The following is a 72,089-nucleotide window of genomic DNA, read 5'->3' on the forward strand; positions in this document are numbered from 1 at the left end:
CTAGGAAACTTTTGACATCTCTCACCTTTTGAGGAGGTGGGACCCTTTGGATGATGGCAATTTTGTTGGGGTCCACCTGCAATCCTTGTTGAGATATTGCATGACCTAGCACGATCCCTTCAGTGATAAAAAATTCACATTTTTCCGAACTGAGGGACAGGTTCATCTCAATACACTTGTCCAAAACTTTTCCTAGGTTAGATAAAGCTTCCTAAAAGTCAGAACCATAAGGAGTAAAATCATCCATATATATTTCCACTACATCATGAACTAGTTCAAAAAATATACTCAATATCACTCTCTGGAAAGTGGCTGGAGTGTTACAAAAACCAAAAGGAAGGACCCAGTATGCAAAGGTAGCCCAAGGAAAAGTGAAAGTGGTCCTATCTTGGTCTTTTGAGCTGATTTGAATCTGATTGTACTCGCTAAACCCATCTAGGAAGGAAAAAAACTTTTTCCCCACCAGACCATCTAACACTTGATCTATGAAAGGCAAAGGAAAATGGTCATGTTTAGTGGCTTTGTTCAATTCCCGATAGTCGACACAGATTCTCCACTAGCCATTTTTCTTTGGCACTAGCACCAAAGGAGAGGCCCATTCATTGTCAGAGATTGGGTAGATGAATCCTGCATCAAGTAATTTTTGCAACTCTTCCTTAACAATGTATTTAAGTGCTGGATTCATGCTCCTTTGAGGTTGCCTGACTAGTTTGCAATCTTCCTCAATGTATATATGATGGGTACATACTGAAGGGTGCACTCCCTTCATCTCCTTATAACTCCAGGCGAAGGCATCTAAATGTTTTCTTAATAAGTTGCACGGCTCCTTTTCCTAGGAAGTGGATAGGGATGGATTGATTTTCAAGGTTCTTTCTGGGCCAAACTCTATATTCTTAACATGAAGAGAGGTCAGGTAAGCCAGATAGAGATCAGTTAACGGGTTGTTTTGGGTTTCTCTCACTGTGTCCTCTAATGGTAAGATACTGGGGGTGGATTCTGAATCAAATTCTCAATTATATCATCCTCATCTTGCAGTCCCCCCCCCCATGGTTGTTTCTAATGCACAAAGTGCTGCATAATATATTTCATCCTCATCCTCCTCCTCCAACCAGAGAGGTAGATCATGTTCTAGCAAGGGTTGGGCAGGAAAGTATAGGATTAACTATTTGGACATATGCCTATTCTTGATGGTCATGTTCCCAGCTCGACAGCTGATGTAAGCATTGGTAGTAGCCAACCAGGGTCTTTCTGGGATGACAGGATACCTAGTGAGCTCTAGTTTCGGCTTGAGAACTAAGAAATCAGCAGGGTACTACCAAGAATCAATGGAGACCATCACATCTTCCACAATCCCTTCAGAGGTCATGGTGGAGTGGTCTTCTAGCTGTAGTACTGTCGTGGTCTTCCTCAAGGAACCTTGGAGGTTAAGTTTGAGAATTGTGTCCTTCTACTGAAATGAAAATTTCAGAATTGAAAAGGAAAGCAAGGGAATGCCGAAATTGAAAGAAACAACTATTCTACTTTTGTTGAAATGAAATTTGCAGAATTGAAAAGGAAAGCAAGGAAATGCATAAACTGAAAGGAACAACTATTCTACTTTTGCTAAAATAAACTACTTAGTAGAATGTTGCAATAGAAAATAGAAGAAAGTAGTAATCACAAAATACTCTGATGCTTTCCCAGCAATGGCGCTAAAAATATGGTGAGCACCAGTACTGTAGCAATAATGCTGCAACTTCTGGGCTTCCTACTTTACTCTTATCAACCCAGTAGTTCATAACAAACTTGGAAGCAACGGTGCTGTATGCACAAGTACTAGTTCCTACTGTAGGCTATCACTTGGTCAGTTGGTGCAATATCACTAGGAGCTCAAGCCAACTTCTATGGATTCCAGAAGAAGCTTTATGTGTGATGAAAGAAAGGAAAGCTTACTCTACAGAGGCTACTCTAATTGCAGAAAGGAAAAAGACTGGAATGTAAAGTAAACCTAACAAACCCTACTTAACCAACTAATCCTACTTTTGTAGAAAGCACTATGAAACCCATGAAATGAATGCCATTACCTACTCAAGGAAGTAAGCAATATCTACTCAAGCTATTTCTAGAAGCAAATGAGCAAAAAGCATCTTTTTGGATTTTTATGTATTTTTATGTGAAATTGACATGCATGTATTTTATTGTGTGTGAAGGTGGAAGCGAATAGGTGGTGTTGAAGGGTGACTTTGAGCTTTGACGAGATGTAGGATGGTGTATATGGGTCCTCAGAGGTCTGGGGTGGCCTTCTGGAGGCTTTTCGCCCACTCAGACTTCAAAAGAAAGCCTATAGGAAAATCTACAAGAAGACATAGGGGATCTGTAGGAGGTCTACAACAGGGCTACAGGAGGATGTTGAGAGCAGTTTTGAAGGTTTTGAAGGTGCGGGAGTGGGTGGAAAGCATAGATGAAGGCTGGAATGAAGTGTTAGGGCACCTAGGGTCTACCAAGAATCATTAGGAGAGAGAAATGTGATATGATCTACTCTAGGAGAGAAGAAGGAATTCTATGGAGAATGCAGGAAACTAAGGTAGAATTTGAGGGGAGACTTGGGCGACTTGTAGGGCATGGATTAGGTGGAGGATGGAGTGGCTAATAGGATAGACTACTGCTAGAAAATATCTACTACATAAACAACTGACAGTCAACCAATGAGATTAAGCAAGCAAGGAAATAAGTGCATCTAAAAAAACAGAGTTGTTGCATCAAGGTAAACTATGATCTATGGAACAAAATACCGATAACCATTGCATGAAATAAGACTCTTACAAATAAGGAAATGAGCATGATGAAGAAATTCTGAAGCAAAGCAAACTAAACTATGAACCAATTAGAAAGCTGCAAACACTAGAAGTCCTATGAAGGAGGAAAATCTATGTTTTTGGGGCAGCAAGAGGGTCTTTGCCTCAAATCATTGTCCCAAAGGGAGGAAGAGAGGCCAAGGCACTACTGTTAGCCTTTTGGATCTTTTCTTTATCACTAATTACCCTGCTATTGAAAACACAAATGGAAGCAAACTATTGAATCATCAAAAACAACCTATTCTTAACCATAAAAGAAATATATCTAATAGCAACCTAATCTACAAACTGAAATAAAACATACAAATACAAGAAAAGAGGAGCTTGGCTACTTGTATTGGGCCCTAACACAAGAGATTCAGCCCTCTGAGGTAACTCAGTGCTAACTCAAAAAGGATTCCATCTCTATTCTCAAAACAACAACAAGGTTACATGAACTGTCAAGATAATAAGCTTGAAGTTGAGCAGAGTTACATAAACAATACTACAACAAAAATTTGACCCTAATGAGGCCCTAGGCCTCTCTACTTATACAACTAAAGCTCCCAATAGCTTCCTTAAAATTAGGGAGGCTTTGCTCCCAAAACTCGAGATAAACACAAGTTTTCCTCCACTTTGTTGGTTGCCTCCTAGTGCATTGATTTAGTTGTTTGTGCTTTGAGCTACATGAAGGAGAATTAGAATTGGGGAGTAATAAATGAGGGGGATTCCCTCCTATAAATCCCCTCCTTTTTCCACTTCAAATTATTGCTGCTAATTGTCCATTGCATCTATGACTTTGTCTTCAAAATTCAACAAAAATGTGTATTAAACACATATTATACCTCATGGCATCATAACTAACTAACTCACTCCATAAGCATAAATATAATAAAAAAAATGTAATGAGCTACAAGAATGGTTGATTTAACTATGTTAGGAGGAAAAATTAGGCCATATAATTACCCGTTTATGGGGCTCATCATATGGGGACAAAATCCTTACCACCAGGGATGGACTCCTCTAGTTGGATCCGCTTATTGACCTCCACTGTCTTTCAATACCCAATTGCCATTCTTGGATACACTAGATTTGTTAGATATATCTTGACTCATGAATGATCCAATTCTTCATTCACCTTACTGGTCTCCAATCCCATCCAAGATACTGAGTGATTATACAAAGTTCAATGAGAAAGAAAAAGAAGATCGTCAAGCCCATGTGATGACATATCACCTCTTGCTATTCGAATTCTTACATTGACGGTTCTATTCATGTCTGTCTTTCCCAACAAACTCTCATAGGCCCTACAACTAAGTGGTACATCGAGCTCCCTCAAAGTAGTTATTATGACTTCAACTCTTTAGCCATGTCTTTCCTCATGCGTTTCTAATTGCCAGTTCACTATGAAACTGGCACCTATTTTCTTACATCGCTCAAGAAAAATATTGCGACCCACATCTCCGATCACATTCATGAATGGAGACATAGGTGTCATCTGATCAAATTCGATATTTTTGATCAGCTACTAACCAAATGGTTCACGAAATCATTCGTCGCTCCAATTTCTTGCGATATCGCTATTGGTGGATATGTTACAGAGGAGCAAGCCATTCCTTGTGCCCAATACTTAGATCTCGTTTACTCTCAATATGGAACTTTGTATGAGTTATTACCTGATTCTCTGAGTCCATCATCCAATCCAATGGAATCGAAGTCACAGGCTACAAGTATTTTTCATGGAGTAATTGGTTTAGTATCCTAGGCCCCTTCAAAATATTCTTCCAAACAAAAGTTAGCCTCAAACACTGCCTCCAACAATCCCTCTCAGAATCCACTAGGCCCTAGTAAAACCTTAGAGGTCCATGTTGTTTAGTCTACCACAGCAAAAAAATCCTCGAAAGGTAAGAAGAAAGGCAAAGGAAAAGCTAAAGCCAATGCTCCAAAATAGGTTCCTCCTAAGTCATCTGCTAGTGATGTTTGCCAACGAAAGCCTACGTATCTGTGCCTCATTTTTGAAGAGGATCACTATACTAAGGATTTTCCCAGATGATCCAAAGTTAGTCCTTTTCTCAAAGGGACCCTAGCTATCCTAAAAGAGCCATTTCCATCCGAGTAGACCCAAATGGTAGACTCACCTCAATCATTTGCTTCCTCAGGTTCACAAGTGTTTATGATGAGTACGCCCATTAATGTGGCTACTAGATCCAAATATTATCAAACTTCCCCGATAGCAGGGAAGGAAAAAGAAGTTTCCCCTTCTTCTTCTGCCGCATCAAGTTCTGGTCCTCCTCATATAGAGTGACCTAACCCTAATTTCGCCATTCAAGCACCTTCTCGAGGTGTGTTGTGAAAGTCCTCATATAATCCCAATGCTCACAATGCTCAGAAATATAATATTGTTGAGGATTTGGCTCAAGCACCATCGGCCCCTTGAGGTACTTCAAAGTTGTCTGTCTCAATGGAAATCATTACAATCGAATATTGGGGATATTGATCCTGCTGATTCTAGTCTTATATGTTTTGATCTAGAAAACCATGTTTCGCGTCTTCCTCATTAGATTTATTTTCTCATTCAGGTCATCATCGATGAGAAAACCATTGACAAAACAATCATTGACGAAGGTGCTTCCACCTGCATCATGTCTATTTCTTGTTTGAAGGAAATTGGTTATCCTACTTTGAACCAGTCCCCTAAAACTTTGGAAACTTTTGACGGGCTTGATTTGTGGCCATTTGGTGTCTTACCCAACCTTGCCATTACTTTGGAATGCAAGAAAGTGCATGTCAAGGTAGAGATTTTTGACGCTAATCTAAATTATAATATTCTACCAGGACGGATTTGGACCCATGCCATGCATGTTGTAGCCTCCTCCTTGTACTACGTGATTTGTTTTCCCCATCAAGGGAAAATAGTCACAATGGACCAATTGTCCTTTTCTTCCTCTTCCTCCTCGAATGGCAATGTTCCATATGTCAAGCACACCAGTGCTCCTTATGAGAATGTGGGGGTAGGACTCTTTAAATATCTTGCTCTGATGTGTATCTTTCCTCTCCCACTCCTCATGTTGCCTCTGTTAACATGATTTCGATCAAGTTTGATCCTTGGGTCATTCCCTTCCTAGATCTTGTTGACACATGGGGCGATGTAATGCCATTAAGTCCTACCAAAATTAATTACGTGGAAATTGTTTTGGCCTCACCTTCAATATCCTCTTCTCATCCTATTTCAAGTTCATCTCTCGACATGTTTTCTCAATCCTCGTGGTTTCACTCTAGCCTGACAATCATGTCTATGTGTCTTGAGACGTTCTCTTCTCTGCTGCCTATTGACATGCCATTTTTGCTTGACATTGTCAAGCTCTTTCAACTGAGGGCACCTTTATCCCTTCATGGATTTAGGATTTTTATCCCTCGAATTTTTCCCAATTGCCCATTATTGCAATGGGGTTGTCTTCTGACTTGTAACCATCCCTCACCCATAGGGCATAGGGAAAAGCCTTATATGAGTTCTACTCTATTATTTGGCTAAGTCGATGCTTACTTGTCATGTCAATGGTAAAACTCTGGTGTTCATCTATGTTGATTGATTACCCAAGTCCCAAAATGGACTCTCTCAAAAAGTATTATGCTTAGATGGTACTCGAGTCCCCTTTAAGCTCTCTTCTAAATCATAAACGATGAAAAGATCGCTGAGTATTCTCTCTTTTGACTCATTAAAGCAAATAAAATGGGAGGTATTCTTTCATATCTTTTCTAACCTTTTAAACATGAAAATATTTCCGAGCTCTTGTCATTTTGAACTCATTAACGGATGCGAATGTCATTTACCCAATATTGTTTACCCCTTATTCGAGCTAGGATAAACTATTTACGAAAAAGGTACTCCTTGACTGAAATGGTTAAGCAGTTCTCTCAAGTATCGCTTTCTACCATTTCAAGCTCTAGAGACACAAATGTACGAAAAGGGACCATGTGGAGTTTTCTTTTCCGTGTCTTTTTCAAACTCTTTAAACATGAAAAAGATATTGAGTTACATCTTTATCAAACTAGTTAAAACATTAAACGACATCGGATTCGTCACCATGACAAACATGAACTTCTCCTTCCTAGGGCTTATTAAACATACTAGGCCAGATTCATCCGAAGGATGAATTACGATGCAAGCATATGCTATCCACTTCAATCTTGCGATAAAAAATAATTGGGGTAATTGACAGAAATGGTGGGGCAAATTTTGAAATTCTATCAGTCATGTCAGTAGCTCACACTTGAACATGACATTATATGTTTCATGTTGGGTTGGGATATCCTCCTTTTCATCATTGACCTTCCTGGGTTAGGCCATTCATTTTTTCCTTCCATTTGATCTCTGCCATGTCACCATGACCACCGATCCTATGGATCCAAAAGTTGCCAAACTCTGGAACCGTGTCACCGATATGTTCAAGAGTTAGTCCCTCTATAGTTACACTTTCTCCTGATCCTCTGTATCATCTGAAATCATTTTCATCCCTTTGTCTCATGTCTATGATGTGGGATACATCATGGCTCTCCTTTGACATGGTCACTTCTTGTCGACTTCAGCTCATTATCTAGGAAGTTGGCCAAGAGACTCCCTTCCAGTACCTTATAGCTTGCATGCCCTAATGGAAAGTTCTTTGCACTCAATGACAAGTTCACATCATTGGCTTTCGATCAGGTGATTTCATGGGTGTTTGACATCATCTCCTTTATTCACGTTTCGTGAACTATGCTTCCAGTACCTTGAGAGCCATTGTCATTATTGGTGGTTTCTCTCACGCTTATTAACGGTTCACATCATTGACTGGTAATCAAGTGACTTCCTAGCATGTTCTACTTTAGCACATTCATTCGCATGTTAGGATTTGTACTTTAATCAGGTCGTTTGGAGCACAAGACTATGGGCTAAGATTACACAAGTCTAAGTTGCAAGGCGATGTGACAAGATCATGTTGATATGCATCTCTTTCAGATGGATGGCTCCGACCATACCATGAGTTGTTATATGTGATCCTTCTCATTATTGGATGGCTGCCACCATACATTGGTTTCGTTATGATCATTTCTCCTAGATGGTTGTGCCCATGCCTTGGATCCATTTATGTTATCATTCTCTAGATGGTTGCATCCATACCATGATTCATGTATTATTCAGAGTTTTTCAGTGATATATATATGTATATATTCTTGCTTGAAGGTTCTTCGATGACAGACTTTGGTTCCCTGCACGCACTTGTAAATAATTTCACTCCTCACTCTAGTTTGGCCTTCGTTCTTTAGGGGGAATCTGTTACACATGATTTTGTCATTGGACCTCTATAGTGTTCCCAACATGCTTTCCTACCATGAAGAAACTCCCATTGTGTCCCTCTTCATGAGAAGAAAAATTCCCTTTTGCATCATTTCCAAAAAATCTTTTGTTTATCCCAGTTTACAAGACCAACACTAATGACCTGTGTCCTCCTCATGCTAATATGCAGGGTTTACAACTATCCCTAGTGCTGATCGGATCAACTGAGCCCTTTCTCAGTCACATCGATCCTCTTTTGGAAAGTTTTTTAATATGGAGTCAAAGCTTCCAGCTCTAGAAGCTTCATAACAGAAGTCTAGTAAAAGGTTAGGCCGGATGGAGTCGAAGAGGTCAGTTTGAGCTCCTTTCCCCTATTAGGATGGAACTAATCCAAGAGATAAGGCCTTCTCCCATGAGAAGAGGAACCATCTCCTCTCCATCATAGCTATATAAACCTCTCTTTTTCCCAAGCACAAGTTAGCTTTTAGTCCTAGTTAAGTTCTAGCTGAAGCTTTGATTTTGGAGTAGTCAGCAAGATACCCATAGTTTGTAGCTTTCTAGTTTGTGTTTAAGGGAGAATTGTGAGTTTGGTTTGGTGTGAAGACTAGAGGAAGGATCCTTGAGACTATCATTGTTGAGGCTATCCATGAGATTCTAGCAGAAATGTGGGAACCCAGATACGTCGAAGGAGAACAACAACATCAAGACATCAGTTGTAATCTCTTCTTGAACTAATATATATGCAACTATTGATTGATTTCCTACATGAAATATCATCTCACATATTTATGGCTTATTGTTTCTTGACCTGTTAAGTACGTTGAATACAATATTGTATGATATTACATTTGTTGTTTGTTGTTGTTTGCTTGTTTCAGGTGTGCAAAGGAAGGAAACAAAAGATAGCTGGAGTGAGGAAATAGGATCATCACCAAGTGGAATAGAATTCTAAGATGTAAGCCCTCTTAATTGATTCTATCCTAAGGAAATCTTCCATAGATTGTCTGTTTGTGACTAGACCCGCTCTCTCGGGCTAGAGGAATTGTTTGTGTTCACACTTAGAATTTACCTGCATCACACTAGGGTTTCTAAATGTTCCATGAATAAATTTGTAATGTTTATAGGAAATCTTGGGGAATTTTTTCATGGTAAATTTATTCTTCCTTGAAACATATAAAGTAACTCCTAAGGTGCATCTTCTATATTTAATGTATCCCTTCAAAAAAATTATAGCTATGATTTTACAAGAGGAAAAGTATTCTATCCCTCGCCCTCATACTCCAATCAATTTTCATATCCCTTTAAAATGTTCCCTAAAACTTGATTTTCACAAGTAGGATTACACACTAGCAAAGGTTTTTTGGTAGAAAAATATTAAAGATTGAATATTTTCCATTCTTTTAGCTCTCCTATGGTTTTTAAGGAAAGTTGTTAGATATTTTCCTAGACCAATTTTCCAATAGGGTATGTTTGAGTAAATTCTTATGGATGAAATTCCAAGGCTTTCCTCAATAATCCTTTTAAATGCAAAATATGGAATTAATTGTGGTGAAACCACCAAATAAGGGATAATTTGTACCAAAATCCTTTGTGCCATTAAAAACATTAATCCACTTTGAAGGTTCAACTTAAATCCTATTTGAGCATTCCCCATTTCCTTTTTTTTTTTTTTGTAATGATTAAGGAAACCCTTTCTTTGAATTTTATGTGCCTCAATAATCCTTTATCGTCACATATCAAAAATTCCTAGCTTGTAGTACTCCATAGCTAATCTAGTGTCATAATACTTTCTCCTTTATAAAGAATATTTGAGCCTATTTCAACTTTAAGATATTCTTTTCCCTGGGCTATCCATATAACATTGAGCTCTCTAATTATAAAATACTTAAAGGTGAATACAAAGAATCCTCCATTGTGGTGAAATTACATGAAATAATAGGAGGAATATTTTTTAGGTGAGAGTGGAAATCCTTCCTCATTGTTTCCATAGAGTTTCTCCCTCGCCTTGCAAGTCCTTTCACAAGGTCGACTAGATTTTGTAACAACATTTTTGAAACCATTGCTATGGAGAAATTGAGTCAACCTCATCATAATTTGAATTGTATTATTTAATAAAACATTGGAGAGAATAACCTGAAAAAAGGCAACATAGATTCTCATTTGGTGAATCTAACATCTGAAACCACTATCTCACCTAGTAGCTCGACTAATGAAGTCATAGCTCCAAGGAATGATAGAAATTCCTAGTAGACAACAACTACTTCCACTTCTCCTATAGTTCCAAAATATCCTATGATTAGTAGAATCTTTCGTACATAACTTTCCCCTAACACAATGGTTAGTCCATGGATTAGTGTAGCATTTAGACCATTGGATGTAACTCGGTTCCCTAATGCTCCTCACAAATTTCATGATAACTATGAAGAATGGATGCCCATATTTAATGGAATTGATTATCACAAGTGAAAAACATATGCATAAGTTATGTTGTGTTGTGATTGTACAATTATTATAAGAGGAATACATTGTCATTATTGTTGGAAATAATACTGAGAGGGGGGGGGGGGGGTGAATCAGTATTATCAAATCAATATAACTTTTTCATTTCCATATTAAGATTCAGTTAGTCGATCCTTAATGAGTTATTAACCATGTGAACAGTAAACAGGCATAGTAAAATAGAACAGATCACCACACACAAGAAGCACATATGAACACCATGATGTAAGGCCGAAACCCAATTTGGGAGAAAATCACCTACTGCAAGTCATCTCAATCTTCTTTAATAAGAAACTTTTTTTTACAATGGTTTTGTACTAGTTCAGTCTTATACCTGTACGCAAGCTTCTACTTGTAGAAGGCTACAACCTTCTCTTGTTCTCTAGACTCTCCTGTAAGGGAGCTACAACCCCCATAGTTCTTGTACTAGCCGATCCATTTACTAGTACACAGGCTACTACCTGCCGATATGCTCCAAAGTTTTCCAACTGCTACTAGAAGGGAGCTACCACCCCCTTAGCTCTTGTACTAGCTAAGATACTAGTATGTAGGTGCTGGCCTACAATCTTCTCTCCTCCGGGTACCACATTTCATACATTTTCAGACTGGATACTCCTGAAACACAACACATAATCTGAAAGGCCACTTTTCATCCAATTTTCATACTGGACCCGTCAATATCATTGAAGCACATAATCAATCAATACTAGCATCATCAATATCTGAATCACCCAATACCTTCTCAGAACACAGTAACCAGAACACAGTACCAGTAACCACACATCAATTCAGAACCCAGAACACTGCAGTAATAGACAAAAACAGCTAAAACATATTTCAAGAAAAGTCTGTAACTTCACCAATAAAAACCTGTGCACATCCGCACCTCGGCTATGTCAAACCTACGCATATCTGCACCTCCCTTGTGTCAAACCTACAGGTACCTCACTAGGCGCTCTGTTGAACTTGTGAGTCTCCGCACCAGGCACCATCTCTAACCTATGGGTCTTCGCACCTGCGTCGTCTATAGCTTGTGGATCTCTGCACCTGCGCTGTGTCTGGCCTGTGAACCTGCGGGTATAGATAATTTATCAGACTTCAATTATAGCCCAGACTATCAGATTTACAGATTTGATCATGCGCCAAAGAGATCTCAATCCATCAGTAGATTCGCCTTGTAATTCTCAGGTTTCTCCTTGATTCAGGTCCAGCTATCACTCCCAACCGATCACCAGTATTTCAGATCTTGCTCTTCTTAAGATATTCAACACGTCTACCCCCAGCCAAATGATATCCTTTCCTTTTTATAGACTAGGCCTTACTCAAAACCATGAACCAAAACCATAGAGATCCAATACTAGGGACCCAATACTTGGGTTCAATACTTTAGATGCAAAACCACACACCAAAACCATAGGTTCAAACATGTCGGACTAAATACCATGAACCGACCATAAGATTTCCCACTTGTGTGCTTTTCTATACATGAAAGTGTGTGAACTGTAGGTTTGCACCTTTTGTTCAGTACACCTGTGGTACACTTGGTGTGTTCGCAACTTTATGAACAGGAACCTGTGGTACATCCGCACCTTTTGAACAGTGCACCTGTGAACACCCCATTTTCTTCATTCTTTAAATGCTGATCATCAATCTTTGCTACTGACCTGTTGCACTATGAATTGTCATCTGTATGAGTTGACATCAAGGACAACACTTGAACCATAATGCCAACAATCTCCCCCTTTGGACTTGATGGCAAAGATAACTTGTCATATTAAGAACTATCATTTGATTCCTTTGAGCTGTCCTGCATCCCATATATTCTGTCACATCTGATATCTTTTCTTGTAGATTCATCTGATTATATATAGGTGAGATGTTCTTCTATGAGTTGGTTGCCATCAAGTACAACACATGCATCATAATGCCAACAATCTCCCCCTTTGGACTTTATGACAACAACACCAAATCACTCTCCCCCTTTGACGTCAAGGGAAAAGGGTGGACCAAGATATTCTCTTCCTTGATATACATTCTGCTAGCCATACTCCCCCTGAGTACCTGCTAAAATCTCTGAATGAGCTCCCTCTTTGTATATGCCAAGATATACCAATCTATCCATGCTCCCTTTGAGTAAATACTGAAGTCTCTGCTCTACTGAAGTGTGTTATTCATGCTCCCCCTGATTGTAAGCAAGGTCTACAAAAAGATGAACATGACTCTATACATCATAAATGACCTTCCAAGGACTCATACATACATCCATCCCCCAACCAAGTTGGGATATACCAATATTGACTCATCCACCCAACCAAGTGGGGATACATCAGATACCAATTGTTCATACATGACCGAAATATTACATCATCCTTCCCATGCATATTGGGAGTACAGTTACATCATATGACTAAAATGGGATTCATCAAATGACTACAATAGATAGAGACAAACTATTACATCATGAGTCTTGATATGACCATCACATGACATTTATAACAGAGACCAAACATCTAAATAAGATCGTGATAGACATCAGCAACTATCATACACAATGTATGATTTTCTCCATAACATCTGTCAACAGCAACTAGACCAACAACCTGTATTAGTGTATAAGTTATCAAGGTATGTTCGCATGAACTCATCCTTTTGAACATAATTCTGTATGTATAGAATCATTCATATTCTATCATATGTTAGAAACACCATAGCCATCAAGATCTGCATGAACCAAGTATCATCAATTGGGAACATCTGCATCAATCAACATATGTAAGTATCAACCTATCATCATATAGGTAATAGCTCATCATCATCATGTCTCTAAAAATGCAACTTTGAATAATCATCCATGTATCCATCACTATGCATCTTGAGCTCAAGATATTTTGTCAAGACTTCTTAATATCATCAACAGCAACAATCCTCATCCATATGGGTGCCAAGAACAATAGGAACCCTGCATCATAACTGTAATATATGATCTTTATGCATGTGACGATAGTATCATATGAGTGACTCGTCATCAAGTAATGAAGATGTGTATCCTTATGAAGATCACCATGTAAGCACCATATATGCATCATCAGAGAATCAACCACAAATCTGATCTGAACATCAACTATGTAACCCCAAGAATCATATGAGATTTTGTCCTGGATAACTCATATCATAGCAAGAAATATCATTTATCCATATAAGCAACATCACCAAGGACCATAATGCCAACAATGCATTATTAAAAGCATATGCTCCCCCTGAACCTGTGCCATCTTGTTTACTGTCAGATCTGATCATTCATATATCAGCGAGAAGTATCAAGGCATCATCATCAAAACATTTTTAAGCATCTTACAAGTATCAAGTCATTTCCACACATCATCAGCAAATTGTAATCATTATCATATAGAGCAATTAACGGACTGAATCAGATCAAACACTTTTCATGAGCCTGTCCCTGCTTCTTTTAACATATACGCGACTTCGCTTTATGAAACTTGCGTATGAGATTTAGGACACTGAAGTTTTACACTTCCAGCTTCCTCTGAGCCTGTTATGTCTGTATGTTGTGCTGTGTCACATTTTTTTTACTGTACTTCTTTCTTCTTCCATATCTTCAAGTGTGATGTTGATGTTTTCTCCTTTTGGTATGGTGCCCATACTTTGTTCTTGCATTCCTCAGCTATATGTACAAGCTTTTTACATGCATAACATCTTACATATCTCATATTCCTTCTATAGCAATCAACAGCTCTATGACCAAACATATTGCAAGCAAAGCAATATCCATTGAAGTACCTCGAATGTGATGATCTTTCTGCATGATGGTCTCGAACCCTTCTTCTTCTGCATCTAGCTGCAACATGTCAAAGATTATGACATACATAACATTCAACATTATTCATCAGAGGAGTAAAAGATTTTCTTTGATGAATTTCTTTCCTTGGTTGTTGATGGGGTTGATCTCTCATCTCCTTGTTGAGCATTTCATATTTTGCGTTAGAGTCCCTTGTCTTACTTTGTGAACTACATTCACCTTTAACAGATTCATGAAAACCAAGACCAATTTTGATAGCAGGAGACCTTTGACTACTAAGAATGTCATCCAAGACCTTAGTACTATCTTGAAATCGTAAGAGCTTATCCTTTTCTTCTAATTTATCTTTTAGAATATTTACCTCAATCTGATGTTGCTCTTCCTTCTTAAGGTACTGCTTCTTCATGTTTTCTTCAGCGTTTCTTCCTTCTTCCAACTGATGTCTTAATTCAAGAACTTTGTTTTCTTGTTTTTCAAGAGCTTGGAGTAGATCTTTATTCTGCTTCTTTGATTCTTCAAGATCTTCCTTTAGCGAGAGGATCGTAGCTTCAAGCCTTTCATAATAACTGGATATATCTCTGAGTTTCTTGAATGTTGTGCTCCTTTCATTGACTTCATTTCTTAATGATGTCACTTCATCCTTCAACTTTTGACATTGAATTACCTTGTCCTTGAATACCTTCCTTACCTTGTTTCCTTCCTCTATTTGAGCTTTTAGTTTGGTAGCTTCTTCTTTGAAGGCACATTTCCTTTTGTCCAATAGATTTTGTTGATCTCTAATTTTTTCTATAAGCCTTTTAAATTTTTCCTCTATTTGATATCTTTCTTGCTCACCCATAAGAGAAATTTCAGTTGTTTCGTTATCACTTTCATCTTCTTCAAATGGATAGATACCTGTATCACCAGAGGATAACAAATTCATACCTGATAGTTCATCTTCATTCTGAAAAGATTTGAATCTGAAGTGCTTCTTCCACATAATCCCCAATCGATTCTCCCACTGTCATAACTCTCTTGAGATGTCTTCTTCTTCTTAGGTGCTTTCTTCTTAAGCTTCTTTCCCATTGGTCTACGGATCTCCTTCAAGCGATAAAGCTTCTACCAAAGGACCTGCTCTAATACCAATTGTTGGAAATAATACTGAGAGGGGCGGGGTGAATCAGTATTATCAAATCAATATAACTTTTTCATTTCCATATTAAGATTCAGTTAGTTGATCCTTAATGAGTTATTAACCATGTGAAAAGTAAACAAGAATAGTAAAATAGAATAGATCACCACACACAAGAAGCACATATGAACACCATGATGCAAGGTGGAAACCCAATATGGGAGAAAACCACCTACTGCAAGTCGTCTCAATCTTATTTAATAAGAAACTTATTTTTACAATGGTTTCGTACTGGTGCAGTCTTATACCAGTACGCAGGCTTCTACCTGCAGAAGGCTACAACCTTCTCTTATTCTCCAGACTCTTCTGTAAGGGGGCTACAACCCCCATAGTTCTTGTACTAGCTGATCCATTTACTAGTACGTAGGCTGCTACCTGCTGATATGCTCCAAAGTTTTCCAACTGCTACTGGAAGGGAGCTACCACCCCCTTAGCTCTTGTACTAGCTAAGATACTAGTATGTAGGTGCTGACCTACAATCTTCTCTCCTCCGGGTACCACATTTCGTACATTTTCAGACTGGATACTCCTGAAACACAAACATAATCTGAAATGCCACTTTTCATCCAATTTTCATACTGGACCCATCAATATCATTGAAGCACATAACCAATCAATACTAGCATCATCAATCTCCGAATCACCCAATAACTTCTCAGAGCATAGTAACCAGAACACAGTACCAGTAACCAAACATCAATTCAGAACCCAGAACACTGCAGTAATAGACAAAAACAGCTAAAACATATTTCAAGAAAAGTCCACAACTTCACCAATAAAAACCTATGCACATCCGCACCTCGGCTGTGTCAAACCTGCGCACATTCGCACCTCCCCTATGTCAAACCTGCGGGTATCGCACTAGGTGATCTGTTGAACCTGCGAGTCTCCACACCAGGCATCGTCTCTAACCTACGGGTCTCAGCACCTGCACCGTCTATAGCCTGCGGATCTCCGCACCTGTGCTGTGTCTGGCCTACGAACCTATGGGTATAGATAATTTATCAGACTTCAATTATAGCCCAGACTATCAGATTTACAGATCTGATCATGCACCAAAGAGATCTTGATCCATCAGTGGATCCGCCTTGTAATTCTTAGGTTTCTCCTTGATTCAGGTCCAGCTATCGCTCCCAACCGATCACCGGTATTTCAGATCTTGCTCTTCTTAAGATACTCAACACGTCTACCCCTAGCCAAATGATCTCCTTTCCTTTTTATAGACTAGTCCTTACTCAAAACCATGAACCAAAACCATAGAGATCCAATACTAGGGACCCAATACTTGGGTTCAATACTTTAGATGCAAAACCACGGACCAAAAACATAGGTTCAAACATGTCGGACTAAATACCATGAACTGACCATAAGATTTCCTACGTGCGTGCTTTTCTCTTCATGAAAGTGCGTGAACTATAGGTTCGCACCTTTTGTTCAGTACACTTGTGGTACACTCGGTATGTTCACAACTTTATGAACAGGAACCTGCGGCACGTCCGCACCTTTTGAATAGTGCACCTGTGAACACCTCATTTTCTTCATTCTTCAAAGGCTGATCATCAATCTTTGCTACTAACCTGTTGCACTATGATCTGTCATCTGTATGAGTTGCCATCAAGGAAAACACTTGAACCATAATGCCAACAATCTCCCCCTTTGGACTTGATGGAAAAGCTAACTTGTCATACTAAGAACTGTCATTCGATTCCTTTGAGTTGTCCTGCATCCCATGTATTATGTCACATCTGATATCTTTTCTTGTAGATTCATCTGATTATATATAGGTGAGATGTTCTTCTATGAGTGGGTTGCCATCAAGTACAACACATGCATCATAATGCCAACAATGATGTTGTTTTTCTTGTCTTTTGAAGGAAGTGTTATGGATTGGTAGTTAGATTTACCCAAAGGAAGTCTTGAAAAATAGGGCTATTTCCATCAAGAATTTAATAAAAGTTGGGCTATAGTTAAAGAAGACATGCAACTCCTAGCTATGTTTTGAGGAACCAAAAAGACAGATAATAAGTGTTAGGGAATTTAAACAGATGCTTGAAAAATTGCTTAAAGAAGCCCCTCTATTATATATTGCAACTGATCAAACCATCCTTTACAAATATATAGATTCCAAGCTTCGTGGACACATGACCTATTCCTTTATATGTAAGGGACCTCAAATTTTATTTGAATACATAAACTTAGACATTAATATTTAACACAATCTATCCATGTCCAAGGTTGGTATGCTTTCATATCCAAGGGCTAAACTTAAATTTAGGTCAAATACTGGAGCCTAAATTAACCCAACCTTAAAGTAATTTCCTTGAAAATTTGATAAAGTCATAACATAACTTATGCAAGGGTGAATTGACATGGTGAATAATATTTCAATCCTATAAAGGGAAATAGGATCATGAATATATTACCCCCCTTATCTACAATTTCATAATGAGAGGGATTTAAAAAAACCCTTATAATGACAAGAATACCTCAAAATATAATGTTTCTAATACACTTGCATCAAATAATGTGGTTATCCAAGAAGGTTTTTACTAGTGTCTAACATGTAATGAGCTCCATATTCAAGAGGATTTTTGTTATAAACAAGTGGAGAAAGAGGAAAGCATAGAGAACTTAAATATGATCAATTACTATCTCCTTTTGCTACTTTTCTTAATGAATCATTCTCCCTTTCTCAACAATAGCACGGAGCCACTAGTGAAGATCTTAGAGATGATATTGACAAGCCAATTGACCTTTTGAAGGAGGTAGGCCCAAAGGGTTACATTACTCTGGGAGGAATAGTAAACTTCATCTCTCTGAGGCAAGTAGTAGAAATAACAATATTCCTCATGTTAGTGTAACTTTTTTGGAGAAGTGTACAAAAATCCCTTACTTATGTTATAGGTGACTTATAACCCTAATAACAAAGCATAGTTTTATCTATGCTTCATATCTGCAAGAAAATGTTAGAAAAACCCTACAGAAATATATAACATGCAAATAGAAACATGTAGAAACAGAAATATAAGTGCACCAACCCAATGGAGAATATGAAATATCAATTTTATTAATCAAGAATAATACACCTAGTGAGGAGTGATTACAAATTGGGTTTGTAGATCCCCCTCTATGGGATTGGTCCTTTTTTACCTTGCACTTCAGCAATTGGCTTGTCTCTCTCAATATGTGGTATGTAGTGGGAAAAAATAAAACAAAGGGTACTTGACCTCCAGTGGGAGATCGAATTTTATGAGACAATTATGGGGATGATGAAAATCGGCATGGTGAATAATGGAGAGAAAACCCTCTATTTATAGCAAAATTTTGGAATATATTGAGAATTAGAAAATAGTAAAATATTATAACTAAATCAAAGCCTAGCCATTGTGAATACTTTATTATATTTTCTGAGAGCGAAAAGATATTAAAAATGGTCAAATATATTTATTTAGAAAGTGGTTAAAGTAATTAACAAATAAAAATGATTTATTAATCACTTTGTGAGGATTAAGACAAATATGAGTTTCAAATAATTATTAAATAATGATTTCACAATTACATCATATGCAAAATAGGGAATAAATGAGGGATAATAAATGAATAATAATTTATTTAGTTATTACATGGTTATTAAGTCAAAAGTGATAATAAATAATCATAAAATAATGGTTTAATAATTATTTCTAGAGAATACTAAATAAATAATGATTTATTTAATTATTGTCATGGGGTTTTTAGATTTAAATGAGAAATAATTAAGGAAAAATCATTTACTAAATTATTTCCTATGGTGAAAGTTGGTTTTACCATCAAAAATACATCCTACGTGGTATAGTTTGATCTAACTAGTAATAAATGGCTAAATGAACATTTTTTGGGTCATAACAAATTCCCCCCCCCCCAACATAAGAGTGTCATGAGAAAATTGTATGACCAAAATATGTTGTAGGTTGCTCTTTCACAAGACATCGAAATGGAGAGAGAGAGAGAGAGAGAGAGAGAGAGAGAGTGAGGCAAGAAAGGATTTAGAATGGAGACAGAAAGACCTACTTTTTTGATTGAAGTCTCCTTTTATGGGTAAGTACATAATCTCAAATGTGGCAGGAGAGACATACCCATAGATGTCGGGATAACTGAGTACAAATAATAATGATGTGTCTGGCAATGTGGGTCTGAGTAAGAAAGTACATGATACATGATATGTTGGCATCAATGGGCCAAAAAGTGATACAATGATACAATGAGTCCCATATACTTAATGTGCCTGGAAAACATCTAGGTTTTAACGCTGTACAGAAATTACCTGCATCCGAATTCCAAAACATAGAAAATAAACAATGCGAGAGCATAACACATAAAACACATATACACAGATATTTCCCCCTAGATCCCAAAATCAGGACTACTAGCTTGATTTTTCATTATGTTCCTTTCAATGTTACAATACATATTTATACATGCTGAAGCATCTAATACCATGGACCGAAAACCATCACGTCCAAAACCATGGACAGAAAACCATCGCATCCAAAACCATGTGCGAAAATCATGTACAAAACCATAGGTAGGTCCGCCCAACCTAATCATGCGCTATCCTAGACCCCATAGAGGGGGTCTACTTGCACCCCTCAAACCCCCTATGACCCCCCCACTATGCAATCGGTACAATGAAGGATGGGGGCTCTGCCCTCCCTCTAACCCCCCATTTAACTACGTGGGCTAGTCATGGAAAGAATATAACACAACCCAACATTCTCCCACTTGTTTCTTTCTTTCCAGAGGGGGCCACAAGAGAGCTTAGTCATTTATCCAGCTCTACAATGCCCATTGTTTCTCTACACCAAGAGAACTTCTCAGAGCTTATAGATTTTTTCAATGCATTTGTAGTATTCTTCAAAGTGTCCACCTTTACCAACAACACCATTTTGTCTTCTATCATATCCCTCACAAAGTGATAATGAACATCAATGTGCTTTGTCTTTGAATGATATGCAGGGTTCTTTGCCAAGAAAATTGCACTTTGGCTTTCACAGTCTATCCTTATAGCTCCTTGTACTAACCCCATTCTTGAACACAATCTTTGCAACGAAACTACTTCCTTTCCTGCATGAGTGGCTGCCATGTATTTTGCCTCTGTAGTTGATATCACCACTACAAATTGTTTCTTAATAATCCAACTGATTGCACCTCCAAATAGGTTAAACACATACCCACTTGTAGATCTTCTCTGATCCAGACCTCCAGCCTAGTTTGCATCAAGAAAGCCACGAATATCCAACACTCTATCCAATATTCGTCTTCCTTTGTAGCACAAACCATAATCACTAGTGCCATGAAAATACCTGAAAACTTGCTTCACTGTTGTCTAGTGCTCCTTTCCTAGTTTTGACATAAACCTGCTCAATACTCCCACTGCATGTGCAATGTTTGGTCTAGTACAGACCATCACATACATCAGGCTACCAATTGCACTTGCATATGGAACACAGGACATGTCCTCTTCCTCTTCTTGTGTCTTGGGGCACTATTTGAAGATAACTTTACATCTACAGGAATAGGAACCTTTACTGGTTTACTATCCTACATATTAAACCTCTGCAATATTGTCTTGACATACTTCCTCTGGTTTAACCAGAATTTCCTCTTTTTCCGATCTCTTTTAATTTCCATTTCCAAAATATAGTTTGCAGCACCAAGATCTTTCATGTCGAATTTGGAGGATAATTGGGTCTTCAAATCCTGGATAATTTCTTTGTCATTTCCAACCAGTAAAATAGCATCCACATACAAGACCAAATAAATAACATGGTCACCAATTAATTTAAAATACACACAGTGATATGCTTTGCTTCTGGTGAATCCAAGTCCCCGTATAAATGCTTCAAATTTCTGATACCACATCCTTGGTGACTATTTTAACCCATACATAGACTTCTTTAACTTGCATACCATTTCTTTCTTACCCTTCACTGCAAAGCCTTTATGTTTCTTCATGTCGATCTCCTCTTCCAGATCCCCGTGAAGAAATGTTGTCTTCACATCCATCTGTTATACCTCAAAATCAAAAGTAGCAGCAATAGATAAAAGTAATCTAATAGAAGTTACCTTGGCAACAGGAGAAAAAATATAACCAAAGTCAATTCCCGGTACCTGGGAATAACCTTTTGCTACCAAATGAGCTTTGTATTTCTCCACATTTCCTTCTGCATTTGTCTTCTTCTTGAACACCCATTTTCTGCCAATGGGTATCCTTCTAGCCGGTAACTCCACCAAATCCCAAGCCTCATTTTTGTGAAAAGATGTTATTTCATCAACCATGACCTCCTTGTAGAGTTTTCCATCCTCTGAATCTACCGCTTCCCTCACAGTTCTGGGATCATCGACAGTAATAGATAAAGTAAAATTTGAATAGAAAGTAGATGGACTATACCTTTTTGCCTGCCTTCTTTCTTGAACTGATCATCTCACACTTGGAGTTTGTGGCTCTTCATCTTTTGATTCCTCCTCTACTGTAGAGTTTGATTCTTCCTCCTTAAGCCCAAACTCTATCTTCTCAGGTTCCTTTGGTTGGACTTCATGTTTAATAAAATCTTTCACCTCTCTGAACACCACATCTCAACTGTACACAACCTTCCTTGTTACTGGGTTCGAAAGATTATAACCCTTTAAACCATCCTTATACCCAATAAATATGCACTTTTCAGATTTACTATCCAACTTGGTTCTTTTCTCTGTTGGAACATGTACATATGCATCACATCCAAATACCCTCAGATGTGAAAGAGAATGTTTCTTACCAATCCATACCTCTTATGGAGTCTTATCTTCCAACGCTGATGAAGGTGATTTGTTGACCAGGTAACAGGCAGTCTCCACCACATCTACCTAGAATTCTTGTCGTAATCTGGCACCACTGAGCATGCTTCTTGCCCTTTCCATCAACGTCTTGTTCATTCTTTCTACAAATCCATTTTGCTAAGGTGTATATGGAGTATTCTTCTACCGTGCTATACCACAATTCTTACACAATTCTTCAAATTCCTTACTGCAAAACTATCCACCATTATCTATCCTCAACACCTTTATCTTCTTCTCTATTTGTTTTTCCACTAGAGCCTTAAATTCTTTAAACCTGTCAAAAGAATTTATATTTCTTCTTAACAAAATATATCCATGTATTCCTTGAGAAGCCATCTATAAATGATACATAGTACACAGACTTACCCAGTGATGGAACCTTCACAGGTCCAAACACATCACTGTGCACAAGTTCTAATATCTATTTCACCCTCTTATCACTAGAGGGGAAACTCACCCGATTCGACTTCCCATATACACAATTTTCACAAAAATCAAAATCTAGAGAGCTATTACTCATACCTTCTACCATACCTTTACCATGAAGTATTCAAAAGCCCTTCTCTCCAATATGTCCAAGCCTTTGATGCCATGTTGGGTCCCTATAATACTAGTGATTACCCCGTTACTATTGTAGTTATACCCCTTATTAATATTGTTGTGCCCCTATTGTCCCCATATTGTTATTACTATGCCCCATAGAATCCCTCTATTGTTATTTTTGTGGCTTTATATTATTATTGTTTGGTCGGCTAGGTTATATTGTGACTCCTTAGACTCCTATATATAGAAAGGAGGTTTTGTCATTTGAATCATCCAAGAATTGTTCATTTATGTAATGTAAAGGAGGTTGCCCCCTTGAAGAGGCTGAATTCTAAGGCGTTGATCTATCTTTTCTATCTTTTCTTGAGCTGGTTTCATAACATTTGGTATCAGAGCTTTGGGTTCTAGGGTTTCGCTACTCCAAACAGGTCATCGTGGAATTTTCACTATAACTTTTTTTCTGTGACGTTTCAGAATTTGAAAAAAAAAACCATTTTAGAAGAAATCGCACTGAAAATCAAGTCCAAATTTCAGAGCTTTTCGCGCTATATTTGCGGAGATATGATCTGAGGAATTTGGTCTTTTTACAGACTCCTGAATTACATTCCAAACAGGTGACCTGGGAAAAATCATCATAACTTTCTCTCTGGAGATCGGATTGAAATTTCATAAGAAGGTACAAAAAGAGAATGGACTCTAGTTTCTTGTATGCATTTTTCAGATCCAAAGGTCGAAACAGTGACTCGTGGCACGTTGTACAAGTTCGCTCTACTGAACTAGTCTATAATCAAGTCACTGTGGGAGATTTTGCATAACTCTTCCTTGGGGAATCCTATTTGGGTCAGACTTGTGGCATTGGAAAGCAAACACAGAGGGCTATTTTAGATCACAAATTTAGAACTAGATGATTGAAAAGTACAGAGATACATCAGAGGCAATATCGAGCTCCTACAAAGTGAAAAAAGGTGTGTATATTTTCTTAAATTTTTGCTTAAGATCGGTTTGAAAATTATTTTGAAGGAACTATTATCGGTAACTGATGCCCTGAGGAAAGAAAATGCAAACACCTAGTAAGGAACCTAAAATCTCTAGCATGACTCATGAAGAAGAATAAGAAATGCTACATGATATATCAAAATTACAAGAACAAGTGCAACAAATGTCACGCTCACAAAAGCTAACAGAAGCTAAGATAAATGGCATGGAATCTAAGATAAAGGACGTGGAAGCTAATATGGATGATTGGAAGACATATTTGAAGACAGACATGGAAGAATTGAAGATAGATTTGAACACAAACTTGAAGATAGGCATGACATATATGAAGATAGATTTGAAAAATTTTCTACAAGAAATACTTACTAATTGTGAAAAGGTAGTAAAGGAAACTCATGATGCGAACAAAAGAAATGTTAATCATGATATCATAGACTCTGATGTTGGATCAAAGACCCACCATATTCCAAAAATCGATATGAGGAAGTTTGATGGCAAGGATGCCGCAACATGGATATTACAGATGGAGCAATTTTTCGATCTCAATAATGTGCAAAACACACAAAAGGTACGTATTGCAACTTTATATTTGGAACCAAATCAGTTTGTATGGTATCAATGGCTTTGCTCTCGTAAAAAATTTATCACTTGGGCAGTTTTTATGGAAGAATTGATAGCACATTATGAGGATACAAAAAGCAACACTTTTTTAAGTCAATTGATAAGTCTCAAACAAAAGGGTTCAATAATGGAGCACATTGAGGAGTTCCAAAAATTGAACATAAGGGTAAAAGATATTCCAGAGGAGCATAGGATTGATGTGTTCATAGGGTCTTTAAAGGATAATATCCAACATGATGTTTGCCTTTGGGAACCTGATTCATTAGAGAAGGCATTCAGGTTACCAAGAAAAATGGAAAGCAAAATTATGGTAACCAGGAAGCATACCACTCACAACTATAAAGATAGAAGTGTTGTTGCCCCTAGCCTTCCACAACCTATAAGGTTGACACCACAACAATTGGAAGAAATAAGAGCAAAAGGGCTTTGTTACGGTTGTGATAGCAAATACACTAAAGGTCATAAGTGTGCTAAGAAGAAATTATTCTACATAGATTGTGAAGAGGAAGAAGAAAAGGAGCAAGAAAAGTCGAAAGAAGAGGATATACTCCAAGAACAAAGCCTAGATAAAGAAGAAATGAATCCGACCATATCTTGTAATGCATTGGCTGGAATTACTACTCCTCAAACCATCAAGATAGAAGGACAAATCAAGAAGAAAAAGGTAATAGTGTTGATTGATTCAGGAAGCACCCATAATTTTATTCATTGTAAGGTAGCAAAAGAATTGAATTGCTTCCTATATCCAGCACCAGAGTGTCAAGTGATGATTGCAAATGGAGGAATAATAAATTTCTCTGGAAAGTGCCATAATATCAAGCTATCCATGGGAGAATATGTATTGACTAGCCCAACGCTTTCCATTCCAATGGGAGGTGCTGATGTTGTACTAGGAGTCCAATGGCTACAATCCCTGGGTACAATAGCTTTTAATTTTCAAGAAATTTTCATCAAATTTTCTGTGGAAGGAAAGGAAGTTGAATTAAGGGGTATTGCAGGGAAACCAGGAAAGATAATCAGTTCTAATCGTATGACAAAGCTTCTAAAAAAGGAAAAAGGAGGTGTAATTGCACAATTATGTTCGCTAGATGTTTCTACATCGGAATCATGTATTTCTCCAGATCTCCAAGAAGTCCTGAACAATCATTCCAAGGTATTTGAGATTCCCAAAAGTCTTCCACCTATGTGTGATCATGATCATGCTATTCATCTGATTCCAGGAAGTGTTCCTCCAAACATCAGGCCGTACAGATATCCCTATGCCCAAAAGAGTGAAATTGAACGTATGGTTGAAGAAATGCTAGGGGCTGGTATAATTCAACCGAGTCAAAGTTCTTTCTCTGCTCCAGTCGTATTGGTGCACAAGAAGGATGGATCATGGCACATGTGTCCGGATTATAGGGAGCTCAACAAGCTCACTATTAAAGATAAGTTTCCCATTCCTATCATTGATGAATTACTGGATGAATTGCATGGATCAATTTACTTCAACAAGTTGGATCTTCGTTCGGGATATCATCAAATCAGAATGAAGATTGAAGACTTTCCGAAAATAGCATTTAGAACTCATGAGGGTCATTATGAAGTTCTGGTCATGCCTTTTGGCCTTACCGATCCACCTTCAACATTTCAAGGTTTGATGAACTCAATTTTCAAACCATTCCTTAGAAAATTGTGTTAGTATTTTTTGATGATATACTAATCTACAATAAGTCTTGGAAGGATCATCTTGAACATGTTGACAGGGTGCCACAACTATTGGAGGAGAAACAATTATATGCAAAAAGATCCAAATGTTTCTTTGGAGTCCAAGAGGTGGAATATCTGGGTCATATTGTATCTCATGAAGGAGTTAAGGTAGACCCTAGAAAAATTAAAGCCATTAAGGAATGGAAAATCCGCACATCCATAAAGCATCTGCGAGTATTTCTCGGGTTGATAGGGTATTATCGCAAATTTGTTAAGAATTTTGGGAGAATAGCAGCACCTCTAACAACATTATTGAAGAAAGATGCATTTTCATGGACTCCAGAAGCAACAAAGGCCTTCGAACATCTTAAAGAGGCAATGTGCCAAGTGCCAGTCTTAGCTACACCAGACTTCACAAAAACCTTTATTGTGGAATGTGATGCTTCAAGAAATGGAATTGGTGTTGTTCTAATGCAAGATGAAAGACCCATTATTTTTGAAAGTCGTCCAATCAAGGGAAAGGTTTTAAACAAAGCTATTTATGAGAAGGAAATGTTGGAAATACTCCATGCACTTAAGAAATGGTGACCCTACCTAATGGGAAGACACTTCAGGGTAAAAACGGATCATCATAGCCTTAAATACTTTTTAGAACAAAGATTATCCTCTGAAGAGCAATAAAAGTGGGTCACAAAAATGTTGGGTTATGACTTTGAAATCATCTACAAAAAAGGGAAGCAAAATGTGGTGGCAGATGCACTCTCAAGAAAGGATGAGGATGTGGAAGCATTGTTGTGCGCCATTTATATTATCCAACCAGATTGGATAAATGAAGCAACAGAGGAATGGAAGAATGACGAAGAAGTGTGGGCACTTATTCGAAAGTTACAACAAGATTCCAGTACGTCTGATACATTTAGCTGGAAAAATGATTCGTTACGGTACAAAGATCGCTTATACCTCTATAAGAATTCCCAGCTAAAACAAAAGATTCTTATGGAATTGCACACTTCTCCCTTAGGAGGGCACTCAGGATTTTTAAAAACCTACCACAAGGTTAAGAGGGAATTTTTTTGGGATGGCCTTAAATCAGATATTCAAAAGTTTGTGGCGGAATGTTTGGTTTGCCAAAAAAATAAAGCTGAAACAATTAAGACACCAAGTCTATTACAACCTTTATCCATTCCAAGCCAACGTTGGGAGGAGGTTTTAATGGATTTTATCACAGGTTTACTCAAGTCTGAGGGAAAGAGTCTCATCATGGTGGTAGTTGATAGACTTACCAAGTATGCACACTTTTGTGCATTATCACATCCATTTAAAGCCAGTACAATTTCTACTGCATTTATGGAAACAATTCAAAAGCTACATGGAAACCCAAAGATTATTGTAAGTGACCGAGATCCCATTTTCACTGAAAATTTTTGGACAGAATTATTTTCTTGTCTGGGTACTCAGTTAGCTCATAGCTCATCTTATCATCCTCAATCTGATGGGCAAACTGAGATAGTAAACAAATGTTTGGAAGGATATCTTCGTTGCTTTGTATCTGATAAACAGACACAATGGGTCAAATGGTTGCCTCTGGAGAATGGTGGTATAACACTTCCTTCCATACAACAACAAAAATGACCCCATTTATGGCACTTTATGGGTATCAGCCACCATCCATCACATCATATTTAAGAGAAAATTCTAAGGTTCAAGCAGTGGAACATCACATTGAAGATCAACAACAAGTCCTCCAACTCTTAAAGGATAGCCTCGTGCTGGCACAGAATAGAATGAAACAACAGGCAAATCAACATCGTGGCGAAAGAAGTTTTGATGTAGGTGATTGGGTATTCCTATGGCTACAACCATATAAGCAAATGTCCCTCAAGAAAGCTAAAAAGGATAATAAATTATCACCAAAGTATTATGGTCCATACAAGGTGTTGCAAAAGATTGGTACTATGGCATACAAATTGGAGCTTCCTGCAGCTTCTTGATTGCACCCAGTTTTCCATGTTTCATGTTTAAAGAAGGTTATAGGCGACAAGCTCCTAGTTCAAACAATATTGCCAGAACTTGAGGAGGAAGGAAAAATTATATTAGAACCGGAAGCAGGCACAGAAACAAGAACTCGACAGCTATGAAATCGATCAATTTCAGAGTATCTTATCAAGTGGAAGAACTTATCCGCTGAAGATTCTACATGGGAGGATGAGAATTTTATATAGAAGTATCCATAACTACTCAAGCGTTGAGGACAACACTTTTTTGAAGGAGAGGGGCATGTTGGGTCCCTATAATACTAGTGATTACCCCATTACTATTGTAGTTATACCCCTTATTAATATTGTTGTGCCCCTATTGTCCCCATATTGTTATTACTGTGCCCCATAGAATCCCTCTATTGTTATTTTTGTGGCTTTATATTATTATTGTTAGGTCGGCTAGGTTATATTGTGACTCCTTAGACTCCTATATATAGAAAGGAGGTTTTGTCATTTGAATCATCCAAGAATTGTTCATTTATGTAATGTAAAGTAGGTTACCCCCTCGAAGAGGCTGAATTCTAAGGCGTTGATCTATCTTTTCTATCTTTTCTTGAGCTAGTTTCATAACATGCCACAACATGGTCTTCTCTCTAGAGACCACTAGATTTTCTGCCCCACTTTCAGGAACCACAGAACTGTTGCACCCATCAACAACAGTGCTACCTTGCAGCTTGTACAGAGTTCCAATCCAAACTCCCCGCATCAATACCAGTGCTCCCTGGACCATCTTGCAGGTATCCTTCTCGAACATTTTTTTTACACCTACATCATCCAACTTGCTTATGGAAATCAGATTTCTCGCCAACGCAGGAATATGCAGAACATCCGTAAGTGTTCTAACCCTTCCACCTTGCAACTTCAACTTTACTTTTCCATGACCAATGATTCTAGCCTTCCTATCATCCCCCAAGAAAACATCACCACCATCATATTTCTCATACTCGCAGAACCACTCTCTATGGGGAGTGAAGTGAAAGGATGCACCTGAGTCAATCAACTATGCCTCATGATCTACATGTGTACTTGAAAAAACCAAGTACACATCTCCACCTTCATCTGAGGTGGTTTTCATCTCTGCAGAAGGAGCATCATCAGATACCTTTCCTTTGTTAGGAGATTTAGATTTACAATCCCTTTTGTAGTGCCCTTCCTTTCCACATTTCCAACACACCACCTTTACAAGTTTTCCTGGAGATTTAGATCTCCCACTTGATGACTTATTTTTCTTTCTATTCTGGGACCTTCCTCGTACAGATAAGGCATCACCATTATGGCTCTCCATATTTTTCTGTCTCATCTCCTCCATTAGCAAGGATGAGACTATTTCGTCAAACTGCAAGGCAGTTGCATTGTTACCTATTGCAATAACAGACTATCCCACAAATCTGGTAGAGAACACAACAAGTTGATGCACTTATCTTTATCTGAAATTTTAATATCAACAGATAATAACTGACTTACCACAGTATTAAATGCGTTCAGATTTTTGTCATCGAGTCTCCATCTTTTATCCTCAAGTTATACAACTTTTTCTGTAGGAATAGTTTATTCACTAGAGACTTAGATTGGTACAAATTCCGTAACTTGTCCCACGAAGCCTTCGCCATAGCTTCCCCTGATAGATTCAGCAATACTGAATCTAAGACACACAATCGTATTGTGCTCATAGGATTTCAATCCAACTTCTTCCATTCTTCATCAGACACTCCTGTTAGTTTAGTACCTAGATCTACCACGACCTACTGATCTTTATCCACCAACAGATCCTCCATATTGAGTTTCCATAACTCAAAACTCTGACCATTAAATTTCTCGATCTCTATCTTTCCACTACTCGCCATCCTCTTTCACCACTAGAATCAATCCCGTAGATTTCCCACTGAATGGGGTCTACCACAGGCCCAAGTGAAACCCCTCAGCAACAAAGGCATCCCCTTGAAGCCACAACAGCTTTGATACCAAATGTAGGTTTTAACCCTGTACAAAAATTACCTGCATATGGATTCTAAAACATAGAAAATAAACAATGCAAGAGCATAACACATAAAACAGATATACACAAAGATTTTCCCTGGATCCCAAAATCGGGACTACGAGCTTGATTTTTCATTATGTTCCTTTCAATGTTACAATAAATATTTATACATGCTGAAGCATCCAATACTATGGACTGAAAACCATTGCATCCAAAACCATGGACCGAAAATCATCACATCCGAAACCATGTGCAAAAATCATGCACAAAACCATAGGTAGGTCTGCCCAACCTAATATAGGGTCCAAATTTTTTTTTACGGAGTGCTGCCCTAGACCCCATAGAGGGGGTCTACCTGCACCCCTCAAACCCCCTGTGAATCCCCCACTACGTAATCAACGCAGTGAAAGGGGGGGGGCTCCACCCCCGCTCCAATCCCCTAGTTAACTACATGGGCTAGTCATGGAAAGAATATAACACAACCCAACAAAACAAAGCTTATGACTTGATATGATAACATATGTTGATTTGAGTACATGAGACATAATGCCTCCCTAAGTTAAGAGGAGGGGGAAATCACAGCCCAAGAAGCCCTATGCAACAGGAAAGGGCTCTAAAGATCTGAATGGACTATCTAAATGAGATGTTCATGATGTGGGATTTGTAATTGACACAAACCAAGATAGTTAAATAAATGAAACAACATCTAAGGCTCGATCATACTCTACTATCATTTGGTCATGTGGGGGGCTACTTGAAAAGTCATCCTGTCATGAGTTTTGGAACATCTCACACACATTGGGGAAATACTGGTATAATTTGTTGGATCATTGGACCATCAAGTGTATGGTTTGTGATTGTGCAATAACGAGCTAGAGTCAAGCACACAATAAACTACCAAGTCAAAGGGAAATGATCATTCCATTTTCTTGATCTGCGGAATCGAACGATGATGAAGGATGGAACCAATGTACACCTCCCTCTAAACCACTTTCCTGGAATAAATTTGTTGAACGTAGTAGAATAGGGACTACTAGAGTTGATGAAATGAGGATTTCTCAACAAACACACAAGGATCATAGTAATGTGACTGAAAGACACACACTAGAGATAATGATGGGGGAATAAGATTAGTGATGGACTGAAAACTTCCATTGCCAGATCATAATATCTATGGTTGATTTGGCAGCGATTGACTCGATTCCATAGGTGATGGCCAATTACTCGAAAAGGGGCTTTTCAGAGACATATCAGAATAGTTGAATGCCAAATGTGACAAAAAAAGGATGAATACGACATAAACAGGGATAATATAGTGAGGCCAAAGGTGAAAAAAAAAGGATGAATACAATACAAATAGGGATAATATAGTATAACATAACTCAATGTGACATTGAACAAACTACATGGATGCAGGGGTGACTCATCTTTGATGCTTTGAACAAGGGTGACTCTATGATGTTGCCACATGGGTAGGCCAAAAGGGGACTAGAAAAACATGAGTAAATAGTGGTTACTCATGATGAAACTCAACACATAAGTCGAAAAGTGCAATGGGAAAGTTGTACCAGAGTACATGTAACTCATATGAAGAGATTCGATTTGAATAGACATCAAAGTGAGACCTCATGGAAAAAATGGCTTCCCGACAAAGTTTAAAATTACCAAAAATAAAGAGACACCTATTATATTGCTTAGTGAGAACTTTCAAATGACATTAATGGTTGATCAAACTGACTACGGTGTGCCCGTAATGGCCAATGGAAAAATTAAGGTTTTTCCTATAAAAGGGATTCTCCCCACCAAATCTGCTTCATTTGCACATTGAGTTGGAGAATTTAGAGTGGAGGAGGAATCCATAAATATTATCACACTCATAGCGAACAAACCGACTATCGAAAAATGAATCTGTGAATTTTAGGTAGGTGGTCTAGCCCTATTCATAATTTTGTATGGATTAGATTTCCATATTAGGGCTTCATTGTGCTAAGGGAAACCCTTTTTCTTCCTCTTGGTTGCAACACACATGTTAGGAATTTTTATGGACCCTAGGGCATGGAAAAGAGACTGAAAAGTGCATCTAGTACAATTTTTGGAGGAAAACCTATGTTGAGGACCTAAAGGAAAAACAATGTTAGGGGTCTTCTAGAAGCTGAAGTTGAGGTCTGGAAATGAATGTTATGAATTTGAACTGAAAAATTAGGATGGTATTTTGTGGGTATGACAAAGTCAATTTTTGTATGGTGGGAACAATATTTTGATGATCTTCACACTGATATTCAAGGGAACAAGGATTTGAGAGGGCTTTTAGCACGTTATAGGTTGCTCAAGTTCTTGGAAAACTCGTTCATGAGGGATAGTGATACACTTTTATCTTTGATTATGAGCTATTGGGACCCATATCAAGAAGAATTTGTGATAATGGGGCATAACATCAAGATCACTATCCATGACATATATTTCTTGTAAGTGATGCAACCCTTGGGGGTGGTGGGAGAGATACATCCAATGCCACTTCATGGGAGGAATATTGGGGAGTTTGTTAATCATCACTGCATACTGGGTACTCAAATAAAGGACAAAAGTATCCAGACACATGAGTTGGAGATACATAAGACATGAGCTACAACTATAGTAGTGGTGTGGATATTAGGTATATTTGCCTTCCACCATATCACTGGAGGGAAAATGATGCTAGTAGAGGGTGTATTGGGAGGGACCAAATATGGGTGGGCCCAGATGTTGTTGAAATGTTATTTATGTTGATGTAGGTAGTGGAGCAATGATAATTGTTAATTTCGAAAATTTTTATGCTTGTTCTTCTTTGAGAAGATTCCCACCATCTGACCACATGTGCATATCCATGATGCGAGCCTACATGAGCCCACGATTTGTCGCTGGGGACAACTACTATGATAGGCCATGGGGGACAGTTAGATGTGTGCTTTGACCTAATTCTTTTTCTCATTGGGATCAAATTTTTCTCTACATAGATGACTATCCATGTTGTGGTATGAACTTTTAGAGGGATCATGATCTACCACTTCTGCCAGGATGAGCATGGGGAACAAATGATAAGTGATAGTTGCTATCTTTTGAATGCATGTATAGTTTGGAAAATATAATACGTATGTGATATTGATTTTCAAACTTGTAACAGGCATATCACATTATTTAAGTCGACAGGGTATGCAGAATGAGCTACAACAGCTAGGGCTATAGAATAGATGGGATCGACATCTCAACATATTCCATATAGTGATGCATTACTGGAGGATCTTTGTCATAGGTTCAACTTGGTAATGACTGATGTTACCAAGCATGGGTTGCACAAGATCAAATATTAGCATATAGATGTGTGTATGAGTCATCCGTCTAAGTGGTGTGCTATAATGAGGCACGTAGTTATGGCTAGTTAGGTAGAAACAGACTTAAGAGCTGAGGGAGTGGCCCCATTTGCATGAGACCCTCCAGAGGATAGTGATTAGGCATAGGGGCATAGCTTCCCCATTTTTGTATGTATGGTGATAGCATGTTATGGGAATGCTAGATGTATTTAGAGTAGTGGACTCCAAATACTATATGATTGATATTTTTATACATAATATGGTTTATGCATCATTTTTTCGATGTGGTTCACCATTTGTTTTTTTTATGAATTCCTTCTTGTGTATGCATGTGATAAATGAAAATCTAGAATATTTGTTTGCAATGGTATCTACATAGCTATTTTGTGCTCTAGGAAGATGATTGAATGAAATGGATTAAAATTCACATGCCAAAAGCTTAACTCGTAGATATTTTATAAATAGGACAGGATTATGAACATGATAAACCCCATGCAATTGCATGATGAGAAGTAAGGAACATAGATAAACATGGAGGTGAAGGATGCGATGATCATGGGCATCAACTAAAAAGCCTATCATTGCATCATGTTCAACCTGATTGTTGGTGGAAAATATGTTGTAGATGCCGTTGGAGTCGACTAACAAATGAAAAGGGGAGAAAATGACCCAAGCTATTGAGGCTAGATTCTTGGAGAAGCGAATCGCACCATCGGTGTAGCCAATGTATGGTGGGGATGATGGATCTATTTGAAAGGCACTAGAAGACAACAAATGAGATGACGGGAAATGAAAGATACCTAAATGAAAAAAGAAAAATAACAAGATGCACTTCAATTGGTAATGCTATGTGTAGAATTTCTTTAGGTAGAGTGCTTTGCGAGGGTTGGGGAGAACCTCACCATCTAGACCCTCTAAAAGGTATGCAACCTTCCCTAAGAATTTACAAATGATGTAAGGACCATTTCATAATGGTTCAAATTTTCCATGCGCCATGACATCATGAGCTTGGTCATAAACCATAACAATATCATCTTTATAGAAGGTGAGAGCATACACTTTACGATCATATTGGGTTTTGGTGCACTTTTTGGCTGCTTCAATGTCTTGCAACACAACACGATGGTATTCATTGGTGCGCTCTAGCATGATGAGCCTTTGTTCTAAAGGTTGGGTGTCTGGGAGTAGTTAGACAATACGTTGGAGGGAGGTGATTTCACACTCTAATGGTAAGATTACTTCTTATACATAAACAAGGTGGAAAGGAGTGAACCCAGTGAGAATTTCTATAGGCCCACAATGCAAGGAAGAGCATAAGATGCTAGTTGGTCTTGTGTTTATTCACAGTCCATCGAAGCATGGTTTTGAGAATATTTTTGACAACCTCAACTTGTCAATTTCATTGGGGTAATAAGATGATGAATATTTGTCTTCAAAACCCAACAATGAGGATATCTCATGCCAGTTCTCATCTTCAAAGTGTTACCATGGTTAGAGACTAATTGTTTCAAAACCCCAAATCAAAAGATGACATGATTAAAGAAGAAAAGGGTTTCAATAGCTTTGATGCTATTGAATGTGGCCATGGCTTTGACCCATTTGATAAAATAGTCAATGACCATGATAATATACTTATTGGTATTATCAGATCGAGGTCAACACTCCTAAATATTGCTCACCCATTTGCAAAAAGGACCAACTATGATGACAAGATGACAGGGACCGGGCAAAGGTCATGCCTTTGGGGCATATAATTTAAAATTGGGACAATGTTTGATTTCCTAAATGAAATCGTCAAAGAGAGAAGGCCAAAATTAATTAGCACACATGATTTTCTGGGCAATGGCCATTCCAAAGAGATTAACACCACAAGTGCTACCGTGGTAGGCATTGAGAACTTGCTTAACTTCAGCATGGGTGAGACAATGATGAAGGATAATGTCAACACCAAGATGATAAATATCATCATCGTTGAGGAGGTAGCAAGGGGATTCATGTTGAATACATTGTCAATCATCACGAGTGAGATGGGGGGAGAATTTTTTGGTTCTTAAAAAGGAGAGGATGTCTCCATACCAAGGATCATTAGAGGTTATAGTGAGAAAATTTTCATCTACAAGGTCATCATTTACTGGTAGATATGGCCTACCCGTAGGAAAGGCATAAATGAATTCAATAAGGGCTAAACCTTTTTACTCTTATATGTGACAAATTTCAAATAAATTTCCTAGAGGATAACAATCAAGGAGGCATGCTTCCCATTAATGATTTTTCGACTCAATAAGAAGGCCATGGGGTTGGAATTTGTCACCACCTATAAATGAGTTCAAGGAATTGTAGTTATTCTTGAACTAGATGAATTATTGGAAGAAGATCGTTTAATCATGGCAAGAGCAAAGAAAATTCAATGTTTCCTATCACAAACATTTTTCATAGCAGAGGTATTCACAGGTTCCCCAATAAAATATGTTGGTCTCCTAGAAATAGTTAGAGAGTTTCAAATGATAGTTTCTAGAGAATTAGATGGTCTTACCGAATAGTGTTTTTATTTGGTGGGTAATATTGATCATGGTACAGGTAAGCATACAATGATGAAGTTTCTGGACAGAGAACACAATGACTAGGGCCAAGTTTTCCTCATGGGAATAGGACACAGAGGGTCCATTAGGGTTCCTACTGACATTATAGATTATGTGCTCATTTCTAGTTCCATCTTCCTATATTGAGGCCCTAGTAACCAAATAGGTGGAAGCCAAAACATACAAGATGAAGTCCCTCTCAAAGTTAGGTGGGATGATCAAATGAGAAGAATTGAGGGCACATTTGAGGGCATCAAAAGACTACTGATATTGATCATCCCCAAAAAATGGAATGTTAGATCAAATGAGTCTAAGAAACCCATGAGAACTGGTGAAGTAGTCAGGAAAAAATTGATATAGAAAGTTGGCTTCGTATTAGAGGCTTTGTAGCTGGCAAAGGGTGTTAGGACAAGGAAGTTAAAGAATGGCTTGGACTTTGAGAGGGTCAAGAGTGATACCAAATTTGGACACAACGAAACCCAAAAATTTTCTAGCAGGAACACAAAAGACACACATAAGGGGATTGAGTCGAATGTTATACTTGCGACATCGGATGAAGATGGTTTTAAAATCATTAAGGTATTGTGACCATAGTTTGGAATGAGTTGTGAGATCATCGAGATATGCAAGGATAATGTGATCTAGGTTGTGAAAGAAATATGACATGGCATGCTGAAAGGTGGCTCTAGCATTATTCAAACTGAATAAACATCAACCTATAAGAAAAATTTCCTCACCGACTAGTAAAAGAGACTTTAATTTGATCAGAAAATTGGATACAGATCTGGTTGCACCCTAAGAGTCCATCCATAAAGGAAAGGACCTCATGCCCCACACACTCATTAACGATTTCGTTGATGAAGGTGTGGGGAAATTTTATTTGGAAAAAGCTTTGTTTAGTTCATGAAAGTTTGTACAGACATGAATGGTGCCTTAGTTTTTCAAAATTGGAATAGGCGTAGACACCCATGTGGTGTGCACAAAGAGATAAATGAATCCATGTTTCTTGAGCTTATCAATTTCAACTTTAATAACATCATTCCTGGAAGGATGGATAGGCCTTTTCTTCTATTGGGTGGGACTGGCATCAGGCCATGGGTCGATATGATGTTAAACAATGGAGGGATCAAGTCTAGGGATCTCATAATAAAATGAGGAGTAAATATCACGAAATCTTTGAATAACTTAGTGTAAGCCTAAATTTCGTTTAGGGTACATTCTTCCCATAAGGTGATATTTTCATCAACCCATGGTTTATTCAGAATTTTAATGTTGATGGTAGGGGAAATTTTGTCCATATTACCTTCTTCAAAAACATATGGTGTAGGAATGGGATTTGTGAACCAATCAACCTCACCATGGATGAAGTCATTGGACTCCATAACATATTGATCATGGGTTTGTTGTGGAAGTAAGTGTACACATGCTGGTTAATATCATCCCAAGGATAATTAAGGGTGGTCATGGCTTGCATGATGTCATCATCAGAGTGAAATATGAGATGATGATAGGAATAAGTACCACTTGATGAATATGAACTAATTGACGCATTGTCATGAGAGACAAGTTTGATATGCACATCATCAAAAAGGTTGGATGAATGACTAGTAGGTGTGACATCTACCGATGTTGAGACTGAAGTATCCTTCAAAGAAGGTTCGAAAGAAGCAGAATAAGAAACTCCTAAAGAGTCCAAATATATTGATCCCATGGATGATGATAGGTAGAAAATAGGGACAAAATTATCTATCATCTCATCATTAGGAGGGGGAATCACGATTGTGGGTTGATAAACCTCTTATCTTATAGAAGCACTGGGGCCAAAAGTTGTAGGTAGAGGAGAAGTAGGGTCAGTATGAGTTGTTGGCATTACAACACAGGTTTGGCTCTATGGCACAGGTGTTGTCCTTGATGGCAACTCTCTGAAATAGCAGATCACAAGTTCAAGCTCTCAAAATAGTAGAAAATGAGATACCCATAGGTTCCTGTGCACAAAGCTGTGGACTTCGACAGGTTCTGCAAGTGCGCCGCCCAAAAGATGCAGACATGTTTGCAGGTGTACTGAACAAAAAGTGCATATGTAAAGTACACACACTTTCACGTAGAGAAAAACACGCGCACGTGGGAAATCTTATGCTTGGTCCATGGTATTTAGTCTGGCATTTTTGATCCTATGGTTTTGGTCTGTGGTTTTGCATCTAAAGTATTGATCCCAGGTATTGGGTCCCTAGTATTGGATCTCTATGGTTTTGGTCCATGGTTTGAGTAAGGCCTAGCCTATAAAAAGGAAATGAGATCATTTGGCTGGGTGACTGATGTGTGGAATATCTTTAGATGAGCAAGATCTGAAATACTAGTGATTGGTTGGTGAGTTATAGCTGGATCTGAATCAAGGAGGAACTTGAGCATTACAAGATCTACTGAAGGCGAATGATTAGATCTATAAATCTGATAACCTGGGTATAGCTGCAGTCTAATAAATTATCATTTATAGATCTATATCCGCAGGTTCGTAGGCTCAACTCAGTGGAATCGCAAAGATCCGCAAGTTTGACACAGCCTTGGTGCGGATACCCGCAGGTGCACCTGAGCGGAGGCGCAGAGATTCGCAAGTTCGACATAGCCCTAGTGTAGTACCCACAGGTGCGCCTGAGTAGAGGCACAGAGATCCGCAGGTTTGACACAGCGGAGGCATGGATGTGCACAAGTTTCTATTGGTGAAGTAGCGAACCTTTCTTGAAATATGTTTAGCTGCTTCTGTTTATTACTGCAGTGTTCTAGTTACCGTGTTCTGAGAAGTTATTGGGTGATTAAGTATTTTTACAAGGAAGTTGGTTGATTGCAGATCTAGTTGATGTTTGATTGATTGATGGATCCAGTTTGAAAATTTATGAAACGTAGTCCCTGGAAGAAAAGAGAAGGTTGTAGCCTTCTGCAGGTAGTAGCCTGTGTACTGGTATAAGACTGCACCAGTACAAAATAATTGTAAAAAGAAGTTTCTAATTCAAAAGAAGATAGAGACATATTGCAGCAGGTGGTTTTCTCCCAAATTGGGTTTCCACCTTACATCATGGTGTTCATGTGTGGTGATCTGTTCTATTTTACTGTTCCTGTTTACTATTCATATGGTTAATAACTCATTAAGGTTCAACTCACTAAATCTTAATATGGAAATGAAAAAGTTATATTGATTTGATAATATTGATTCACCCCCCCCCCCTCTCAGTATTATTTCCAACAATTGGTATCAGAGCAGGTCCTTCAGAAGAAGCTTGACCGCTTGAAGGAAGATCTATCATCATGAGCAACTACAAGAGAGAGGCATCCATCAGGCCACCTATTTTTGATGGGTCGCAACTTCATCTATTGGAAGGTAAGAATCACAGCCTATCTTCAATCTCTTGGTACAGAAGTTTGGGATATTATAGAGATAGGATACACCTTTCCATCAGCAACTCCTATAGATACGGCTGGTAAGACGCAATATGAAACAAATGCAAAGGTTGTCAATACTCTATTGGGAAGTCTATCTCAATCAGAATTTGTCAAGGTTATGCAGCTTAAAACCACAAAATAAATATGGGACAAGATCGTTCTGAGCTATGAAGGAGATGAACAGGTAAAACGAGCAAAACTACAAACTCTTAGAATTCAATATGAAAGTCTCAGAATGCACAATGATGAAAGCGTGGCTAACTATTTTCTACATATAGATGAGATCGTAAACTGTATGAAAAACTTGGGTGAAGAAATAAAAGAAGTTGTTTTGGTTGAAAAGGTACTAAGATCTTTGTCTCCTAAGTTTGATTCAAAAGTTTCTGCCATAGAAGAAAAACAGAATCTACAGAGTCTTACCATGTCACAGCTACATGGAATTCTAACTGCTTACGAGTTGAGGAAAGGGGGACCATCAGATAGGAGAGAAGCTGCATTCAAAGCCTCAGGAAGAGGAGATTACTATGAGATAGGACATATGTCAGAAGAAGAGGAAGAATCAAATTTTGTCAAGAACCTTCAACGGGGAACTGGAAGATTCAGAGGTAAGTTTCCTTTCAAATGCTTTTCTTGTGGAAGAGTTGGTCATTATGTTGCAAAGTGTCCTCATAAATATAGACTAGATAAAGGAAAGGAACCTATCAGATGGAACATAAAACAAAATGTAAGTAAGAAAAGCTATTATACTCATGAAGACAGTGACAGATTTTCAAATAGTAATGAAGATGAGCAAGGTAATGATAGTAGACTTTTGATGGCTTTTGAAGATGATGAATTCTTGGATGCTATAAATGAAGAAGATCTTTATGAAGAAATTTCTAAACTCAAAATTTGTTTAGAAGAAAAGAACATGATTATAGACACTTTGACAATCCAACTTACTGAAAGAGATAAACACAATGAAAAGTTAGAATGTGAAATTGTGGGACTTAGAAAAGAAATTGAGAAAACAAAAGCTCTTAATCTTAGATTTGCTAAAGGATATGAAACTTTAGATGAGATTATCAAAGTGTAGCGTTCTCCTCTAATCAAGACAGGTCTCGGATATTCTGAAGAAACGTCTCAAGCACAGAAGCCATCCACATCCAAAATTTATCTTGATGCTGCAAGGGGAAATGAACAAGTTGATAATCGGCTGCAAAAGCATAATGTAGGACAATTTACTTCAAGAATGAACAAAGATTATCAGGTAAATCAAGGGCCATCTACTTCAAGGATGAATAGAAGCTACAACCGACCTCAAGTAAATCATTCTCAATTTGCCTCAAGAATGGATGACAATAGAAACTACAATCATTCGGTTGGTAGGTTTGATAATTGTAGAAATTTCTTCAATGGCCAATGTTTCTCCTGTCATAACATTGGTCACAAAGTTGCTCAATGTGTTGCCTACAAGACCATCATGACTATAGAAGCTCAAAAACAAAGAAGTATGACTGGAATCATGAAAAGGACCTACAATAAATTTTCTGCACTTGAGAATGAAATAGAATGTCCTATCTGTAACAACTTCGGTCATGAAGATTCTGAATGCAGGAGCAGGTTCCAGCAAACAATTCAGAATGAGAAAGCTTCATTGAACTCCAAAACATGGAGAAAGAAAGAACCACAACCAGAAAGTTGTGGGATAGCCTTATATGCAGAAGGATAGGAAAATCAATGGTACATCGATAGTGGATGTTCGAAACATATGACAGGTTATAAAGAAAAGCTTTAGTCATATAGTGCCTTAGAAAAGGAGAAGAAGGTATCATTTGGAAATGACACCCCTGCGTTCATAAAAGGTAAAGGTTCTGTTCAGTTGAAAGAAAAGGTCAAAGCTGGAAATGTTATGTATGGAGATGGCTTAAAACATAATCTATTAAGCGTCAGTCAGATGTGCGATCAAGGAACTAAGGTAATTTTCTGATCAAATGGATGTAGTGTTCGTGATCTTGATACAGGAAAAACAGTGATAAAAGACATAAGAACTCCAAATAATTTATACATATTCAAAGAAGGACAACATCAATGCTATCTAAGCAAGAATGATGAACACTGGCTATGGCACAAAAGATTGTGGCATCTTAGATTCTCTCAGATAAGGAAAGCATGCAGATATTAGGCAGTTCATGATCTTCCTGACATTAAAATTCCAGACAATACAATATGCAAATCATGTTAGTTTGGTAAACAAACCAGAACTAATTTCCCTGAAAAGGAAGGATCAGCAAGCAGGCCACTTGAACTTGTCCATACTGATATATGTGGCCCAACTAGGACAAGGTCACCTCGAGGAGAAGAATACTTTATATTTTTCATTGACGACTTTTCGAGGATGTGTTGGCTAGGACTTATGAAGTATAAAGATGAAGCTTTCGAAAAATTCAAATCATTCAAAGCCTTGGTTGAAAACGAATCAGATTGCAAAATCAAATGCCTCAGATCTAATCAAGGAGGAGAATTTACCTTAGATGATTTTTTTGACTTTTGTGAAGAACATGGAATAAGAAGAGAATTTTCTGCTGCAAGGACTACTCAACAAAATGGAGTAATGGAAAGGATGAACAGAACGGTTCAATAAATGGCTCGTGCTATGCTCGATGAATTTGGAACTCTTGCAACCTTCTGGGGTGAAGCAGCATTTGCTGCAGTAACTATTCTTAACAAGAAAAATGTCTAGGTAAACAACACTGAGACTCCTCATGAACTATGGTATGGTAAGACTCCCACGGTAAAATACTTCAAAATTTTTGGAAGCAAATGCTACATTAAAAGGACTGATGAAAATCTTGGCAAGTTTGAACCTAGAGCAGATGAAGGCATTCACCTTGGTTACTCTCCCCACAGTAAAGCATATAAGTGTTACAATAAAAGACTTGGAAAAATTATTGAAAGTATTGATGTAGTGATTGATGAAGAAGGGAATACCCCTAAGCGGGAAAGATCTGAAGTTTTCGAAGATGATGAGGACTATCCCTCAATGTCAAATCAGATTCATGATGAAGAAGAAACCCATGAGGCACCAGAAGAAAAAATAAGAATAGAAGAAAAGACTCCATCTAGATACGTTCAGAAGAATCATCTAGAATCTCAAATTTTGGGACAGAAAGAGACAAGTGTACAAACAAGGAGAACCATTTCAGAAGCTTCAAGCTATCTAGCATTTCTCTCCTCCACTGAACCAAAAAATGTAAAAGAGGCATGCAAAAATGAATGTTGGGTTAAGGCCATGGAAGAAGAACTTGAACAGATTGAAAGGAATAACACTTGGGAGTTGGTTCCTAGACCAAAAGATAAGAATGTCATAGGGGCAAAGTGGATTTTCAAAAATAAGCTGAATGAAAATGGAGATGTGGTTAGAAATAAGGCAATAATTGTTTGTAAAGGATATGCGCAACAAGAAGGCATAGACTATGAAGAAACCTTTGCACTAGTTGCTAGACTTGAGGCTATAAGAATGTTCCTTGCTCTCTCTAGCTTTCAAAAATTCAAAGTATTTCAGATGGACGTAAAATCCGCCTTTCTAAATGGAGACTTGAATGAAGAAGTGTACATTGAGCAACCAGATGGATTCATCCTTGGAAATGATCCAAATCTAGTATGCAGACTCAAAAAGGCTCTCTATGGCCTTAAACAAGCTACAAGGGCTTGGTATTTTCAGTTGGATGAGTACCTTCATTAACAAGGTTTTGCAAAAGGATCAACAGACAACAATCTATATATAAAAATTGACAATGATAAGTTGCTAATACTTGTTGTATATGTTGATGATATCATCTTTGGCAGCGATGAAGAAGCTATGAGTCAAAACTTTGCTTTGGTGATGCAAAAATAATTTGAAATGTCCCTGCTTGGTGAGCTCACATATTTTCTTGGTTTAGAAGTTCAACAAAACAAAGACAATATTTTTCTATCACAGACCAAGTATCTCAAGCAGATCTTGAAGAAATATGGGATGGAGGATTTGAAACCAGTATGTACTCCTATGGTAACAGGATGCAACCTTATGCATGCATTAGGGATAGTTGGAAGGATTCAGGCAAATCCAAAGGAAACTCATCTTCAGGCAGTCAAGATAATTTTTAGGTACCTTCAAGGGACTCAAAACTATGGTTTATGGTATCCTAGAGATACAGATCTCACACTTCATGCATATACAGATGCAGACTGGGCAGGTAGCATGGATGACATGAAAAGCACTAGTGGTGGTGCATTCTTCATGGGTCCTAGATTAGTATCATGGTTTAGCAAGAAACAAAGTTCCATTGCCTTGTCTACAGATGAAGCAGAATATGTAGCTGCTGCATCTTACTGCACACAACTCCTTTGGATGATGCAAACATTGCAAGATCTTCAAATCACTTGTACTCCACCCATTTCCATTTTCTGTGATAATACAAGTGCAATCAGTATTTCAAAGAATCCTGTCATGCATTCAAAAACTAAGCACATACCGATCAAGTATCATTTTCTCCGAGAACAAGTGATTGAACAAAAGGTCAAATTTGAGTATGTTCCTTCTAAGAAACAAGTTGCTGATATTCTCACCAAACCACTACCCAGGGAGACTTTTGAATACCTCAGACAGAAGCTGGGGGTAGTTGATGCATCATCTTGCTGTTGAAGAGATTGTTGATTGTATGCGAGTTTCAAATGGGGTATACGCATACATACGCTCGTTTCTGTGGGTACAGTCGCGTATATGTTGGTTTAAAGAAAAGCAGTTGGGCCAGACTCAGGATGAAAAGAGTTTGATGTGGGTCTGACAGAGGCTATCTAGCACAGGTTTAGGGGGAGCATGTACTTCTAATAATGCATTGTTGGCATTATCTTAGAAGATCTTGGTTCAATTTCATAGTTGTTTTGGCTTCAGGTGACACAGGTACAGAGGGAGAACATGGTTACTAGTCTGAATGATGATGCTGTTGATGATGGTTATTGATAACTATCATAGTCTTGTTATAGATATTTCGTCTCTATGTTATGTATTTCCTTTTCTTATCAAGGTCATGTAACGGCCTATCTTGGTTTCCCCACTATGCCTGGGATGGATGATGTATTGCTCTTGTTTTATCCTGTGTAAATTCATGGTGTATTCCCACTTGGTTGGGTGGATGAGTCAATACTGGTATATTCCCACTTGGTTGGGAGATGAATGTATGTTTGAGTCTGTGGTGATAGGAAGGTCATTATGATGTATAAAGTCATGGTTCTTTTGTAGGATATCTTCTTGCAGACCTTGCCTACAGTCAGGGGGAGCTTGGACAGCATAGCAGGATAGAGACTTCAGCATGTACTCAAGGGGAGCATAACCCTTTGCCCTTGATGTCAAAGGGGGAAAATGAGGTTGAGTGACTTGGGGTTGCCATCAAGTCCAAAGGAGGAGATTGTTGGCATTATGACACAGGCTTGGCTCTATGGCATAGGTGTTTTCCTTGATGGAAACTCTCTCAAATACTAGATCACAATTTTAGGCTCTCAAAATAGTAGAAAATGAGATACCCGCAGTTTCCTGTGCACAATGCTGCGGACTTCGGCAGGTTCTGCAGGTGCACCAACCAAAAGATGCGAACATGTTCACAAGTGTACCGAACAAAATGTGCAGACATAAAGTACAAGCACTTTCATCTAGAGAAAAATGTGCACACGTGGGAAATCTTATGGTTGGTCCATGGTATTTAGTCCAACATTTTTGATCCTATGGTTTTGCATCTATAGTATTGATCCCAGGTATTGGGTCCCTAGTATTGGATCTCTATGGTTTTGGTCCATGGTTTGAGTAAGGCCTAGCCTATAAAAAGGAAAGGAGATCATTTGGCTAGGTGACTGATGTATTGAATATCTTGAGATGAGTAAGATCTGAAATACTGGTGATCGGTTGGTGAGTTATAGCTGGATTTGAATCAAGGAGGAAACTTAGCATTACAAGATCTACTGAAGGTGCATGATCAGATCTATAAATCTAATAACTTGGGTATAGCTGTAGTTTGATAAATTACCATTTATAGATCTATATCCATAGGTTCGCAGGCTCGACACAGTGGAGGCGTGAAGATCCACAGGTTCGACACAGCCTTGGTGTGGATACCCACAGGTGCGCCTAAACGGAGGTGCGGAGATCCGCAGGTTCGACATAGCCTGGGTGTGGTACCCACAGGTGAGCCTGAGCAGAGGCGTGGAGATCCACAGGTTTGACACAGTGGAGGCACAGATGTGTGTAGGTTTCTGTTGGTGAAGTAGCGAACCTTTCTTGAAATTTGTTTAGCTACTTCTATTTATTACTGCAGTGTTCTGGGTTCTGAATTGGTTTTATGTTCTGGTTACTGTGTTCTGAGAAGTTATTGGGTGATTAAATATTTGTACAAGGAAGTCGATTGATTGTAGATCTACTTGATGTTTGATTGATTGATGGATCCAGTCTGAAAATTTATGAAACGTGGTCCCTAGAAGAAAAGAGAAGGTTGTACCCTTCCGCAGGTAGTAGCCTGCATACTGGTATAAGATTGCACCAGTACAAAATCATTGTAAAAAGAAGTTTCTAATTCAAAAGAAGATAGAGACATATTGCAGCGTGTGGTTTTCTCCCAAATTGGGTTTCCACCTTACATCATGGTGTTCATGTGTGCTTCTTGTGTGTGGTGATCTGTTCTATTTTACTGTTCCTGTTTACTATTCATATGGTTATTAACTCATTAAATATCAACTAACTGAATCTTAATATGGAAATTAAAAATTTATATTGATTTGATAATACTGATTCACCCCCCCCCCCTCTCAGTATTATTTCCAACATGAGTGGCATCTAACTCATGGAGCACTTGAAGTGCATCACAAAATTCTTCGAGACGGGATCAATAATGGGAGTAATGTCCATACATATGTAAAAAATAACAAGGGTGGTTCATGATTTGTTCTTCTTGGAAAACTTAGGTAAGTTAACATGGACCTTAGGAATGTTAGGGTCAAGAAAAATATCAGAGTCCACATTCCTAATATGGGAAATTTTAGAACAATTATTGGTGTTGTTCCCAACAACATCACTGAAAGGTGGCTTGGGAGGAGTGGAGGTTTCTTGGGTTACCTTATCTTTGTTTCCTTTTCCTAGGCTTTCCCCCCTCACTAGATGCTTTTGCAATGACAGTGGATTCTTGTTGATGTTGTTGTGGAACTAAAGCAAAGGAAGGAATGGTAGGAACCAATTGAACTGGAGTCAAAGCCGCATAAGGTTTGATTTGGGTTGGAGGAGTGTTTGCATGAGGATCAATGTACCATACTAGGATCCCCAAGGTGATCTGAGGAAGACTCAACATAGCCATTATAGGAGGAGAAATGATTCCTAGTGGCATGAATAAGAAATGTATATGACCGGAGGGGTAATGACCTAGAGGGACTACTCCTAGGTGGGAAAGACCTAGGGGAAAAATTACTCATTGAAAAATACCTATAGGGACACCATCTAAAGAGAATTGGCGAGGAGGAATTGTTTGTGAAGGATGTCTTTAATCTTGAGTAGCAGGTTGTGGGGAAGATGTACTAGACCATTTTCATGCAGCTGATGATGATTGAAGCATGAAAAGAGTCAAAGACCTAGGCTCAGAAAGAGTAGAAGGTGGGCCATAATAAGCCCCAAGGAGTGTGGAATCCTTACAAATTCCATGATAAACATTGGTAAGGGTAGGGGTAGTCTTATTTCCAATCATCGATTAAATAGTTTTCTGAGATGTATGTGACTGAGGGCCATAATAGGTCAACTTATAAATAATAATTATATTTCCATTATGAGTAAAGAAGATCTTGTGAAAGATAGAAGATGCAACAATTGACATGGAATATGTATAACTATGAACCAACAAGATGTTATAATCTAAAGTTGCATCAACTTTCCTATTAGTCAAGATCGTCTTACCCACAACAGTGATGGGAAACTTCTGATATAAACTAAGGGGATGTGAGGGGTGACCATCCCAAGCACATAGAGTGATAGTGGATGGTGATAGGTGTTGGGCCTCACAAATTCCCTAATTCCTTTGTCCCATTTCTTAATTTTAATATCACTTTCTTATATTTTTCTTATGCTTTTGATATATTAATTTTCATAATAGAGTATTTTGAAGGAATTAATTTATTTATGTTATTTCACTTTGTTGATAAACAAATTGATTTATAAAACTGTTATTTTCTCACATCTAGATTGTTATTGAAAACAGGGGCTTTGCAACAACTATAATCTGGTGTTGTTTGCTTATCTATTCCTAGTAGAATCATATAACGCAGTGATGTCTTTGCTAACTTTAGTAAAATTAGTGAGGCTGATTCCTATCTGGATGAGAATGTTTGAGGCAAAACCCTTGGTTCTTTCATCTAGATGATATTAAGCCCTTTGGTAACTGAAAATGAGCATCTTGAGAATATTTATATTCTTAGGATTGCACTTTGTTTAGAGATCTATTTTTTTTGTCATTCATGACTTTAGTATAAAGATGGAGACTTATGTCCTCAACATAAGATTTTTGATGTAATATTTTTGATACATATTTGATAAACTCATTCAAAATTGTAATTGTTCGCTTCATAATATAATGCATGTTTTTATTACCAACCGTTAGTTTATTTTTCTGATTTTTGTTTCAAAATATTCTGATTCCAGTGGTCCGAGCTCACTTCTAGAAAAATCTATATCTTCAGTTGTATCACTATTTCTACATTCTATTATTTGGCATTATTCACTTGTTAGATTAATTTTGAAGTTTAATGCTTTATTTGGTAATAACAATATTGGTTTGTTGAGATTGTTCTTTGACAATTTAGTTCACAATCATTATTACTTTCTTGTTGTTCCTTGAAGATTATTGTTAGATAATTGTTATTACTATAGTAGTTTAATATATTTTTATGTTATTTGTTTCCTCTCATTACTTAGGATATAGTTCTTAGTGTTGTTTCTTATATTCTAAGATTTTTGTTCCTTAGGTAGCAACTTAATATTGGACCGATTTATTTGTTGTTTCCTATAAGATAGTGATTGGAATTTAATATTTTTAGATGATTTCCGAGAGGTATAAGTTGCTCAAGGATTAGATTTTTCAATTTGTGTTCTAAGTTAGGAGTTGATTCGTTTATTGTTGTTACTTTGGTTACTACTTTATTTAGCTTTCAACACTTACTCTTGCATAGACTTTGTAGAAAACCTTGAAATAATCAGATAAAACCTTGGGTTGACAATTTATTATGTGGCAGTTAGTTTCTATTTTAGAACAATTAATTGTCCCGACATTTTGGTGTCACTAACGGGGAGGTTTTCAAAAGATAGTGTCATTATATTTAATTTCATATATGATATTTTTGAGGGTTGGATATTGAAGAGGAAAGGTAAGAACATGCACACACACCCTCGTAGAAAAAAATTGTAGTGGTGTATGTCCTCAGTTAACAAAATTAGGTTCTTTTAGTGTGTATGACTAGGAAAAATGCTAGAGGTATGAACCAAGTAGAAATAAACCAAAAACCCATTTCAAAGAGTACCAAAATCAATGGTCAAGTTGGCCTTGGGCGAGCAACCTTCAAAGTTGAAATTATTCAAAAGGGAAAATCTCTGGCCTTGGCAGGACCTCGAATGGTATTAGGAAAAGGCTCTACTGCTATTGTCTCACCAGAATAATAATTTTTTGTTGCATCTAACGTCAATAATCATGATACAACTGCAAGGTCAAAGTATAGCTTTCAAGATATACCAAATAGGCATATTGATCCTTTTTGCATAAGTGAGGGGAACTTTTGCAATTTAATGGAAGGAGGAGGTGAGACAAGTGATCTATATCTTTAACATCCTCCTAAGGAATCCCTTGGAATGCCCATTGCGAAAGAAGGAATGAAAATTATTGACCTGGGTAGTGTTATAAGGCCTAGACTAGGGTCAAGGTCTCGTCACCACAGTCATTTTTGGTTTCTACCTCCTCATTTTGGCATTCCTGAAGGGTACTAACATATTTGTAACCAAATGGAAGGAAAAGTATCAGGCACACAAACTTCAACCATATAATAACCCATTTCTTATCTGCAAGCTAATTCACCTACAAAGGCTACTCCACTTCAAATTCTTCCAAATTTTCACAAAATGGCCTCTGAAGAGCGTTATAAATTTCTATTTGAATTGGATGTCCTTAGTCGGGGATATGATTATACTACTCACCCCAAAAATTAAAGCTCTTCCCTTCTAGTTGGAAGGAAGTGACATTGTCTTGGTTCATGGGATTGGGGGGAAGTACTCTTAACTCATGGGACTAGATGAAACAATCCTTCCTTACTAAATACCAAGATTATTATCAATCTAGGAAATTAAGGGAAGAAATATTCAAGATGATATGCAAGGAAGATGAAAATTTAGAAGGATATATTGATAGGTTCCAATATGACTTGGAGAAATCACCATACACCACTATACCTAGGGAAGTATTGAAAATGGTTCTAATTATGGGAATGAAGGATGAATGGATAGAAACACTTAACGTAATGGGGAGGGTGATATTTCTAAATAAGAGTATGACGATACCATGAAATTTTGTATCAGGTGTTCCTGTGGGAGTACACAAACCAAACTTGGGATTCATGATCCTCTTAGTAGAACCATTATAATTGCAAGTGAAAGATTCACACATGTAGGAATTTGTAATTTGTTAGAAAATTATAAAATGGATATATTAGGCACACTGATTACACAATTGGATGTCCTATAGGTAAAATAGAAGAAGGCTAAAGAATAATAGGAATTATCAATCTTCTAATCTAGATGTCAATCAAAACATAGCCATAAAAAATGCCCACTTGATACAGTTGAAAATTGTGTTATCTATACAAAGGATCGCGTGAGAAATCACTATCCCTCCCTCCTTGGGTTAAATTCCATGTTTAAATAAGTCATGGAATAGCCAAAAACTTGCCTTCTTCATGGAAAAATGACTATAATGGAAAAATATCCTTATAGGTATGGTTCAGGATCCCTCCATGTTTTTTCTGTACAATATAATCAACAATAATTTCCCAGACCAACCTAGTAGGATCAAAAACATGCCTAATAGCCTTAGTCATATCCATCATAACTTTAGCCAAACCAGTTATTTTATTTTTCCTTCATGGAAAAATAAAAAAATATCTCATTCCTTCAAGGGCATATCAAGAAACAAATTCATATTCTTCACAATGGCAAAACCAACCCACTTAAGGACCAATATGATCCCAAAATTGGTAGCGCCCTACAGGACCCATTAACTAATCAACAAGAACATTGTCACAATCACACTCGCCATTACAACCATTACAAATTCCACTTTAGTTACCCCTGAATTCCTCACCTCCAGTATGCCCCTATTACCTGCACATTCAAATCCAAACCCAAACAGTAGGCCTGTGTAGTTTTTAGAAATATTATTGTCCTCCATCTTTATAATTCAATCAACTCTATTTAAGACGTAGGCAGAAAATTTTCCCATAGGACCCTCTAATAAACACAATAGAGACAAAAGAAGTAAATTCCACTAAAGAGAAGCATTAGTCAAGAAAACATCCCTCTACTGTAATTATCACTAAGATATAATTGCCTAGCACAACAGCTAAGAACCAAGAATCTCCAAAAATTACAGATGTTGCTCCACCATCTATAGAAAGACTAACCATAGTGATTCCACCCACATATCCTGAATTTGATCTTGTAGGGGAAATACAAATTTTTTGTATTCCAATTCCCCTTCTTCAATCCATAAAATATATATTGATTTATGCTAAGACCATCAAAGAACTATGTGTTAAGAATCTCATAAGAAAACCAAAATATCCTCCTACAATCCATGTCCTTGGGAAACTCTTTGACCTTATGTTAGGAAAACAAATACCCATCGAATGCAATGATCCTAGAAACCTAGTGGTCACCATTCAAATTTAGGGATTTAACTTTCTGAATAATTTAGTGGAAGTAGAAGCTACTATAAATATCATAAAACTTGAAAATTATCCCTTCCTTGGAATAACGACATTAAAACCAACCCCAACGTTGTTGCAACTATCTGACAGATCAATGGTGAAGCCGAAAGGAACGTTGGATGATGTTATTGTATATGTGGATTCCTTGGAGTACCCAAGATATTTTTTGGTTCTTAATCCCATAAATAATATTGAAGGACACACTCTTATATTAGGAAAACCGTGGCTCACCAATACTGATGCGTACTTTAGGTGTCATACTGGAAGTATGGCTATTGCTAAAGGAACTACCATTAAGAACCTCATCGTATATCCACTTTCTAAACCCAACATGTTATCTGATAATCTTAAGTGGCTTCCTCCTACGTACGAAGAAGGTAGGATATGTTCTCCCATTACCCTTAAAAAATATCTTACCTTTAACAGATAGACTAAGGATGATACAATCAATGGTTTCATTAGTCAAGCATCTACTATAGCTTATCTAATGTGTTATATAGGGACTTAACACTATTCCCCTTGGGACATGTTATTATTAGTGGTGATTCTTTTGAGGCTCACACACAAGTGCCTAGAATAAATCATCTTCTTTGTACCTGAGCAAAATATTATCCATACTCTATAAGTCATATAGGAGATGCCACATGGATAATAATGAACTTGGACCAATTATTCATCTAAAAGGGTTGAAAGGAAGGTCACTATTATAATTTTCCCACTATCATATTCTTCATCTTTCGTTTGCATGTGACTACCTTTTATGGATTTTCTAGTGTGTGATGTTTTTTCTGAGTCAATAGTTAGGCCTTAGGGGTGTCTACACTAACTTTATTTGGTTAAAATATATTTACTCACCCTAGTTGAATGCATTCACTATCAATTATGTTGAATCTTAGGTTTACCTCATGAGAGGGGTGCATTATTAACTCTTTCTCATAAAGTTCACATCGGTGCTCAAGACTGATATCAACCTCAAGTAGTGGATTTTATTCTTGGTCCTCCTAGTAATGAATTAATATGTGTCGATACACTTGTAGAAAATTTTTCTTCTACTGTCAATCCACCTTTCACTAGCCTATCCAGACCAAAGTTAGTACAAATGAACTGTGATGATTCTATACCTACCTGCACATTTGTTCTTGTTCTACCAATGGAGCAGGTTAGTTCCTCTTTACCCTCTACATTTGAAGTATTTACTGCTATGTCATCATGGCCACAACTTAATGTGGTGGGACCTACACCTCTCATTTATTTTTAGGGCATTCCACCAATCTTTTTTATGACTCCTGTGAATTCCCCTAGTGCCTCTCTTATCCACTCCTTTAGCTATGCTGCCTATGGGAGTTAACTCTAGTAATCTTATAGGACCAACAACCTTCACTCCTATTTTTGGTCATGCTATTGTTCATGTTCCTCATGTGGTATGTTAACCTCACAAAATATGTGGGGTGGATCATCTATTTTTCCTATCCAATCTAGGGGTAACCTTTCTTCTAGTATGTCTCCAGCCTAGTCTATTTCATTGTTTGGAGGGATGCCATCCTCTAGTACTTTTCATGGAGGGCTTAGTTTAACTATGGGAAACCCTACCATTATCACAATGATTCTTGTCAATTACCCTCCTTATGTTAGTGTTTCTGCATAAGGTGGTCCGTCTTTCCCTATCGAGTACAACCACACTAGCAATCATGTTATCGAGGATCCTTTTCTCTCTTGTGGCACTTACACTCAAGGGAAATCTCCTTAAATCAATTATGTTGGCCTGCATTCTCTCTATGTATGGATAAACTATGACCATGTCACAAAACTAGTTTCTCATTACCATGGTATGGGGGAACTTCACAGTTGGTTGGGGGTTCTTCATCCTATCATCCATTCAATCAGTTTCATCATCTTTTCTTATCCTCCCTTGATATTTTAGGTTTCGCTAAGCTGATGAATGACGCCATCCATAATGATCTTTGGTGGCTACCCATTCCTTCCAAGTTTCTTTTTAATATCCCCAAGTTGAAAGGGAAGCCTAGAGAAAATCAATCAACACATATCACCACCTACCATCTCTAGTGTTCATCAAACTCTTTGGTGGATGATTCAATAAATTATGTCTTCTCCAATTTACCTTGACTATAGATGCTACTAAATGGTATATTGTAATGGATATGACATCTTACAATGAATTTTCATCTATGGTCCAAACCTTTTTGAGTCATTTTCACTTATCTACAAGATACGATATCAAATCTGACCTCTTGTTGAATTTCAAGCAAGATAAGTGCAGTCTAATTTTTTATCATATCCATGAATGTCAATAACATAAGATGTTAGCTCAAGCCATGCTTCTTGAGGAGATTCTTTGGAAGTTGGCCATTCAATCATTGTTACCTCCTATAACCGACGATGTATCTATTTTCAGGGTTGTTACTAAGGAATAAGCTATGCTAGCTTCCCAACAACTAGATTTCATCTATTCTCAATCAGACACTCTCTATGAGGTTATTCCCAATTCTCCACTCCATTTTATTGACCAACCAAAACCTAACCCAAGATCATACTCTGATGGTGTGATTGGTTCCATATCTGACTCTCTGAGCCAAATTGTTTCCCAACTTGGGAAATTGATCATGACACCACAAGCCCCAGCAAGTGTGTTTGGATTTGAAAAAGTACCCTCTTCCGAGCAACCCATCATTTTTCTTATGATGAAGACCACAACCTTGAAGAATACTCAGGAACCTAGTGGGAAAAATAATAAAAATAATAAGAAAAAGAATCAACTTAGTCAGGAGAGCTAGACAAAAAACCATAATTAGGGCGGGGCCACATCTTAACACCTTCATAAGATCAAATTCCCTTGCAATATCTATCAAGGTGACCACTTTACTCACAAGTTCCCTTGAATGGATGAATCCCATTGGACTCTTGCAACTCCACCTATTACTCAACAACCTATTGTCTTGACTCATCCATTCCCTGCACAACTTAAAAAAAAATGGTTCTCACTCTCCTCAACCTTAGCAAGGGGGAAATGAGGGGCCATATGTTCATAATGATAGTAATTTTTCCATTATTATGAGCCAAAAGAATTCAATACGACCACATGAGCTAAGTCATATGATCCTCTTGGGTCAAGTTCCTCTTTCAAGAACTCAACTTCCTCTACTATTTCCATTGGACCTCTCATGCTAGATAAGTCTGTGGAAATAGTCTTTCTCCCACCTAAGGGTGAAATTTGGAAGTAAAAAAAAAATCCATCTACCTGGGCTCCTAAGCACTACATCATTGTGGAGGACATAGCCCGAGATCCTTGGTGCATGTCTTCCCAGGAGGTTTTGTGGAGTTATCATGAGTAATGAAAAGCCTTATTGACTGTGATGGGAGGGGTGGATCCCTCTTACTCGATTCTCATCATGTTCAATTCTGACCATGCTAAGGTTTGTATATATCACTAGATTGGCTTTTAGATTACTATGAAAATCTTCCATAGGAATATCCATTGCACTCTAGTGGATGAACAATCTTCTCCATATGCTAGCCTCAATGAAATATCTTATTCATTGTATTTTCTAAATCCTTCCTCTTAACCCGCCATGACCTAGAATTTGAGCCTCATGTCCTCTTCTTTGTCATATTTTTGGCCTTACCTAGGAGGATTCCACAGTATAGCCCTTGTGAATGCCACTTTTCATCAGCCTATTTCTGTAATATGAGCCTTTGTTTTCTCATTCCATTTTCACCATTTTCTTGGCCTATCATCTGGTTTCACTTGGGCTTTCACACTTTCTTTGAAGAACTGCTACAACGAGTAGTTTTATCAACCAACCCCTTGACCTTTACATGTTTTTAGTAGTTCCACAATGACTGGAACTACTTGCTAACCTTTAAACCACTCGTTGCTCCAGGAGGAGTTTCTTTTAAGCTTTTAGAATCCTAAATTTAGAAAATATTTCCGAGTGAACCTATCTCGTTCACACTCATTAAAGTACTTGAAGGGAAATCTATTCACTATAAGTTTAGCCATTTTTTAGACTGAGTAGACTAGTTACAAACAAGGAATACTCTAGTCCTTTATGGCTAGAATGTTCTCTCTTGTTTTTTTTTTATATTTTCTTCAGGTTCAACAGACCAACTTTACGAAAAAGAAACATGTTGAGCACACATATCTTCACTTTCATGCTAAATAAACCATGAAGGGGACTAAAAAGAGGAAAATGGAAGGGAACATTTATTTTTTGTTAGTCATCAAATGGTAGTGTCAGTCACATCACCCTTGAGCATGACACCTATCTGCATCATTGTCTCACAGTTGGGTTTTAGCTTTCCTAGTAGCTATACCATACATATGCCTGTTTACTCCTCCGTTTGGTCACCCTTCTGGTCATATGAAGCATGCTTCAATGACTTCTATCTTAATGCATGATATCACATGGTGCTGATTAGTCATGCTACCAAGTCACTTTTTTGTTATAACACTATGTGTTCAAGGGAAGTTGCAGCCTATGTCATTCATCTACGATTTCCTATTGAGATTTTTTAGTCACCCATCCCTTTGTCAATTGTACTTAATCACTTCTTGACTTCATCCATAAACTACATCATCTTGATCATTTATGTGTTGATTGATGGAGGATAGATCAAGGCCCTTCTTCAAGGAATCTTCGCTTGTTGACTTAGTATCATTATCTAGGAGATTTATCTAGTAACCAATATTACATTGAGCTTGGAGACCTCATTGGTAGGTTTCCTTGCAATTGAAAATGAGTCTACATCATTAAATATTCATCTATCGAATTCGTGAGTGTTGGATTTCAACTAATCTATTCACACTTAGTGGAATGTACTAGTTGACTTGGGGTCCATTCTCATCATTGGTGGATTCCCTCTTGTCTTCCACTAGTTTACCTCATTTCCTGGTAATAATATGGTCTCTCCATGCTCGACATCAACTCATCTATTCACATGTCATCTATTCATACCATCACAATTGTGTTGAATACCCCGAGTTAGGAACATTTCACTCATCTAGAACCCTTACGAGGCTGAGTTGGAGTTATGTATCATTTATGTACTTTGAGGACGACACCTCTTGTCTGTTATGTGTCCATAGTCCTACTGATGTATATTGTGACATAGACCAACACTATATTTATTGGTGGCTATGATATTTTTGATTTGTTACATGGATTCACTATGTATTGTTCATGGCCATGTCTTACCATTTCATGTCATGGGTCCATAGTGTATGTTCGGCGGCCATGTTCAATATCTCTTTATGACTGATCATGGGTATGCTCACCTCACGGATGTTGTCAACACATATGAGACTTCAACATTTGAATTCTTTTGATTTGGTTTCTTGGAATTCTCTCGTTTCTCCCCTTTTGACCTTTGAGATTTATTGTAATTCATTTTGGCCATCGGTTTCTCTTTTGACCTCATGCATTAGGGGGAATTTGTTATAACCCTATTTTCCACTCCATTATAGTGATAAAAAACTAAGTGAAACTTACCTCATTTTTTGGCTAGAATGCAACCCCCTTCACCTTTTCTTTTACTTATGTGAGATTTATACCATGTTAAAAGGATGAAATTACATAATTAAGCAATTTATGATAAATGTTTTTCTAAAATATTATAATTATGAGGTAATAATTATTTCGTAGTTGATAACAATTGAGAAAAAAACTCATAATTGAGAAAAACGTTCCTAGAGACTTACTTTTCCAAGGACATCAACTAGAACAACTTTTGCATGAATTGGCTTGGATGAATTATTGGAGACATTTCCTAACTTCTCTTCACCCAATGTGTCTACACTCATACTCCTTGGGATCTCTTTGGGCCTTTATATACTAGTCCATCCTTGTGGGATAGGCTAGTCAAAATTGGAGACTTAGAGAGATAATTAGAGTTTTATCCTGGAAATTTGATTCAGGGATTTTGATTCACTTATTTTTGAGGTTATATTGCTTGGAGAGGAGGAGAATCTACCGAAATTTTGAAAGAATATCCTATGTGTGAAGACATACATGTACCGTTTTTCTTATTATCTATGCTTCTATTCAATTGTTCATGTTAATGATTATGTCTTTGATCTCAAAATATTTCGAGGAAGGCTATTCTTGGTATTTGTTTGGTGATTCTTATGTGCAGGTAGTAGATATATTGTAGAAGGAAAGATCTCCTAATTGGAGCAAAGACTTTCTACATCAAAACCAACACTATTCATTGATTTGTGAGGGCTCTAGGTTGTAGCTCAAACCCTTAGTCAAGGGATTGCATGCGTAATTAGTTGTTTGATCATATGGTTTGGTATTCATATTTGTGATTGAGTTTGGTTATATACTTTGTTTTCAGGTATCCTTGGTAGGGCCATAAGGCTGTGAAGCAATAATCCCTTGTGCACAATTTATCACAACAATCCTATTCTACTTGCAAGAAGGCAATAAAATGATCAAGAATGCTGAAGGTATATCACTTTCATTCTATCTAACACATAACATAAGCAATATAACCTATGTAATGTCCTGCTCTATCCTATCATGCTAATTTTGATTAGTGTTTAATTAACCCGAAAATATTGACTTATAATTATTAGGTAATATTGGTATATACATACATTTATGAAACTGTAATTTTATTTTATTGATATGACTTATTATTATTATTATTCAATTCCCAAGGTGTCTTCTCGAGTTCACTTTTGGATAATATATGGTCTTCCTCAATTTATTTCTAAATTAAATATCCATATATCAATCCCCAAGATGTCTTCTCAAATCTACTTTTGGATAAGATATGGTCTTCTCCAATTTATTTCTAAATTAAATATTCATATTTCTATTCCCAAGGTGTCTTCTCAAATTTACTTTTGGATAAGATATGGTATTCTCCAATTTATTTCTAAATTAAATATCCATATTTTATTCCCAAAATGCCTTCTCATATCTACTTTGGATAAGATATGGTAATAAAAGTCAAGGATATTAAAATAAAAGCATGAGGGGGTATTCATGACATTAATGAGAAGTGTTTGAGGTGGATGGGAGGAAGAGACATAAAAGGGAAGAAAGATGGGGGGGGGGGTGGTGTTGGGGAGGGGAGGGGGGGTGGGGTCCTTGGTCTTTTTTTTGGCATTGGAGGATTTTTATTTTGGGAGGAATGTGGACAAAGAGAAGGGAGAGAATGGAGAAAAAAATGAGAGAACTCAAACTTGGATCTATTGGAGAGTGTTTGTTTTAACTTGGACACACTACAGCTGGTTGGACTTGGGCTCAGAGGGCTAGGGAACTTGTGGAGGCTCCCTGGGGTAGGAAATAATTCCTAGTTGGCTAGGAGGTAAATTTAGTCAGGTAGCCAAGAGGGGCATCCCAATAGAGTTAGGAACATCCCAACCAATGTAATGGAACATGTATTCTTTCGCTTCTTGATTAATTATGTAAATTGTTGCAATGAAATTTCTTACTTTTTTAATACATTGTAGATAAAGTTTACTCTTATATTATCATTAGATAAATTTTGAGCTATAAATAGCCTATTTCCCTTCTTATTGTGTTTAAATTAAATAAATTTAGTTTTAGCTATAGGACCCTAGTTTGGATCCTCACATATGGTACCATAGCCTAGGTTGAAAATTTGGACCACGAAACCCACCTATTATCACCACCTACAAGAAAAACACCCTGCATAAAAATAATAAAATAAATAAATAAATATCCTAAGTTGACAAACATATTTGTCTTATGCTTTTATTTTAGGTTTTACAACTCCTTTTATTCAAGTTCTCATCAACTAAGAGACTTTAATGTTTTCATAGAACCCACATATGTACTAGTGGCAGTTTGTAAGTCTCACAAATTGTTGTCAAAACTTCTAATATCTCATCTAGAAAAGTGAGATGGTACCAACAACCAATATGTGATCTAGGATGATCCCATAGCTCAGGAATTTAGATTCAGAGTCTAGAAATGTGTTGAGAACTTTGAAAGTAACTTAAGTGAGAAATTGGTTGGTAATAACACTCTTTATCACCTATTCAAATATGAGGACTAAAATATGGACCTTCAAATATTATCTTACATCCACTCTTTGGTGGTTGAATATAAAATTGTTAGTTAGTCTTCACACATATTACTTAACACAACAATCTTCCTTCATATAACAGTAGCTTCCCACATATGCCACCATGTTCAGTTAGATTTCACAAACTCATCGACACCTAAAGCACTGTCAATGAATTGAGCTTCGCACCAGTGACATTAGTCTCCCGGTGACTCACATTTAAAGAATTGTGAATAGGTGATCTCCTGGCACGACGTTTATGAAATGTACCTCTGGATTGAGAACCCTTTGTCCCCTAGCACACACTTAATGAAATTAATCTATGGATAAAATTCATCAAACACATCATTACACTAATTTCCTTTAACATATGACCGAAATCTACCTTCCCAAAAAATAAAAAGTAAATTATTTTGAGCACTATTACTAAAATGTTTGTCACCTTGTTATGTAAATTTCTTATGATTGCTTTACTTTTTAACATCACTAAACATAGAAAATGAATGAGGAGTTTTTACCTTGGAAAAATATTTAAATTTATTAGGGTTTCTTTACTTTTTAACATCACTCACTGTAGAAAATGAATGATGAGTTTTTGACCTTGGTAAAATATTTAAATTTCTTACTATTGCTTTACTTTTTAACATCATTGACACTATAAAATGAATGAGGAGTTTTTGTCCTTGGTAAAATATTTATTGGTCTTCATGACACTCATCTTTACCTAAACATATAGGTAAAATATATATTATCATTAAGGGATATTGAGCGAATTCTTCTAAAAGAGTCCATATCTTGTGTAGCTGATAGAAAAAAAAGGTGTGTACTACCACTTTACATAAAGTTATTACTTCATATATTAGAGACTGCTCACTATTCAAGTATCGGAAATTGCCGAGATAATAACATTTTTTTTTGCCTCAACAGCTTAAAGATGTTCCACTACACTATAAACGCACAAGGTAGAAAAGAAAAACACAGCTAATTCCACCCAAGAAGCATAAAATAAATTAAAAAATATGATTATTTCCCTTTGCAAAAAAAAATTATTATTTATTTATTTATTTATTTATTTTTTTTTTTTTTTTTCAGTTTTTCTTACCATTTCCATTTTCAGTAGTCAATCACACAATAGTTTTCATGATAATTACTATGTTTAAATACCATAGTTAAACTCCAATGTAACTTATATTTATCTCTATCATAGTAAAAATTCTCAATGCATTTTCTTTTCTATAGTCAATCACGCAATATTTTTCATGATAATTATTTCCTTTAGTAGTTCAAGGAAGATATATTAATGAATAATTTGATTTCATCCTTATTATCACCTCCTCCATATTGGAAATTGTCATCTCCTTCATATTGGATAATAAATACACCAATGAAGTTCATCAAATTGAAATTCGTTGAGAAATTGTTGGGAGAGATTCAATGTGAAGGAATAAAATATCGAATGAAATATTTCACTTAAATTTGCCACAGTGTGCCTGGCTGAGGGTAACTAGGGTTTCTATTTTTAAAGTGGAAAACCCTTTTGAAACTAAGGTTTGTAACAAGATTAAATTGAAAAGCTAGCAAACACATCATAATATCTCAAGAAAATTAAATTATATCTAAAATAATTTTATTAATTTATTGGAGTCCTTAGATAGAGAAGTTCTTAGTTAATCAATTGGTGTTTAATGTCTTACTCCAAAATTTCCAAAATTAAAATGGACAATTATAAATCTGGAATAGTATTCACCAAATTCAAAATATCCCTATTTGATTATAGGGAAGCTATCAAATGGAACCCAATATCCCTTATTGATTATCATTGCAGCTATCAAATGAACCGTCCCATGCTATCCACAATAGCTAGAATCAACCCCATTGATGAAGCTTACAATGCCACATCCCAATTGCAGTTCTATCTCTTTTCCAAAGAAGAGTAGACCTTGTGCCATGCTGATGTAAATTCAGGTTTTAAATACTATTTTTCACTAATTGAATAAATCCCATGTGATACTACGGTTATCCTCGAAATCCATGTCTGAAAAAAAAAATAACATTCTATTTTTACAGCACCACTTTCCGATGACACAAATTTAGGTTTTCTGTTAACATTTCCTTTAGCGTTAATACAAAGAAATATTATTTTCCAAAAATATATTTTCTTACAACCATATTAATTCATATAGTGACAACATTTAGTGAGAATGTTGATCTTTTAAGTTGCATTAAAACAAGTTTCTTATTTATTAATAATATTCAATAATATAGATGAACTTAAGTGAAATTTTTACACATTTCTTACATTACGCTAAGAAACGTTGCTTGATGCCATGAATATTTCTTCACTTCCTACACACTCTTGAGAAGAATTTAGATGCAACTTCGTGAAATTATTTAGAGACACAATGGAGTTATATTAAATATTGTCATATTATTCATCTACATATGTTTACAAAACATAAATCCAAGATATTCACATTAAAGTGTCAAAGGTGAACAACAATTGGTTAGCACCTTAGAACCTCCTTTAAGACAATATATAATATTTAAATATTAAAACATGTACCACTAGTCATTCTATATATGTCAATGGCATAGTAAATACCTAACAATAATGCTAGTATTGAGTTGATTCAGGCCATATGGCACCTACTTTGAAAACGCAAGGATAATATATATATATATATATATATATATATATATATATATATATATATATATATATATATATATGAATATCTAGCATTATTGATGGGATTTGAAAAGGACACCTAGTTATAATAATGTGAAAAAAAAATGGTAATTTAGTATTTATGTGAATGCTCAAAATAGATAAGATCAATTTAGGATGATTGGTTAGACATATCTAAAGATATTTGAGGATGACTAGTAGTGTGTCAAAATGTTTCTTAGCCAGTAATGGGAGAGCATTTAGTAGATTCATGATGAACTACTCAATATCAGTAATTCTTGTTTATGAACATATAAAAAAAACTTGCACCTATCATTTTGCAAAACATGCATAAGCTAAGTAAGAATTCACAAAATTTGTAAGTTACATTAATAAGTCTTGCATATGGAACATATATTGCAATAGTTCAAAATGGTGAAGATGTAGGGAAATCGAGGTTGAGGAGGATGTTGGCTTAGTGGAGCCTGACCTAGATTCAAAAGTGATTTAGCCAAGAAAATCCCGGTACTACTGGCCCTTTTGGCAGCAGTCCACAGAGCGCAGACTGAGGTCTCACCCAAAGTAGTATAGGAGGGTGCTAGAACCAGTTTTTTGCACCCTGAGGATGTCTGATATGATGCAATTAGTATGCGGTTCAACCTTCGCACTTACTGTGCTACGCGCACCAGCGAGCACCCTGCGTCCTGCGATACTGTCTTCGCGCAGACCTAGCCACAGCGTGACCCATGTTATTTACCCAAATCTTTCTTAGTTATACACTCTTAGCTTATTACTTAGATTATTTTCATATATAAGCATTCTAAACCGTAAAAGTATTTACTCAATTGTGCGCAGTAAGTAAGTAGAGTAAAAGTAATGCATAACAAAATACCAATTCAAGAATAGATGCACAGAGTAAACTTCTCTTTATTAGCTTTCAATCCCAATTATAGACTCGACTCAACCTTGTGCACTCAGCTGCAGGGGTATGTGCACTCAACTGCGGATTCTACTAGGCCTCTGCGCACTTAGCTGCAGAGCCTCCTACTACTACTACAACCCAGTACACTTCAGATCCAACTCTAATCTCGAACCATGCCTTCGCTATTCTCTCTATCATTCTCTTTCTTTACACTTAGAGCCTCACAAAATTTATACAATCCCATGGTCCATGGACCATGGGTAGGCCGACACAACTTTACATTAAATTACAATATTTTAGGGTGGACAACCATATGACTCATCCTAGACTTTGTGCTCCGTGCCCGCAATTCACAAAATATTACAATATACTTGACCAAAACTTGGGCCTTAAGCCCCAAAAACATGTTGCGGGGGATCCCATGCCCAACATTTCTCCAACATAATAATCATGACTCATCCTGAGTCACTCTGTTGGTGCAGCGATCTTGGCACGAAGCCCCTCCAATTGTGCCTGTGCTGCATGAAGGTCTGTAGTGCACTGAGCTACTACTGACTGAACTTGCGACATCTAATCTTCTGAGCTCGCCATGTCTGAATTATTCCATTATAGCTGTACCAACATCTGTTGCGTATGTTTATAGTCCCGTTCCCTAGTCCGGCCCCTCGGGTCGTGAAGACTGTGCTGCGGTTGGTTAGTCAGATAGCTGACCCACCCATATAGAGCTTCAAGTGACTATCATTTACCTTGCCAGGGAAGGGTTTGCCATTTAGTTTACCTATCTAAACGGTGCCTCCTTTTGTAACCTTCTTAACCATGTAAGGTACTAGCTAGTGCATTCTGAATTTTCCTTGGAATTTATCGAATTTACTGTCGTACATCAGTACTAAGTCATTGACCTTGAAGGTGTGCAACTTCATATGACGATCATGCCAGGCCTTTTCACGCTATTTTTGTACTTGCTGATGAAATACCACTAGCAATCGTTCTTCCTCGAGTTCTTCTAATTGCTTGAGCCTCTCTTCCAAGGCTTCATGGTCCGACATGCCTATGAGTGCTGCTATTCACAGACTAGTACGATGTATTCCATCGGCATGATAGCTTCCACACCATAGACTAGACGAAAAGGTGTCTAACCCGTCAAGTTTTTGCACGTGGTTCTGTACACCCATAATAAGGCAGGTATGCACAGGTCCCAGTCATTTCGTTGTGCGTTACATACTTTGGTTAGTGCAATAAGAAGTATTTTGTTGAATGCCTCTACTGTCCCATTAGCTTCTGGGTGGTATGGTGAACTTTGCTGATGATACACCTCGAACTCCTCTGTGAGCGTGCTTATGGTTTCATTCAGGAAGTGTGTTCCGCAGTTACTCATTAAGATTCTCAGGCAACCAAATCATGTCAACACGTTGTCGAACAAAAACTTCACAGTCATAGTGGTCGTGCAGTCCTTAACCAGCTACGCTTCCGCCCATCTTGTCACATACTTCATCGCAATGATGATGTAGTGCGCACCTGTCCTTCCCTGAGGTTTGATCAGTCCCACAAAGTCGATTTCCAATTTTTCGAATGGTTGTAATGTTATTTATGGATTTAGTGGCATTTCATCCCTTCGTGATGGTTTTCTAGTCCTTTGACATGTGTCGCAGGCCCAAAAAGTGTGCTTTCAAATCTTGGTGTAGGGTTGGCCACCATAGCCCAGCGCGAAGAATTTTTTGTGTAGTCATGTGTCTTGCATAGTGTCCTCCTACAACACCCCCATGTGCTTCCATGAGGATCTGACCTCATTCAAATTCAGGTACATATCTTCACAATATCTCATCGTTTCCCATTTTCTAGAGGTGCCATGCGCTAACAGAAAAGTCTGCCACACACACCACTAATTCCTTCTTCTGTTAAACTAAGTATTCCTTCGGCGCAGTCCCTATGGTTAGAAAATGGATTCTATCTTTGAAATGGCCATCTGCAACGTGCACTGTGAAGAGTAGTGCATCACGTTGTCCCTCCTCCAAATTTGTTGGCTCCTCGCCTATCTCAATTTGTGACAAGTGATCTGGTCTTTCATTTAGGCATCCTGGCTTGATGATGACCTCAAAGACATATTCTTGAAATAGTAAAAGCCATCTACATAGGCTTGTTCACTAGGTATTTCAACACAGAGTGATCAGTATACATCTTGAAATGCTCGCAAAGTAAATAGTGTCGGTATTTTTGGAGTGAATACACCATCACTAGCCCTTCACACTCAGTAGTAGAGTAATTTTTTTCAACTTTGGACAGTCTCTGACTTGCAAACATGATCAGGTGATCCATGCCCTCTATGCCTTCTTGTGTGAATACGGCTCCCAGCGTAATACACGATGCATCAACATGTACATCAAATTCCATGTCCCATTTTAGGAAGATTAGAATGGGAGCAGATGCCAATTTCTCCTTGAGGACATCCAAACTTTGCATGCAATCATCAATCCAACAATACGTAGCATCTTTATTCAATAGTTTTTCCATCGGTGCTGTTATTTGGGCATAGCTCTTGATAAACTTCCTATAGTAACTAGTGTGCCCCAAAGTAGTGTGCAGTTGTTTGACGCTTCATGGTGGTTCCAAATTTAGAATAACGACAATCTTCGTAGGGTCCATCATCAGCCCTTGTTTGTAGACCACATGGCCTAGCAAGTTTCCAAAAGGAACAAGGAAAGTGAACTTCTTAAGGTTCAATGCAATCTGGTGTTGGCAACAAGTATCCATCATCAAACGTAAGCTCGCTACATGGTGTTTAACTAATCCAAAGACAGTCCAATCATCCAGATAGACCTCCAAGAATTTGTGGATGTATTCTTTGAATGCAGCCACCACGATGTGTGAAAATATCATTGGCACGTTCTTCATTCCAAAGGGCATAACGGTCTATTGGAAGCAGCCCCATTCTGTTGTGAAGGTTGTTTTTACCCTATCTTCCAGTGCGATCTTGATCTGATGGTACCATAAGATTCCATCCATGAATGAGTAAGCTTCTTGACCACCAACATTCCACAATAATTCATTTGTGAATGGTGTCGAGAATGGATCATGAACACAGGCGTCGTTAAGCTTCCTGAGGTCCACGCATATTGTTATTTCGCCTTTCTATTTTTTCTCCTACACTACCATAGGACTCACCCAGTCAAATTGTTCCACTGGTTCAACAATTCTGGCTGCGATCATTTTGTCTAATTCATCATGGACCTTTTCTTTATAATTTGGATTCAAGCAGTAAGGTCGCTACTTAACTAGCTTCGCTTTTGGTTTTAGAGTGATCTTCATCATCCCTAAGTCACCAATGATCCCTTTTAAGTCCATGATTTTGGTTGGGAAAAAGTCTTGGTATTTGCAAAGTAACTCAGCGACCTTATCGACTGTAGCATCGTCCCAGTAGTCTCCAAGCGTTGCGTACTTTAGCTCCTCTTCTATGCCAATGTTTACCTACTTTGTTTTTAATGGGTCAATGATGTCGGGATTCTTAATTGATGGTCCTCAAACCTCACGACAACCTTCAGTTTCTGGAATATTAATATTTCATGGGTCTTCATCATCCTCCTCCACATGCAAATTATAACATTCTAGGGTGCCGCTTAACTAGGTCACCCATACTGGCTGAAGCATTTCTAGTGGCTCCTATGGTATTTTGAAGATGGCCGCTTTTACTGCTTGTAGCCCATCGTCAATAGTATCTGACTACTGGTCTTCAAATGTGAATGTTAACAAAAATCCCTCGTGTAAGACATCCCATTCGCCTATACCATGTTAGATTTCTGTCTCAGTATACCAGTTCATGGGTATGACATCCAGGGTATGGTAGAATAAGTGTACCCATTCAGGCTGTGGCTCTTCCCCATAGACCTTGGTCCATTTTGCGAGGTGCGTGCGTGGGTCATCTCGTCCGTCATATTTGTCTTCTAACCATAATTATGGTTTCCCAAATCGTAGGTGCATCATCCTTTTACATTCAGGCCAATCCTCAAAATTTCCTTGATGCATACCCCACCATCGTATGGGTGTTGCGTGTAGTTCCCACTTCAACGCATCAAACCGCTAATGTTTTGGTACTGTGCTTTCAAATTTGCTCAGAAATTCATCCACCACTGTCAATCCATCATATGTCGGCATCTCCCTTGCCTCTGTTGTCACACAATACAGTGATATAATCATCATGTTGCAATTAAGCGTTGTTACTTCATGGAGCCGATTCTTCCATCACTCTATTTCCTCGTCCGAATCTAAAGTGCAGGAGCTTGTGCATTCCCATGAGATTCTCCCATCTGTAGTTAGATTCACCCAATCTTGGTCTCGCATAGTTATCTTGTAAATACAATCAAGATCATCATTTTTATCATCGTCGTGCACCAGTTTAGTGTAGCGCGCTCCTTCGGCTGGATCCAATGGGACTATTACGCGTAGTGACTTTTTCTCGAAGATCATTCTGTGCTCTTCAAATTGATGACTTTGTTCATATCGGTAGCCCAGTCAATTCCTAGTAGCATGGGATAGGGATTTTTGTCATCGACAATCTCTATCACTTCAAAATCTGCCTGCACACTCGCACCTTCAATATCAATTGTCACCACTTACAATATCCCCACGAGAAAAATCTTCTGTTGGTTCACCATTTATAATTGAATAGGGGACCATTACAACACGGGTCTACCCATGCATTCCCATGTTTTCTTTGGTAATACATTCTCGTCTGAACCCAGATCTAGGATTACCTGATCCATTTCATACTCACCAATCTGCATAGTCAACCTCATTTCCCTTCTAGTGCGCAATGCATGTTTCCCCAGTTTATGTACTATGTGCGTTTCTCCTGACCCCACGCACTTGGTGATCAGTTCCTATAGTCCCTTAACTGCCTTGCTATTGCGCAGCAGTTTCATGCATGTCTCCAGAAAGGTAGTGAGAATTGAAGAATCCATTCCTGGTTCTTGTTGATGCTTACTACCTGAAGTGGAGGCCTCTGTGAAGCTCTTCTTAGCTTCCATGAAGGTCTCCTTCATGTGTTCTAACTCAAACTCAGGTTCCTTTGTAGGAGCCTTGTGAACCCACGTACTATCCTCTGGCTACTTCTTCTTATCATCTCCTGTGCTCATACTGCTTCTATGCATCATGTTTACATTCGGGTCTTCTTTGTATTTTTTGAGTTAGAGGAGGCTGGAATACCCCTTTTTCATGCATCCTCATGATCAATGTAGGAAATTCTATTGTTTCATGATCAAACTAAGCATAATACAAACATGATAACCTTGTCGGGTTGGTACAATCATGGGCATAGTGTCCTGGCCCTTCGCAATTGTAACAAATTAGTTGTTCGCTGCCCCTTCCTGGTCCCATTCCACCTTATCCTCAACCACGCCCCTAAAATCCAATGCGCACCATCCCCACATCTGGGTCGAGGGCTTGCATTTTGGTTTGCATCCTATAAGCAGGGGTCCAATCCATCATTAGCTCGTAACTGTAGCAAGTGTGCTCATTATGGCCTACCGAACTGCAAAAATTACAAAACAGTTGCTGGGGTGTCTCTGTATACTTCTACAACAAATTACAATTGTGCGTAGTGTGTTTCCCTACTATCTGACAGATCATGCATGATAAAGCAAGTGCCATGCCCGGCCCTACCTGTGCCTCCAGTCTCAATGGCATTGGCCTTCTTCCTACCAAGTAGTTCACAAACACTGGACAATGATCTTTGTCATGGCCCTAGCCATTGCATTTTATGCACCATACTTCCTCGTGCGCCTGTAGCTGTGGTGCCCTATCTTGCTTCAAACTTTGCATTTCCAAACACAGATTCTATAGTTGTGCATGGATTTGTTGGACTCCCAACCCAAGCTCTTTTATCGAGGTCTCATGTAATCTCATTTCCATTTCCAACGCTTCGGCCTAGGTGGAAATATTTTGTTGTGATAGTGCCATCCTCAAGTGTGGTGTCAGAGATGCTACAAACCATGCGTGATGTTGTCCATCCGTCAACGTCATATTGGCTCCGCAGATCATACTTTTCCGTTGTTGATCTAGATCGCAGGGAGTCTCACCCAGGAGCATCGCGATCTCTTTAAACCCGACGATTGATTATGTTTCTAACTTTGGCCTGCTAAATTCCCTGTTTAGCACAACCTGGATCTCTGCTATCCCTGCATTTGGGTGGTCATTAGAGTGCTTGATATGCCATGTTAATGTGCGATCTTGCAGTGCGCTCACCAATGTAGCCTTCTTAATATTATCGTCTGTAACACCTTGTGCTTCCCATACTACTCTTACCACGAACCAAAATTGGTCCAGATCTTCATTTCCTACTCCTCTAAATACTGGTAGTTTGATCATGCTCGCCATATTGAACTATGGAGGTGGTGGAGGTGGAGTGGGTGGAGATGGAGGTGAGGGAGGTAAAGTGGGTGGCGGTGTGGGTGGAGGTGATAACTGCAGAATTCGCTGTCTTATCAAACTGACCGCGCTTCTTGGAGAAACCTTCATGAGCTCATCCTCACTTTCCCATGAGGGTGAAATTAGGGGAATGTTTTCCAATTCTTTGCTGCTTTTGTAGATCTTTCTGCTTCGCGTAGTCCCAAAAATTAATTTATTCGCATAACCTTTTTCACACAATAGCGTCTTAATACAAGTATTCAAATATTTAATATACTTACCTCACAGTCCTTTGAGAAAATTTCATTCTTCCTCACTGTAGCTAACGGTCGTGTCTACCACAAACTCAGTGATAAATCCTCCTATTATCTGGTCGAGCCAATGGTCCACAGCTCACGCAATCTTATCTTCTGATGCTTCTAGTCCACACACTAATTCCGGAGTCCACACTATTGGTTTGTAGAGCCTACACCTTCCCTAGTTGTCGACTAACTTCGCAATCCACTCATATAGCTTAGAAGGAAAGGATGCAAAGAAAATTTCATGGATTTTCGTATACACATAGCACTCCAACCATTGTTCCTTAGATACTCGTGGAGTTCTATTTTCCTGTGTCGCGAAGTCATGCATACTCTTTTCCAACCACTCTTCAATTTCATTCTTTGTTGGGTTCCAATGGCATGACATCAGACATCCCTTATGCAGATCGTTGTCCCAGCAATGGAACCATTTGTTAGCTTAGTGGGGCTTGACCCAAGTCCAGAAGTGATTTGACCAAGCAAATCCCAATACTACTGGCCCTTTCGGCAACAACCTGTAAAGTGCGGATTGAGGTCTCACCCAAAGTAGTATGTGAGGGTGCTAGAACCAGGTTTCCGCATGCTAGGGATGTCTGATATGATGGAATTAGTACGCGGTTCAACCTTCGCACTTACTATGCTATGTGTACCAACGGGCACCCCATGCCTTGCGATATTGTCTTTGCACAGCCCTAGCCGTAGCGCGACCCATGTTATTTACCCAAGTCTTTCTTAATTATACATTGTTAGCTGATTACTTAGATTATTTTCATATATAAGCATTTTGAACCATACAATTATTTACCCAATTGCACGTAGTAAGTAAGAAGAGTAAAAGTAATGCATAACAAAATACTGATTCAAGAATAGATGCATAGAGTAAACTTCTCTTTATTAGCTTTCAATCCCAATTACAGACTCAAGTATACCCTGCACACTTAGTTGTAGGGCTCCACGCACTCAGCTGCAGACTCTAGCAGGCCTCTGTGCACTTAGCTGCAGAGCCTCCTACTACTACTACAACCCAGTACACTTCAAATCCAACTCTAAGCTCGAACCATGCCTTTGCTATTCAATCTATCATTCTCTTTCTTTACACTTAGAGCCACGCACTATTTATACAATCGCATGGTCAACGAACCATGGGTAGGTCGGCACAAATTTACATTAAATTACAATATTTTAGGGTGGACAACCCTATGACTGATCTTAGACTTCACGCTCCCCACCCGCAATTCACAAAATCTTACAATATACGTGACCAAAAATTAGGCCTTAAAGCCCAAAAACATGATGTGAGGGATCCCATGCCCAACAGAGGATCATCACAATGACCTCCTACAAATAACTCATTTCCATCACTAGAGCTAGATCTCATCTTGCACTCCCTAGAAGATATTAATGAGACTTTAAGAGGGTGCCAAACAACTGAGGTGGAAGTGGAGCACCCTCCATCAAGGTTAGGAAATTTTGAGGGATCAAGAGACTCTGATAGAGGACCTACAATCAAGGAAATTACTAGGTAGCTGCAAAAGATTAAGCTCCCAAAGTTTTCTGGAGGTCGTGCCAGTGAACAAGCATAAGCTTCATTAGAGGGAATGAGAATATTCTTTGCACGAAGAGATTATACTTCCAATTCAAAAGCTAAAATATCCATATTCCAAGTAAGAGATAGTGCCTTGAATTGGAAACGTAACTTAGAGAATCAACTACACATAACTTCAGACATAGTTACGTGAGAGTTATTTGAGGAGAGATTAAGGAAAAAGTACCTACCAACATATTATGAAGAACAACAATTAGGAGTCTTCCATGCTTTATTACAAGGAAACCACATGGTAGAGGACTATGTGATTAGATTCATGGAATTTGTCAAGTATGTGCCCTACATGGACATTGATCAACGCCAAACAAATCATTTCACTTATAGATTGAACCCAATGATTAGGGTAGTGGTGCAGATGTGTAAACCATCCTCAGTTGTAGAAGTCATTGAACATGCGGGTGAAGAGAACTTAGACCTGAAAGGTGG

This window comes from Pinus tabuliformis, chromosome 2_2, assembly GCF_031772625.1.
Source record: "Pinus tabuliformis cultivar Carrire ecotype Pingquan chromosome 2_2, CPIR1, whole genome shotgun sequence".
Classification (NCBI taxonomy): domain Eukaryota; kingdom Viridiplantae; phylum Streptophyta; class Pinopsida; order Pinales; family Pinaceae; genus Pinus; species Pinus tabuliformis.